The sequence below is a fragment of the Hirsutella rhossiliensis genome (genome assembly GCF_020360975.1).
Source record: "Hirsutella rhossiliensis strain HR02 chromosome Unknown scaffold00001, whole genome shotgun sequence".
NCBI classification, from domain to species: domain Eukaryota; kingdom Fungi; phylum Ascomycota; class Sordariomycetes; order Hypocreales; family Ophiocordycipitaceae; genus Hirsutella; species Hirsutella rhossiliensis.
In genome coordinates this window covers 9,098,406-9,170,494 of record NW_025408667.1, presented here as the reverse complement: position 1 = coordinate 9,170,494, position 72,089 = coordinate 9,098,406, and the positions used below count along the sequence as shown (strand labels likewise).

Below are 72,089 nucleotides of genomic sequence, written 5' to 3'. Positions count from 1 at the left end.
TTTTTCCCTCTTATTTAACGTCGAAGTTTTAGATACTTCTAGATAGGTTACTAGTATAATCTTAATAATAATAATAGGACCTACTAAGTTATATTAAAGGTTATATCGTTAAAGGAGTTAAGCTAGTCTTCCTTAATTATAAAGTAAGCTATACTAAAGTTTATATATATATTTAATAGCTAGTTTAGGTTTTTAGTTTTAAAGATAGAAATCTAAGCGTATATAAACTAAGATAGCTTTATTAGATCTAATATTTTAGTTTATAAGGCCGCTCTTATAGTTAGCTAGCTCCTTAGTATTCTACGAAAACTACTTAGTCTTATAGGTTCCGCTTTTATTATATTAAGAATAAATAAGATCTTATCTTTTATTTCTTTAGTTTCTTCTCTTATATTAGTAGTAGTATCTTTATCTTCTAGCCCTTTATCCTAGGTAAATAAGATCTAGTTTTATATTTCCTAGGAAAGATATATCCTACCTTAGTTATCGGTTAGTACTACTTAAAGCTAATAAGTTAGGTTAATAATAATTAGGTTTTCCTAAGAGCCTTTCTTTAATTTTAAATCTTAAGGCTATAGTTTAGTTTAAGGACTAGTTAACTAGTTTAGTACTAGGCCTATATCTAGCTAGCGTAAATTATTCTATTTTAATATAGTTATTATATTTCCTTTCTATTAAAATTACCCTTATTCCTAGGGTTTCTAACTAGTTAGTTTAGCTATAAATAAGGTAGAGTTTACTATAGTCTTATTTTTAGTTTTATATAACCTGCCTTATACGCGTTCTTTTACTACGTTCTTTATCTTCCCTTATAACCTAACCGTTAGCTTAGTTTCTAACTATAGGATAAGTTACTTATAGTTATTAATCTAAGTATTAAATAATTTTAAACTAGTAAGTTAGCGGAATAATTCTTATAGTAATACGTTTAGTCGTTAATAGACTAATATAATAAGGTACTCTTTTAAGTATAGCGCTACTTTTACTTTTTAGTAGAGCTTTAATATTTATTTATAAAAGTCGGCTTTATTTATAATATCTAAGGTAGTAAATCGTTTTATTTATAAAGATCTTAAAGCTACTTTTAGCTAGATAGCGAAGCGTTTTTATAGTTTAGTATACTAAGTAGTATATCCTTAGTTTAAAGTATAAAGTATAGCTTAGTTAGATTTACTAAGATCGCTAGAATACTATTTAATAGCGGTTTTATAAAGTAAGCTAAGGATTAATATCGCTAGTTTATTAGCGTATTTTAGTCTATAAATAGCTACCTACTTTAAGGAATTAATAAATCGATTAACGCTTTTATATATAATAGTTTTCTTAGTTTCTTTAAGGATATCGAACGTTATATTAAAGGGGCTAATAAGGTTAAACTTCCCTATATCCTTTAGTTTAATATATACTAAGGGTGCTTAAGGAGGGTTTATAGTAGTATTATCCTTAGTTTCTCTTACTATAGCTTTTACTAGTAGTTTTATAAGAGCTTCTTTTATAATTAAGCTTACTAGCTAGTTTACTAAGGTTATTATCGCGAACGTACTATTAAGGGTAGTATTATATAAAGGTTCTTTTTTATTTTATTTATTATAGTTTAGCGAACTTTTAAGGCTTTATTCTTTTAATAGAGGTAGTTAAGGTAGGGCGGGGGAAGCTATATTATACTAATTTCTATATAGCTCTATTACTTATAGCTAATATTACCTTATTACTAGAACGTATTCTAGGTTATTAATTCGTTCATATAGGCCTTAATAATTAGCTAAGTAGGCTAGTAAGTTATATTATAAAAGTTCCGCTCTTAATTCCTTTAAGCGTTATTCCTACCGCTAAGGTAAGCGATCTAGCTATCTTTTATTTATAGGAACTTAATAGGAAATATCCTAGAAATAGGTATCTTTTTAACCGCTAATAGAAGCTTTATATTACTTAAGCTTTAATATATTAAAGTTCTACCTTTATTTAAAGTTCCCTAAGTATTTCTTTTATAAAAAGAGATTAAGAAGCTAGTATTTATTAGTACGCGAGTAAGAGCTTTCTTCCTAAGAAGATATTAAGGTTTATAAGTTAAGGTTAACTCCTTCCTTTCCTTATTCTTTATCTTCCGTTTTACTAAATATAGACCTTAGGAGAATAAATAGTTAAGGGAATAAGAATTACTATTATTTATTATATACTAATCCCTTAGTATAAGGCTAGTACTTTAACTTAGCTATTTACTTAGATCTAATATAAGTCTAATAGATAACTAAATAGACTAGCTATTATATATAGTTAAACGTATTATATAGACTAGCTACTATATAGTATTACGCGCGTTAAATATAAACTAGCTACTAGTCTTATAAGTTAAAGTAAGAGTAGTAATAACTATCTATATTCTTTTCTACTTACTTAAGATCTAATAGGTTCTCTATCTTTTATATATACTATAGCGAGCGTAAGACCTTACTTAAGGCTTAAACTAAGTAATATCTTAACCTTATAATTATATAATAATAGTATAGTATATTAATAGTATTTCCTAGTATTTTCCCTAGGTAGGTATAGGTGTTTCTTTATAATTCCCCTACTATATTCTTATAGTAATTTCTTAGGTAAATATTAGTATAATCCTTAAGAAGCTATTATTACTTAGGAAATTATAGTATATTCCCTATATAATATATTCCTAGGAGAAATCTCTATAAAATATCTATATAATCCGCTTAGTTATTATTTCTTAGGTTTCTTAGTAATTTCCTAGAGTTTACCTAATAGCTTTTAAGTTCCTTCTTTTATAAGGAGCCTTAAAGAGTTAAAGGTAACTTCCTTAAAGAAAGTAAATATCGTTATAGGTACTTAGATTATTAACTATAAACTATCCTATAATAGTTACTAAGAAGTTCTTAAAGGGGTAATACTTCCCCTTAAGCTTATAACTATTATAAAAAAGTAGTAGCTACTTATTAAATATAAGCGATAGCGTTAATTAACGTATATAAAGTATATAATAAAGATATTAAAGTACGTTTAAGCTTAGTATATAAATATAATAGCGCGGGTAAGATTAGTATATTAAAATAATAGTTAGAGATAAATAGTAAGATAAGGTTAAAAGGGAAATAAAGTATATATATAAAGGTCGCTTTAATAGGTATTAAATATCCTTTAAAATATATAGTCTTAAAAGGCATTAGTAGTAAAGATTATATCCTTAGTATACTATTATTATATTAACGTCCTATTAAATAAAGTTAAGGGAAAGTAATAAATAAAAAGGTAGCGTAATTTAATATATATATAAGTAAAGTAGTTATAAGTATATAGTAACGCTTAGTTTTAATAAGTACTATACTTTATCTTAACGTTCGGCGATATTATTTAGCCTATATAAGCGAGATAAGGTAGCCGCTATATAGTAGTACTATAGGTTACGTTATACTTACTAAGAAAATATACTTTTAGTAAGTATAACGTAACTTATAAGCGGACGTATTAACTAGCGTAAGGGTAGTAAAGTATAGTTACTTAGCGTACTAAGAAGTAATGTACCGCTATATAAAGTTAAGAAGCTAGCGGGTTTATAAGGACCTATAGTAGTTATAATATAGCGCGGCGCGGCGATAGAAGTTAGGTAGAGTAAGGGCGTATATATAAAATAAATAAAGCTTAAAAAAGGAAAAAGAAAGAAAGAAAGAAAAGGGAAAGAAAAAAGGTATTTATATATAGTAAGGTATATATATAGTTAGTACGGTATAGGGGTATATATATAAAAGAGGGAGGAATAAGGTAGAATAAGTATATAAAAAGGTAGTATATAAAAAGATAAAGTAAGTATAAGGTAAAAAGAAGTAACTATATACGCCTAAGAAAAAAGGGAGGGTAATAATAAAAAAGTAGTAAGAGAGGACTAAAAGTACTACTAATAAAAGAGGGAAAGTAAGGGTAGTATTATAAGCTATACTTATAAAGGGCTAAGGTTATACTATAGCGACTATACTAAAGTTAAGTTAAAGTAGACCTATATATAAGTAGACCTTAACTTAAACTTAGGCTTAATAGTACTTAAATATAGGTCGAGCTAAGGACTAAGGAAGATAGATAACTATCGCGACTAAGGCAGAGTTTTCCTCCTTCCTCCTTAGCTTTAAATAAATAATTATATAGCCCTATACTATTATACTAAGTATATACTAGCCCTTAATACCTTTCTTATCTTTTAAGTAAGCCTTTTTACCCCTCTTACTTTTAGCGCTAATAGCTTTTTTACCCTTACTATTTAAACTAGCTTAATATTATATTTATATATTATAAAGAATAAGCTTATACTTATTATTAACGCTATATAGTTATTTAGTATAGCTTATATATATAGTAGTTATGCTTCTTAGCTATCCTAGCTATAGTAAATATATATTAAAAGCTACTTTAATAGGAATAAGGGTATATACTTAAAGTATATATAGTATATAGCTAAGGATTAATAAAGTAATTAACCGCGTAATTATTTAATTATCGGTCTTATATATAGCTTTAAGGGTCTTAAGTTATTAATATAAGTCTTAGATATTTCTTTACTTTATACCTCTTTATCTTTACTAAAGTTATATAACTAGCGGCCTTTACTTTAAAAGGGAAAAATAAATATTCGAATTAACTATAATTAAGGAAGATACTTAATTAAATAATCTAGGCTTTTATAACGCCTTTAAGTATACTTAAGGGGGAAGGTAAATAAGAAGCGCTAAGGGTCTTATCCTTTTAATAAGCTAATATCTATAAAAGTATAATCTTACTTATTAAACTCCTCCTTAGTAACTTTCTAACTTAAGATATTAATAAAAAGGGCGTAATAATAATAAGTAAAGGCTCTTATTCTAAGTATATAAGTAAGTAAATAAACTATTAATAAAACTTTTCTCCTTTACTATAATCCCTTCCTTTTATATTATTTACTCCTCCTTTTACTTATAAGCTACTTATTTAGCTCTTTCTTATCTTTACTTATATACTTCCTTCTTTAAATAATTATCTACTACCCCTTATATATACTCCTAAGTATTTACTCTTATTATTCTTAAGGGCGTTAAGGAAATAAAGTAGTTAGCGTCTTTATTAGTTTATAGCTTTAAGTATAGCTAGATTAAATAAGCTATAAAGTCTTATAAACTAGTTATTATTATATTACTAGTAGTCTTATATAAATATATAGAATTATAGTTATTAATATCTTAGTAGTAGTTTTAATATATTCCTAGGTTTTTAACTCCTTTAACTTAAGTAAGTTTAAAGCTTAGTATAAACCTTATAAGAACTATAGTTAAAGAGGCTTTTACTATACTTTATTTCTAAGGAGTAATAGGGCGCGCTATAAGTATTACTAAAGTCTTTAGCCTTAAGGTAATTAACTAAGCGCTTAGTAATTTTAAAGTCTTAAAGTAAGTTAGTAGCCGCGCTATCTACCTTCCTTACTTACTAGCTTTTTATTAAGTTATTAGTAAGGGTATAGTTATAAGTCTTTTACTCCTTTATATATTTAAAGGAGTTATTAATAGCGGGCGAGGAGTAAGCTTAATTAGCTATATATTTAAGGGGGAGAATAAAACTATTATTTCTATATTAATAAGGAGACTAATAAGGGCGCTTAGTTCTTTTTTTTTATAGACTTTAAGGTAAGGATCCTATCTTAAGGTTACTTAAGGAAAGGCTACTTAGTTTAAATAAGGAGCTTAATTTAGTTAATACTTAAGGTAATAAAGGTCTAGGCTTATTCTCGATTCTTATTAGTATAATTAAATAGTTAGGGGTCTTTTTAAGAAGGAGTTTTATAAAGAAACCGCGTATAGCCTAAGCGATTAAGTTAGGTTACTCTATAAAGGTAGCTAGTATAGATAGCTCTTTTTTTACTCTCCTTACTATATAAGCTAGTTTTATATTTCTTTAAAGTAGTAGTTTCTATTTACTAAGCTTATCTAAAAGGGTAATTACTTTTAAGACTTCTTAAAGGTCTTATTCTTTTTAATCTCTTAGGATAATATAGTTATATTAATAAATCCGTTTATACCTAAGAATCTATATAAAGAAGACTCTACTAAAAGTTATTAAACCTTAATTAAATAGTATCTTTTATAGTTATTTAAATCCGCTAATAAACTACTAAGAAACTCTACTACTATATAATATCGCTTATATATAATTAAGTTTATTTACCGCGATAGCTTAGATTCTATATATTAGCTTATTAATATAGCCTTTTATACTTATCTTTTTATTTAGCTTAAAGAAATACTAGTCTTAGTATAAGATTTTATTTATTTATAGGGCTTCTTATATTACTTTTTACCTTTACTTTAAAATTACTTTAACCTTTAAGTATTACTCTCGCGTAGAGAGATACGAGAAGTGCATGAAAATGCACGAAGGTGAAATTAGGAGTAAGGGGTCGGACAGGCAGGGCAGAGAGATATGATTCTTATAGAAGCAGCAATAAAGGTAGGGGGGTGATTGTTATATTGCCTTAATTGTCCTTCTTTCCTCTATCCAACGCCCCTCTTTATACCCTTCTAGCATCTTAATTAATAAAGAAGATCCTGCTTAAAGAAGCTACTAATGTCCTTTCGACTACCGAGCTTTTTACTGGTTTTTCCCCTCCTTTCTAGCCGTTGCCGGCACATCCGTCTTATCTCTCGCTACCTCTATAGGAAGCCATCGCCACTTCTGCTTCCCCTTATGCCCCTACCCTCCTTTCTGCACCTCTTTTTAGCTCCTTCTTCCTTCTTCTATACCGGGTGTTTTTTTAGCTTCCTTAGTCCCTCTTACTAAGGGATATCTCCGAGAACTATAAAATTAGGCCACGCTTCGCGACACACCCCCTTAGCTATAGCCTGCCCTTATAGTAAGGGCATAGCTAATACGGCTTCGGGCTAGTAAGCGTATAGAGGAGGTTCTTAGCTCTATACTTCTCCCTTTACTCGAGGAAAGCAGGGGCCCTTTCGGGTCCCTAGGCTCTTTTAGACCTACTTAAGGAAAAGGGGCCTAAAGAGGGGAAAGTCCTATAAGAAAGGGGGCCTTCTTAGAAGGGAAAAACCCAATTAAAATAAGGGGCCCTCTAAAGGGAAAAACCTCTTCCTTTTCTTCGGCTATAGACGTTACCTTCTCGTACGTGCTATTAGCTCCTCTTATAGACTCTTAAGGCGGGCTTCTAAGGATAGCTTCTCTCGAACGTCTTCTAGCCTAATTTACTATAAAAAGACAGCTAGCTTCTACTTTAGTAGGGGCTTTATAAGACCGTCGGCTTTTATTAATACCGTTAGAACCTAATAGACGGAAATAAGTCCCTATTAGACCTCTTAGCGTAACTAATGCTAGTAGATATCGATATGCCGTAGCCGGGTCGATAGCTTACTATTTTCCTCCGTAAGAATTCGTATAGTCTATGTGTTATTGCATTCTATAGCTAACGGGGACGGAATTTATAGTTGTAACGATATTAGTAGCCGGCTAAGGAAAATCGCTTCTTTTAACGCTTCTAAAAGAGCTAGTAGCTCTGCCTCCGTACTAGAAGTTATAACGGTAGCCTGCTTCGAAGCTCTCTAAGCAATAGTTCCTCTAAAAAGGGATATAATATACCCCTATAAGCTCTTTCTATCTAAGGAATTATCCGTAAAGGACGAATCGCTTAAATAGAGGAAGATTTCGGTAGCTAATTTCTTCCTTTCCTGCCCTCCTAGGCGCAGACTATATAATCTCGTTAAATAGAGATAAAGAATTGCTTTGTCTGCCGCTTCTTAATGCCTAGGGCTAGGATTCTAGTTATGCCTAGCTAGCCGGGAGACTATAAAAGAGATATCCGGTCTAGTAGAAATAGCTAAAAAAGCAGGGAGCCTACCTTCTATTAATATTAGTGTTTCTCTTGCTCCCTAGCTTAAAAGGACGGATTAGGTAAAAGCTCTTCGTCTAATATAGGCGTAGAGGGAAGCTTCTTATCGAGGGAATTAAGGAGGAATTTATAAGCGACCTTATCGATATAGGCGTCCTAGGTAAGCTAGATAGTCCGTTAGGACCTATTCCGAAGGATTCGTATCTCTAGGAACTACTTTAGCTCCCTTAGCCTAGTTATCTTATACCTTTATTATAGGCCTTGTATAGCCTCCCTAGTAGCAGCTTCTTCCTCTTTTAGGTACGCCTAGATAATATCGTCGACGTAAAAGAAGACCGTGATTTTACCCTTCTATATTATACACGGTTCCTAAGGGACTTTCTTAAAGCCTAGGGCTTCGAGGGAACCTATTAAATGCTATTGCTAAAGAAGGGGTAATCTTCGTAATCCGTATAGAGCTTTCCTAAGCCGTAGAACCTTTCCTAGCTATTAGAAGCCTAGTAGAAGGCGTATATAGATAACTTCTTCTTCCTTAAGTAGGCAGTTAATAAATGCGTTAACTATATCTATCTAATCGAGCTCGAGGTCGAATTCTGCTACTATAGCTATAAGGGTCCGAAAAGACATCCCTGCTAGGGTAGTTGCCCTAGTAGGAAGATCCCCTTTTTCTTACTAGTTCCTATAGATAACTAGCTAGGCTTTGCACTTTTAAAGGAAGCCGTGTTTATTAGTCTTATAGAGAAAGACCTACTTATAGCTAAGGACCTATTTTCCTCTTGCCTTTTCTTTAAGGACCTCTTCGAAAGACCCTATCTCTTCGTGTAAGGCTAGGTAGTCTTTCTAGGCCTAGAAAAACTAGTCTCTAAAGGGGTGTCTTTCTAGCTGCTTCTAGTTTGCTAGTAGGTCCGGGAGGTCTCTTTTATATACCTTCCTTACTAATACTAGCTTAAAAAGCCGGCCTGCTATAAACGCTCCGTAGGAACTATCTTCTATTAGCGTTAGGTAGAAGTCGGAAAAACGATCGAAATAGGGGAGAGGTTAGTCTTCTTTTATATCGGGCCCTATACCTTCCTTTGCTTCTCGAAGCAGGGACAAAAAGGCAGCCGGATAATCCTTCGAGAGAGGTGCCTTTCCTACCCCCTTAAGGGCCGAGACGGGAAGACTAACTAAAAAAGCTACTTCTAGATCTTCTTCTTATTCCGTAAGAGGAGGCGTAGGGAGGTAGGCGTATTCTAGCTCTACCGCTTTCCTATAGTCTCCTTCTTCGTCTAGATTATCTAATCTAGCAGCTTCCTCTTCTTCTTCTTCGAAGTCGGCGTTATCCTCGACTACTTCGACGTCGGTTTCTTCTTCTATTTCCTCGTCTAGGGCCTCTTCTTAAGACTATTAGGAAGGGGGAATTTAGATCTTCTAAATTAGCTAACGTTAAGAGAGTAAGAGGGGCTATTAATCCCTCTTTCCGTCGAAGAAGCTAGATTCGTCGAAAATTATATCCCTAGTCGAAATAACCTTCTATAAAAGAGGAATCTAGATCCGGAAGATATTCGTAGAATTATACCTAACGAGGTAACTAATAAAGGCTCTAGGATTAAGCTTTCTTTTCTTCTTCCTTTTTAGCTATATATCGGTAGTTATTACGTATGCCTTATAGCCGTAGGCATAAAGGTAGGCTAGCGAGGCCCTCTTCTTCGTAAAGAGCTTAAGTAGGGATTTCTAGTCTATTCCTTAGGTCTTAAAAAGGGTCTCTAGGTCCCTATAGTCTCTTAGTCCCCTAGGGTCCCTTAGGGTCCGGTTCTAAAGGTAATAGGCGGTCTTAACGACTTCCCTCTAAAGGTCGTATAGAAGCCTTATAGCAAGTCTTATTATACGGGCCCTTTTTATTATAGCACCCCCTGATCTTTCTACCCCTCCGTTCTAGGCCTAGGTATTCGGTGCTAACGGGAGGGGTAAAATGCCCCTTTTTCGTAGCTAATTTAAGATATCCTTCGTAAATAGCTCTCCGTTTCACCGTATCTTCTTTACCTCGTAGCTAAAGTAGGATTTTATCTAGTTAACGAAGTCCTAGAGGGCAGACTAGTTATACTTGCTTAGGTAGGTCCGTAAGAAATAGGGGAAAACCATCCCTAAAAAAGCGTCTATAAAAAACATTACCCTAACGAAGCTTTCCTAATCCCTCGAGACGTCGGTCTAATCGACCTAAATTTCCTTACACGGCTAGTCCGGCCGTAAAGGCGTTCGTCTAGAAATTCGTCTCCTAGTCTTTCCTTAGCCGTAGTATTCGCATTCGACGGTCTTTAGGCCCCTTATTCGTACGCCTTATTATTGACCTAGCTTATATAAAGCTAGGGGGCCCGGGTAACTAAGTCGTGCGTGCTAAAGAAGACCGTCTCCTTAGGCTGCTAGAAGAGGGTCCTTAGATCCTACCCTCCTAGCAGGGAAAGCTAACTTCTTAAGTAGTTCCTTCCTAAGGATAGGTCGGAATTCGAGAATAAATTAACTGAATTTTTCCTCGATAAGCCTAATAGTCTAATTCTTCTAGACTAGCCTCGTAGGCTTAGACGTCGTATCTTAGAAGATTCCTTCCTTTCGAAGAAGGCGGAAGGAAATCAAGCTCGTTAAAAATCGAGGGCAAAAAGCTACCCTTTTTCGTCGAAGAATTTATATAGATCTATTAGGTAATTTTATCGTAAAATTCACCCTTCTATATCCTTCTATCTATATAGTTAATTCCCCGGCAATAAGATATTCCTTTCGTGCCTTCTTAAAGGACCGGAATCGTAAGAGTATATTATATATATCGAGGGAAGTACTAGAGTTAAGGATAGCTGATTTTCGTAGGGGATAATCGGAGGGCTCTAACGGTTAGTCTTAGCCTTATTAATCCGTAGGGAAGACGAAGGCTGGATTTGCTATACTAACGATTTTTCCTTGAATTTACGGTAGCGGCGTTAGTTGCTATTTCTTAGTAACCCGAATCTCGTCTATCTTCTTCTATAACGAGGGGTCCTCCTTAAGAGACTATTATACTATTTCTTATAGCCTCTTTAAAGGGTTAATTCGTTTAGGTCGGTTTTCCTCGAAGACCTGCTAGCAGTCTTTTAGCCGATAGGGCCTTTTATATACTTAGTAGGTAGGTCGATTCCTCCTTATACGTTTCTTCGAGGAATCCTTGTCCCGGTCTAGAAGATCTGCTTAAAAACCCCCCCTTTTTACCCCTTATTGCTAATTTTAACGAGGTTCGATTTCGACTAGTTCCCTGATTTTTCGACTAACGGACTAAAAGGTCTATTAGGGGACTAGTCTGGCCGGTCTAACTAACGGGACCGGGGCCGGTCCCGGAGCAAGATACGTAGCCGGGGCCGGGGCCGCAGCTGCAGTTAACGACGGCGTTGAGGCTCTCGAGGGAGGAGGAGCCGAAGGAGCAACAGCCGCAGCAGCAGCAGCGGGAGCCATAGCAATAGGGGCTATAGGTCGAACCGTCTAGGTCGAGTACTGGCCTCGAAGGAATAAGACTGCTTACTATTATACTCTAGTAGCTTCTTCGTCTAGTTCCTAGCTAGCCTCTCGAAAGATAGTCGAGTAACCGTTACTAATAGGCTTTATTAGCAGAGATATATCCCGTAGCTACTAGCCGGAAAGAGCTTCTATAAGGAAGTATTAGTTAGCTTCCTCGAGGATTTCTTCTTACTTAGCTAGCCACGAAGAAGCTAGTAGGTTCTTAGTAGAAAAGGCTCCTAGGTAGGCCGTATAGGTCTTCCTAATACGGTTAGTTATATAACCTCTCGAGGGAGCTATCGAGGTCTCGAGCTTTAAAAGCCACTGCCTAGGAGTCTCTTCCTCTTAAAGAGAGATTAGCTTTACGGCACTAACGGATTCTATTATCGCCGTACGAGCAGCCGTTAGTAGCTTTATCTCGTAAAGGTATTCCTTTCGGTGACTCTTATAGTCGCCTAAGGCAGCAGAAAAAGCTCTCTATTATATAGAGGTTAGCTCGGAGAAGAGGGTAGCTCCCTCTATAAAATCCGTTGCCCTAGGATAAAGAGGGGGCTTAAGAGGGTCCTGCTTATTAGAGAAGACTAAATTATAGATAGTTCTATCTATACGAGCCCGTAGCTCCTTTACCTACTTATCCTAATCTTAGGGCTCTATAAGAATCGTCCTATAGACCGTCGGGACGGTAGAGGAGTCGATTTTCGTTATCGTTATAAAAGAAGAGGGGGGGTAGAAAAGTCGGTTAAAAATCGGCTTTTCTAGTAAGAGGGGTAAAAGGATATAAGAAGGTGCCTTTTATAGTAGCCGGAAGGTATAGGAATTCTATTCCTCCTAGGCTTATAACTCTCGCGTAGAGAGATACGAGAAGTATATAAAAATGCACGAAGGTAAAATTAGGAGTAAGGGGTCGGATAGGCAGGGCAGAGAGATATAATTCTTATAGAAGCAGCAATAAAGGTAGGGGAGTAATTATTATATTGCCTTAATTATCCTTCTTTCCTCTATCTAACGCCCCTCTTTATACCCTTCTAGTATCTTAATTAATAAAGAAGATCCTACTTAAAGAAGCTACTAATGTCCTTTTAACTACCGAGCTTTTTGCCGGTTTTTCCCCTCCTTTCTAGCCGTTGCCGGTATATCCGTCTTATTTCTCGCTACCTCTATAGGAAGCTATCGCTACTTTTGCTTCCCCTTATGCCCCTACCCTCCTTTCTATACCTCTTTTTAGCTCCTTCTTCCTTCTTCTATACCGGGTGTTTTTTAGCTTCCTTAGTCCCTCTTACTAAGGGATATCTCCGAGAACTACGAAATCAAGCTACGCTTCGCGATAATTACTACTTAATTATCTTAAGGTATAGCTTAACTATACTTTTAACCTAGTATTAAATTATTATTAGGGCTAAGTAGCTATATTCTTACCTTTCTTACTAAGCGGTATAAGAAACTAATATATACGTAAAGTTATAAGGAACTTAAAAGATATAAAGAAACTATTATTATACTTATAAGAATATATAGAGTTTAGTATACCGTCCTTCTTTTTAAATATTAAAAACGACTAAGTTTCCTTCCCTATAGTCTTTAAAGAACGCTCCTTAGTAAAGTCCCTTTTTATTTAGTCCTATTAAAAAGTTAATAACTTTAGTTATATACCTTTATTTATATATAAAGCGACTAAGGGTAAAGGTAGGAGCAGTAAACTAAATTAAATACTCCTTATTATTTAGGTACTTATAGCACTTTATATATCTATCTTTTATATCTTTAATAGGTTCCTCTTAATAGTTAGTATAAACTAATAATAAGTAAGGTAAAAGGTATATTATATTCTTAATACCTTTTATTAAGATCTTAATTATCGCGCTAAGGCTAAAGCTTATAGCTTATTATTTATTAATAGCCCTATAAAGAAAGTTATATATATTAATAATATACTCTTCTTAGTAGGCTTTATTCCTAGTAAATCCCTTTATATTTTTAACGCCCTTATATATTATCTTAGAATCTTTAAAGGTAATATCCTACTATATAATAAGGCTTATTAGTATTAAGTACTAACGACCTTTATAAATATACTAAGGCGGTTACTTCTACCTATAAATATCTTATTAGTCTTAGTTTATAAACTATTCCTTATCTTTAATATAAAAGCGCCTTTTACTACCTTTTACTTTAACTTTACTATAGTAAGTAGGTAAAATAAAGCTCTTACTCTTAAATAGTAGTATACTAAATAAAATAGTAGTATTCTTAGGGAGGTCTATATCTAGGCCTAGAATACTAATTAGGTTCGCCGCTATATCTTAAGAAAAAGTAAAGTAAGTAAAAGAAAAGGAGAAGTAAAGATTAAATAGTTAAGGTAAGTAGTTTTAAGTTATAATACTAAGAAGCTAAGAGGGTTATATATATATATATAAGGAAAAGAAGATCTTATTTAAAGAAGCTATTAATATCCTCTTAACTAAAAGAAAAACTTCTTATAAAACTAATATATACTTATAGCGGGTATATATCGCAACTAAAATACTAACTAATACTAGGAATTAATTTAGTAGTATTAATTACCCTTAGTAATAATACTATACTAAGGCAAAGAGGTAGGTAAATATAATAGCGGCCCTTAATATACTAAGCTTAATTAAAGTATATAGTATAAAAAGACGCTACTTAAATTTATATACCTTAAAAAGGTAAGTTAATAAACTTAAAGTAGTAATATAATACTAGCTTAGGTACTAAGCGACCTTATAGAAAAAGTAGTATATAATAAACTCGCGGGCTTTATCTTAAGCGTATAGTTTAGTAAGGTATAGGTAGTAGTTAAATAGCTTTCTAAGGTAAAGAGCCGCGCTAGTAGTATATTATTAGCGGTGCTCTACGCGGATAAGAGCTTTAAGATAATAATCTAGGAAGTAATTAAGGAGGTAGTTAAGGAAGAACTCTATTTAAGTATCGCCTTAGGCCTAAGGGGCCCTAAGTAAACCTAGGCCGCGGTTATAGCTAAGATTAAGGGACCGACCTAATATAAAGCTATAGTAAAATATATCCTACCGCGCTATAAACGCGAGATTATTATAGTCCCTACTTAGGCACCGCCCGAAATCCTAAGCTACGAACTAAAAGATATAGTAAAGGCGGTAAATATAGCCTTAAAAGCTATAAGCGCTATGGTAGTAAGGCGCCTTTAAAGTAAAGATATCGCGGTTATATTTAATACCTTAGTAAGAGCTTATTAAAGGGACTAAGGCTAGGTTAAGGCTATATTTAAACTAGAGGCTATAATTACCTACCGTGCGTATATAATAGTCGCTAAGAATATCCTTTTAAGGGTAGCGATAGTAAATAAGGAGCGATTACGTTATAAGATTATAAAGGTAAATAAAGTTAAGATCCTTTAAGCTTAAGCGCTATACCCTTAATCTAAGATATTAATAGCGATAATTATACTTATTAAGGTTAGTAGCTTAAAAGAGGCTAATAAGCTTTATAACTTAAGCTTAGTCCTTAAAGTATAAATCTTTTAATATAAACCTTATAATAAGTTTAACTATAAAGGTACTATAATTACTATAAGTATAGCTATATTACTAAAAGGTATATATTAATATAACTTTATAACTAATATTAGAGTATAGTATATAATAAAGGTAAGGATAAATATAAGGCTAAGAAAGGTAAAATCCCTTATAACTATATTTTATATTAAAGGGACTACTTATTATAGACTTAGACTTACCTTATAGTAAATAAAGCCTAAGAAAAAGTAAGGGAAAACTACCTATAATAACCTTAATAGTTCGCGAATACCTAAACGTACGCTAAGTAATAGGTGCTACCTACTATTAAAACCTAGGGCGTTCTTTTATCGACCGTAGTCTAGAAGTAAGGACTAAGTAAACCGCGCTAAGATAAGAGGTTAAGCTTAAGATACCCGCCGGCTAGTAAGGCTAAGGAGGCTAAACTAAGTATAAACGGTATTTATAGGTATAGTAAATAAAGAAGTACTAGGAAATAAAGCGCCTCCCTCCTTATATAAACGACCCCTTTTACCTTAACCTTACTTATATATAACTAAAAGTACTATTTTAAAATATATAAAAGAAATATAAGCTAGCTTAATTAGCGCTTTACTACTAAGCTAGCTTTAACTTAATAGTATTATAAGAAGTAAAAGCTATACTAAGAGGCGGCTCCCTCTCTTTCTTAAAATAGCGCTTTATAGCTTAGTTTATAAGGAGGGAAGGTATACGCTATATATATATAAAAGGCTTAGGCTAGGGACTTAGTCGCTTTAGTTTAAACTAAATTAAAGTAAGGTAATTTTTAAGGATAGTATTAAACTATAAGCGATTTACTTACTACTAAGGGCTATAAGGGCTAGAGCGTTATATAACCTAAGCATAATTAAACTAAAGTACCTTATAATAATAGTAAGGGACTTTAATATCTATTACTTACTTTAAGATAGATATAATAGAACCTTAGATAGTATAATATAACTTATATAAGAGGTAATAAGACTATAACTTAAACTCGCTACCTTAAGATAGGAGTATATAAGATTTTTTTATAGCTAAAGGGATAATACTATCGACCTAGCTTAAGTAATACTAAAGACTAAGATATAATATACTAGGCCCGACCTAAACTTTACTAAGTTAAACTATATCCCTTAAACTATTATATTATAGGTTAATACTTAAGCTTAGGCGCCTAAACTAGCCTTAAGGTAAAAAGAAGTAAAAGTAAAGCTAGTTAAAGTAAAGACTATATCCTAGCTAGGACTATACTAGCTAACGCTTTAAACGCTTAAGGATATTAACTAAGACCTAAACTATATCTTTACTACTTTAATATAAATTATAATAGCTATAGTTCTATACTAAGGGTAAGTATTACTTAAGGGTAATATATAGTTTACCCTAAAGGTAAGAAGGGCAATAAGGGAGGCTAAGAAGGTAAGGAGGAAGTATAGGTAGGAAAGGAGTAAGGTAAACTAAGAAGACCTATATAAAGCGTTTATAACTTAAATATAAACCGTCCGTAAGGTAAGGAGGGCCTACTAGTATAAGTTCTTTTTAAGGTATATAAGTAAAAGCGGAATTTTAGGAAATTAAGGAATTATATAAGACTATATAATAAAGGGGAAGGAGTAGTATAAGGTAGGATTTATAATAGATTTTATTAGTAGTATATTAGTATATAAAAGAGGTGTTAAAGTTAATAATTCTATCTTTATCTACTAGCGGATATACTATCTTATATAGATAATTATAGCTAAATAAAAGAACCTTTTAAGACTAGATTTAGGCTGCTATATAGCCCTAAGACTAAGGAATTCCGTAATACCTTAAGTATATCTAAAGGTATCTTAGTTCTATTAATATTTATATTTAAAGAAAGTTAGTCGTGCTAGTATTCTTAAGAGGTCTTAGCTAGTATTCTAAGCTAGCTCTATTCCTTTATTTCGCGATTATACGATAACCGGTAACCTATTTAATATATAATAATATATAATATAATAAGCGATTCTTACTTTATATAATAGGATTTTATCTATAATTAATATACTACCTATTAGCTTATATAATCGGGAGAGTATATTATAGCTACTTTATTTATAATAGGAAAACACCGTTCCGTATATTTATATAAAGTAGTATAAAGGCCTAGTAATAGTTTATAAGGCTAAGAAAGTTTTAGACTCCTCTTATATTTTAAGGTACTTATTAAGTCTATATTACTTTAATCTTCTTTAAGTTATATTAAACCTTACGCCTTACTTATATAATAAAGCTTAGGTATATAAAGGTAAAAGTAATAGTAAGGGGTTAGATAGGTAGGGCAGAGATATTTAATTCTTACTAAGGTAGTAATTATAGTAAGGGAGTAATTATTCTATTACCTTAATTCTCTTTCTTTCCTTTATTTAATGCCTTTCTTTATACTTATTTAGTATCTTAATTAATAAAGAAGATCTTACTTAAAGAAGCTACTAATATCCTTTTAACTACCGAGCTTTTTATTAGTTTTTCCCCTTTTTTCTAGCCGTTGCTAGTATATCTATCTTATCTCTTACTACTTTTATAGGAAGCTATCGCTACTTTTACTTTCCTTTATACCCTTACCCTCCTTTCTATACCTCTTTTTAGCTCCTTTTTCCTTTTTTTATACTAGGTGTTTTTAGCTTCCTAGGTCCCTTATACTAAGGAATATCTCTAAGAACTATAAAATTAAGCTACGCTTCGCGATATACCCCTTTAGCTATAGCTTGCCTTTATAGAAAGGGTAAAGCTAAATTCTTAGGCTAGTAAGTATATAGAGGAGGTCTTAGTCTATACTTATCCCTTACTTAAGAAATCTAGGTTTTAGCCTTAGGATCTTTTAAACTTACTTTTAGGAAAAAGGGGCCTAAGGAGGAAATTAAGTTATATAAAAAAGGGGGGCTTCTCTAAGGATAAGTCCCTAAAAAGGGGGCCTTTAAAAAGAATAAGTCTTAATTAAGCTAGGGCCCTCCTTTAAAATAGGTCCTAACTCCTCTCTTTAGCTATAAATATCTCCTTCCTCTTATATATTATTAGCTCTTCTTATAAACTCTTAAGGTAGGCTTTTAAGGATAGCTTCTCTTAAACGTCTTCTAGCCTAATTTACTATAAAAAGACAGCTAGCTTCTACTTTAATAAGGGCTTTATAAGACCGTCGGCCTTTATTAATACTATTAAAACCTAATAAATATAAATAAGTCCTATTTAAACCTCTTAGTATAACTAATACTAATAGATATTAATATACTATAGCTAGGTTAATAGCTTTACGTTTTCTATTATAATTTATATAGTCTATATATTATTATATTTTATAGCTAATAGGGTTAGAATTTATAGTTATAAAGATATTAATAGCTAGCTAAGGAAAGTCGCTTTTATTAACGCTTTTAAAAGAGCTAGTAGCTCTACCTTTATACTTAAAGTAGTAACGGTAGCTTACTTTAAAGCTCTCTAAGTAATAGTTCCTTTAAAAAAGGATATAATATACCCTTATTAGATCTTTCTATTTAAGGAATTATTTATAAAGGACGAATCGCTAAAATAAAAGAAGATTTTAGTAGCTAATTTCCTTCCCTACCCTCTTAAGTATAGACTATATAATCTTATTAAATAAAGATAAAGGATTACTTAGTCTATTACTTCTTAGTGCTTAGGGCTAGGATTCTAGTTATACTTAGTAAGCTAGGAGACTATAAAAAAGATAGCTGGTCTAGTAGAAATTCTCGCGAAGAGAGATGCGAGAAGTGCATAAAAATGCACGAAGGTGAAATTGGAAGTAAGAGGTCGGACAGGCAGGGCAGAGAGATTTGATTCTTGCGGGAGCAGCAATTGCGGCAGGGGAGTGATTATTGTATTGCCTTAATTGTCCTTCTTTCCTCTATCCAACGCCCCTCTTTATACCCTTCTAGCATCTCAATTAACAAAGAAGATCCTGCTTAAAGAAGCCACTAATGTCTTTTCGACTACCGAGCTTTTTGCCGGTTTTTCCCCTCTTTTCCAGCCGTTGCCGGCACATCCGTCTTATCTCTCGCCACCTCCATAGGAAGCCATCGCCACTTCTGCTTCCCCTCATGCCCCTACCCTCCTTTCTGCACCTCTTTTCAGCTCCTTCTTCCTTCTTCTACACCGGGTGTTTTTTAGCTTCCTTGGTCCCTCTTGCTAAGGGATATCTCCGAGAACTGCGAAATCAGGCCACGCTTCGCGACACACCCCCTTAGCTATGGCCTGCCCTTATAGTAAGGGCATAGCTAATACGGCTTCGGGCTGGTGAGCGTATAGAGGAGGTTCTTAGCTCTGCACTTCTCCCTTTACTCGAGGAAAGTAGGGGCCCTTTCGGGTCCCTAGGCTCTTTTAGACCTACTTAAGGAAAAGGGGCCTAAAGAGGGGAAAGTCCTATAAGAAAGGGGGCCTTCTTAGAAGGGAAAAACCTAATTAAAATAGGGGGCCCTCTAAAGGGAAAAACCTCTTCCTTTTCTTCGGCTGCAGACGTCACCTTCTCGTACGTGCTATTAGCTCCTCTCGTAGACTCTCAAGGCGGGCCTCTAAGGACAGCTTCTCTCGAACGTCTTCTAGCCCTATTTGCTGTAAAAAGACAGCTAGCTTCTGCTTCGGCAGGGGCTTCGTAAGACCGTCGGCTTTTATTGATGCCGTTGGAACCTAACGGACGGAAATAAGTCCCCTTTGGACCTCTTAGCGTAACTAATGCTAGTGGATATCGATATGCCGTAGCCGGGTCGACAGCTTACTATTTTCCGTAAGAATTCGTATAGTCTGCGTGTTATCGCATTCTATAGCTAATAGGGTCGGAATTTGCAGTCGTAGAGATATTAATAGCCGGCTAAGGAAAATCGCTTCTTTTAACGCTTCTAAAAGAGCTAGTAGCTCTGCCTCCGTACTAGAAGTCGTAACGGTAGCCTGCTTCGAAGCTCTCTAAGCAATGGTTCCTCTAAAAAGGGACATAATATACCCCTATGAGCTCTTTCTATCTAAGGAATTGTCCGCAAAGGACGAATCGCTCGAATAGAGGAAGATTTCGGTAGCTAATTTCTTCCTTTCCTGCCCTCCTAGGCGCAGACCATATGATCTCGTTAAATAGAGATAAAGGATTGCTCTATCTGCCGCTTCTTAATGCCTAGGGCTAGGATTCTGGTTGTGCCTAGCTAGCCGGGAGACCGTAAAAGAGATATCCGGTCTAGTAGAAATAGCTGAAAAAAGCAGGGAGCCCACCTTCTGTTGATATTGGTGTTTCTCTTGCTCCCTGGCTTAAAAGGACGGATCAGGTAAAAGCTCTTCGTCTAATATAGGCGTAGAGGGAAGCTTCTTATCGAGGGAATTAGGGAGGAATTTATAAGCGACCTTATCGATATAGGCGTCCTAGGTAAGCTAGATAGTCCGTTAGGACCTATTCCGAAGGATTCGTATCCCTAGGAACCACTTTGGCTCCCCTAGCCTAGTCATCTTATACCTTTATTGTAGGCCTCGTATAGCCTCCCTAGTAGCAACTTCTTCCTCTTTCGGGTACGCCTAGATAATGTCGTCGACGTAGAAGAAGACCGTGATTTTGCCCTTCTGCATTATACACGGTTCCTAAGGGACTTTCGTGAAGCCTAGGGCTTCGAGGGAACCTATTAAATGCTGTTGCCAAAGAAGGGGTGATCTTCGTAGTCCGTATAGAGCTTTCCTAAGCCGTAGAACCTTTCCTAGCTATTAGAAGCCTAGTGGAAGGCGCATATAGATAACTTCTTCTTCTTCCTCGAGTGGGCAGTTGATAAAGGCGTTAACTGCATCCATCTGATCGAGTTCGAGGTCGAATTCTGCTGCTATGGCTATAAGGGTCCGAAAAGACATCCCTGCTAGGGTGGTTGCCCTAGTAGGTAGATCCCCTTTTTCCTATTAATTCCTATAGACAACTAGCCGGGCTTTGCACTTTTAAAGGAAGCCGTGTTTATTAGTCTTATAGATAAAGACCCACTTGCAGCCAAGGACCTGTTTTCCTCTTGCCTTTTCCTTAAGGACCTCTTCGAAAGACCCTATCTCTTCGTGTGAGGCTAGGTGGTCTTTCTAGGCCTGGAAAAACTAGTCTCTAAAGGGGTGTTTTTCTAGCTGCTTTTGGTTTGCTGGTGGGTCCGGGAGGTCTCTTTTATGTACCTTCCTTGCTGATAGCTGTGGCTTAAAGAGCCGGCCTGCTGTGAACGCTCCGTGGGAACCGTCTTCTATTGGCGTTAGGTAGAAGTCGGAAAAACGATCGAAATAGGGGAGAAACTGGTCTTCTTTCGTATCGGGCCCTATACCTTCCTTTGCTTCTCGAAGCAGGGATAAAAAGGCAGCCTGGTAATCCTTCGAGAGAGGTGCTTTCCCACCCCCTTAGGGTCGAGACGGGAAGACTAACTAAAAAAGCTGCTTCTAGATCTTCTTCTTATTCCGTAAGAGGAGGCGTAGGGAGGTAGGCGTATTCCAGCTCTACCGCTTTCCTATAGTCTCCTTCTTCGTCTAGATCATCTGATCTAGCAGCTTTCTCTTCTTCTTCTTCTTCGAAGTCGGCGTTATCCTTAACTGCTTCGACGTCGGTTTCTTCTTCCGTTTCCTCGTCTAGGACCTCTTCTTAAGACTATTGGGAAGGGGGGATTTAGATCTTCTAAATTAGCTGACGTTGTGAGTGTAAGAGGGGCTGTTGATCCCTCTTTCCGTCGAAGAAGCTAAATTCGTCGAAAATCATATCCCTAGTCGAAATAACCTTCTATAGAAGAGGAATCCAGATTTAGAAGATATTCGTAGAATTATACCCGACGAGGTAACCAACAAAGGCTCTAGGATCAAGCTTTCTTTTCTTCTTCCTTTTTAGCTATACATCGGCAGTCATTGCGTATGCCTTGCAGCCGTAGGCACGAAGGTAGGCTAGCGAGGCCCTCTTCTTCGTAAAGAGCTCGAGTGGGGATTTCTAGTCTGTTCCTTGGGTCTTGAAAAGGGTCTCTGGGTCCCTATAGTCTCTTGGTCCCCTAGGGTCCCTTGGGGTCCGGTTCCGAAGGTAATAGGCGGTCTTAACGACTTCCCTCTAAAGGTCGTGTGGAAGCCTTGCAGCAAGTCTCATTGTACGGGCCCTTTCTATCACAGCACCCCCTGATCTTTCTGCCCCTCCGTTCTGGGCCTAGGTATTCGGTGCTAACGGGAGGGGTAAAATGCCCCTTTTTCGAAGCTAATTTAAGATATCCTTCGTAAATAGCTCTCTATTAGACCGTATCTTCTTTACCTCGTAGCCGAAGTGGGATTTTATCTAGTTAACGAAGTCCCGGAGGGCAAACCAGTTGTGCTTACTTAGGTAGGTCCGTAAGAAATAGGGGAAAACCATCCCTAAAAAGGCGTCTGTGAAAAACATCACCCTAACGAAGCTTTCCTAATCCCTAGAGACGTCGGTCTAGTCGACCCAAATTTCCTCACACGGCTGGTCCGGCCGTATAGGCGTTCGTCTAGAAATTCGTCTCCTGGTTTTCCCTTGGCCGCAATATTCGCATTCGACGGTCTTTAGGCCCCTTATTCGTACGCCTTATTGTTGACCTAGCTTATGTAAAGCTAGGGGGCCCGGGTGACCAAGTCGTGCGTGCCAAAGAATGCCGTCTCCTTGGGCTGCTAGAAGAGGGTCCTTTGAACCTACCCTCCTTCGAGCAGGGAAAGCTGACTTCTCGAGAGATTCCTTCCTACGGATAGGTCGGAATTCGAGAATAAATTGACCGAATTTTTCCTCGATAAGCCTAATAGTCTGATTCTTCTGGACTAGCCTCGTAGGCTCAGACGTCGTATCCTAGAAGATTCCTTCCTTTCGAAGAAGGCGGAAGGAAATCAGGCTCGTTGAAAATCGAGGGCAAAAAGCTACCCTTTTTCTTCGAAGAATTCGTATAGATCCGTTAGGTAATTTTATCGTGAAATTCACCCTTCCGTATCCCTCTATCCGTACGGTTGATTCCCCGGCAATAAGATATTCCCTTCCTGCCTTCTTAAAGGACCGGAATCGTGAGAGTATATTGCATATATCGAGGGAAGCACTAGAGTTAAGGATAGCTGATTTTCGTAGGGGATAATCGGAGGGTCCTAACGGTTGGTCTTGGCCTTGTTGATCCGTAGGGAAGACGAAGGCCGGATTTATTATACTAACGATTTTTCCTCGAATTTGCGGTAGCGGCGTTGTTAGTTGCTATTTCTTAGCAACCCGAATCTCGTCTATCTTCTTCTGCAACGAGAGGTCCTCCTTAAGAGACTGTTGTACTGTTTCTTGTAGCCTCTTTAAAGGGTTGACTCCTTTGGGTCGGTTTTCCTCGAAGACCTGCTAGCAGTCTTCTAGCCGATGGGGCTTTTTGCATGCTTAGCAGGTAGGTCGATTCCTCCTCGTACGTTGTCTCTTCGAGGAATCCTCGTCCCTTTCCGGAAGGTCTGCTTGAAAACCCCCCCTTTTTACCCCTTATTGCTGATGTTAACGAGGTTCGATTTCGACTAGTTCCCTAATTTTTCGACTAACGGACTAAAAGGTCCATTAGGGGACTAGTCGGGCCGGTCTGACTGACGGGACCGGGGCCGGACCCGGAGCAAGATGCGAAGCCGGGGCCGGGACCGGGGCAGCCGTTGAAGACGGTGTTAAGGCTCTCGAGGGTGGTGGAGCCGGAGGGGCAACAGCCGCAGCAGCAGCAGCGGGAGCCGCAGCAGCAGGGGCTACAGCAGCTGCAGGGGCAGCAGGTCGAGCCGTCTTAGTCGAGTGCTGGCCACGAAGGAATAAGACTGCTTATTGTTGCACTTTAGCAGCCTCTTCGTCTAGTTCCCGGCTAGCTTCTCGAAAGATAGTCGAGTAACCGTCACTAATAGGCTTTATTAGCAGAGATATATCCCGTAGCCACTGGCCGGAAAGAGCTTCTATAAGGAAGTATTAATTAGCTTCCTCTAGGATTTCTTCCCACTTAGCTAGCCACGAAGAAGCTAGTAGGTTCCTAGCAGAAAAGGCTCCTAGGTAGGCCGTATAGGTCTTCCTAATACGGTTAGTTATATAGCCTCTTAAGGGAGCTATTAAGGTCTCGAGCTTTAAAAGCCACTGCCTAGGAGTCTCTTCCTCTCGAAGAGAGATTAGCTTTGCGGCACTAACGGATTCCGTTATCGCCGTACGAGCAGCCGTTAGCAACTTCGTCTCGTAAAGGTATTCCTTTTAGTGACTCTCGTAGTCGCCTAAGGCAGCAGAAAAAGCTCTCTGTTGTGCAGAGGTTAGCTTAGAGAAGAGGGTAGCTCCCTCTGCAAAGTCCGTTGCCCTAGGACGAAGAGGGGGCTCGAGAGGGTCCTGCTTGTCAGAGAAGACTAAATTGTAGATGGTTCTGTCCACACGAGCCCGTAGCTCCTTTACCCACTTATCCCAATCTTAGGGCTCTGCAAGAATCGTCCTACGGACCGTAGGGGTAGCAGAGTCGTTTTTCGACATCGTTGCGGAAAAGGGGGGCAGAAAAGTCGGTTAAAAATCGGCTTTTCTAGTAAGAGGGGTAAAAGGATACAAGAAGGTGCCTTTTGCAGCAGCCGGAAGGTATAGGAATTCTATTCCTCCCGGGCTCATAACTCTCGCGAAGAGAGATACCAGAAGTGCATAAAAATGCACGAAGGTGAAATTGGAAGTAAGAGGTCGGACAGGCAGGGCAGAGAGATTTGATTCTTGCGGGAGCAGCAATTGCGGTAGGGGAGTGATTGTTGTATTGCCTTAATTGTCCTTCTTTCCTCTATCCAACGCCCCTCTTTATACCCTTCTAGCATCTCAATTAACAAAGAAGATCCTGCTTAAAGAAGCCACTAATGTCTTTTCGACTACCGAGCTTTTTTTCCCCTCTTTTCCAGCCGTTGCCGGCACATCCGTCTTATCTCTCGCCACCTCTATAGGAAGCCATCGCCACTTCTGCTTCCCCTCATGCCCCTACCCTCCTTTCTGCACCTCTTTTTAGCTCCTTCTTCCTTCCTCCACACCGGGTGTTTTTCAGCTTCCTTGGTCCCTCTTGCCAAGGGATATCTCCGAGAACTGCGAAATCAGGCCACGCTTCGCGACAGAAATAGCTAAAAAAGGCAAGGAGCCTACCTTTTATTAATATTAGTATTTCTCTTACTCCCTAGCTTAAAAGGATAGATTAAGTAAAGTCTATTCTTTTAATATTAGTATAAAAGGGAGCTTCTTATTATAGGAATTAAGGAGGATTTTATAAGCGACCTTATTAATATAAGCGTCTTAAGTAAGCTAAATAGTCTATTAAGACCTATTTTAAAGGATTTAAATCCCTAGGAACTACTTAAGCTCCCTTAGCTTAGTTATCTTATACTTTTATTATAGGCCTTATATAGCCTCCCTAGCTAATACCTTTTCCTCTTTTAAGTAAGCCTAGATAATATTATCGGTATAAAAGAGGATTATAATTTTACCCTTTTATATTATATACTATTCTTAAAAGACTTTCTTAAAGCCTAAGGCTTTAAGGGAACTAGTTAAATACTATTACTAAAGAAAGGGTAATCTTTATAGTTTATATAGAGCTTTCCTAAGTTATAGAACCTTTCCTTACTATTAAAAGCCTAGTAGAAGGTATATATAAATAACTTCTTCTTCCTTAAGTAAGTAGTTAATAAAGGCGTTAACTATATTTATTTAATTAAGTTTAAGGTCGAATTCTACTACTATAGCTATAAGGGTCTGAAAAAGCATCCCTACTAAAGTAGTTGCCTTAGTAAGTAGATCCCTTTTTTCCTATTAATTCCTATAAATAACTAGCTAGGCTTTATACTTTTAAAGGAAGCTATATTTCTTAGTTTTATAGATAAAGACCTACTTATAGCTAAGGACCTATTTTCTTCTTACCTTTTCCTTAAGGACCTCTTTAAAAGACCCTATCTTTTTATATAAGGCTAGGTAGTCTTTCTAGGCCTAGAAAAACTAGTCTTTAAAAGGGTATCTTTCTAGCTACTTTTAGTTTACTAATAGGTCTAGGAGGTCTCTTTTATATACCTTCCTTACTAATAGCTATAGCTTAAAGAGCCGGCCTACTATAAACGCTTTATAGGAACCGTTTTTTCTAGGTATTAGATAGAAGTTAGAAAAACAATCGAAATAAAGGAGAAATTAGTCTTTTTTTATATTAGGCCCTATACCTTCCTTTACTTTTTAAAGTAAGAATAAAAAGGTAGCTAAGTAATCCTTTAAGAGAGGTGCCTTTCCTACCCTCTTAAGGGTTAAGATAGGACGACTAATAAAGAAAGCTACTTTTAGATCTTCTTCTTATTTTATTTAAGGAGGCAAAGGTAAGCGTATTCTAGCTTTACTACTTTCTTATAGTTTCCTTCTTTATCTAGATTATCTAATCTAGTAGCTTCCTCTTTTTCTTCTTTAAAGTTAGCGTTATCCTTAATTACTTTAACGTTCGTTTTTTTTTTCCTTATCTAGGACCTCTTCTTAAGACTATTAAGAAAGGGGGATTTAAATCTTTTAAATTAGCTAAGGTTATAAGAGTAAGAGGGGCTATAAATCCCTCTTTCTATTAAAAAAGCTAGATTTATTAAAAGTTATATCCTTAGTTAAGGTAACCTTCTATAAAAGAGGAATCTAGATCTAGAAGATATTTATAGAATTATAGTTAATAAGGTAACTAATAAAGGCTCTAAGATTAAGCTTTCTTTTTTACTTCCTTTTTAGCTATATATTAGTAGTTATAGCGTATACCTTATAGCTATAGGTATAAAGGTAGGCTAGTAAGGCCCTCCTTTTTATAAAGAGCTTAAAGGGTAATTTCTAGTCTATTCCTTAGTTTAGTTCCTTAGGTTCCTTAAGGTCCCTAAGGGTCGGGTTTTAAAGGTAATAAGCGGTCTTAATAACTTCCCTTTAAAGGTTATAGGGAAGCCTTATAATAAGTCTTATTATATCGGCCCTTTTTATTATAGTACCCCTTAATCTTTCTACCCTTCTATTCTAGGCCTAGGTATTTAGTACTAATAAGAAAGGTAAAATACCTCTTTTTCGAAGCTAATTTTAGATATCCTTTATAAATAGGTCTCTATTAAACTATATCTTCTTTACCTTATAGCTAAAGTAGGATTTTATCTAGTTAAAAAAGTCTTAAAAGGTAAACTAGTTATACTTACTTAGGTAGTTTAATAGGGACGAGGGTATATACCTAAAGCACGCGTAGTACGTAGCTAAGGATTAGTAGAGTAATTAACTACGTAATTATCTAATTATCGGTCCTATATATAGCTCTAAGGGCCTTAGGTTATAGATATAAGTCTTAGAGATTTCTTTACTCTATACCTCTTTGTCTTTACTAGAGTCGCGTAACTAGCGGCCTCTGCTTTAAAGGGGAAAAACAAAAATTTAAATTAACTATAATTAAGGAAGATGCTTAATTAGATAATCGAAGTCTTTATAACGCCTTTAAGTATACTTAGAAGTAAGTTAGAAGGGGAGTGCTAGGGGTCTTATCCCCCCCCCCTCCCCTTAACGGGCTAATATCTATAAGGGTACGATCTTACCCGTTAAAGTAGGTCTATAAGAAATAAGGGAAAACTATCCCTAAAAAAGCGTCTATAAAAATATTACCTTAATAAAGCTTTCTTAATCCCTAAAAACATCGGTTTAGTTAACTTAAATTTCCTTATATAGCTAGTCTAGCTATAAAGGGGTTCGTTTAGAAATTTATCTCTTAGTCTTTTCTTAGCTATAGTATTTATATTTAACGGTCTTTAGGCCCTTTATTTATACGCCTTATTATTAGCCTAGCTTATATATAGCTAGTAGACCTAGGTAACTATGTCTTATATATTAAAGAAGACCGTCTCCTTAGGCTATTAAAAGAAAGTCCTTAGAACCTACCCTCTTAGTAAGGAAAGCTAACTTTTTAAGGGATTCCTTTTTAAGGATAGGTTAAAATTTAATAATAAATTAACTAAATTTCTCCTTAATAAGTCTAATAGTCTAATTCTTTCTAAACTGGCTTTATAGGCTTAGACGTTATATCCTAAAAGATTCCTTCCTCTTAAAGACGGTAGAAGGAAATTAATTTTATTAAAAATAAAGGGTAAAAAGCTCCCCTTTTTTATTAAAGAATTTATATAAAACCGTTAAGTAATTATATTATAAAATTCACCCTTCTATATCCCTTTATCTATATAGTTAATTCCCTAGTAATAAAGTATTCCCTTTATACCTTCTTAAAGGACCGGAATTATAAGAGTATATTATAGATATTAAGGGAAGTAATAAAGTTAAGGATAGCTAATTTTTATAGGGCATAGTTAAAGGGTCTTAATAAGTAGTCTTACTAATTTATAGGGAAGATAAATACTAGATTTACTATACTAATAATTTTTCCTTAAATTTATAGCTTAAATAAAAGCAGCTATATTAGTTACTATTTCTTAGTAACCTAAATCTTATTTATCTTCTTTTATAATAAGGGGTCCTCTTAAAGAGACTATTATATTATTTCTTATAGCCTCTTTAAAGGGTTAAATCCTTTAGGTTAGTTTTCCTTAAAGACCTACTAGTATTATAATAATCGATAGCCTAGGGATTTATAAGCTAGGTAGCTATTTCGTTATCTAGTCTTTTATTTCTATAAGGAATCCTTATCCCGATTTAAAAGGTTTACTTAAAAACCTCCCCTTTTTACCCTTTATTACTAATTTTAATAAAGAGGTTCGATTTCGATTAGTTCCTTAACTTTTCGACTAACGAACTAAAAGGTCTATTAAGGGACTAGTTAGGCTAGTCTAACTAACGAGACCGGGGCCGGGCCTAGAGTAAGAGGCAGAGCTAGGGCTAGGACTAAGGCAGCTATTAAAGATAAGGTTAAGGCTTTTAAGGGAGGAGGAGCTAGAGGTATAATAGCTATAGTAATAGTAGTAAGGGCCGTAGTAATAAGGGCTATAGTAGCTATAAAGGTAGTAGGTTAAACCGTTTAGGTTAAGTACTAGCTATAAAGAAATAAGACTACTTACTATTATACTTTAGTAGCCTCTTTATTTAGTTCCTAGTAAGCTTCTTAAAAGATAGTTAAGTAACTATTACTAATAAGCTTTATTAGTAGAGATATATCCTATAGCTACTAGCTAGAAAGAGCTTTTATTAAGAAGTATTAGTTAGCTTCCTTAAGGATTTCTTCTTACTTAGCTAGCTATAAAGAAACTAATAGGTTCCTAGTAAAAAAGGCTCTTAGGTATACTATATAGGTCTTCTTAATACGGTTAGTTATATAGCTCCTTAAGGGAGCTATTAAGGTCTCGAGCTTTAAAAGCTATTACTTAAGAGTCTTTTTATTTTAAAAAAAGATTAGGTTTATAGTATAAATAGATTCCGTTATTACTATATAAGTAATAGTTAGTAGCTTTATCTCGTAAAAGTATTTCTTATAATAACTCTTATAGTTACCTAAGGTAGTAGAAAAAGCTCTCTACTATATAGAGGTTAGCTTAAAAAAGAGGGAAGCTCCCTTTATAGATTCTATTACCTTAGGATAAAGAGGGGGCTTAAGAAGGTCCTACTTATTAAAGAAGACTAAATTATAAATAGTTTTATTTATATAAGCTTATAGCTCCTTTACCTACTTATCTTAATCTTAGGGCTTTATAAGAATTATCCTATAAATTATAGGTATAGTAAAGGAGTCGTTTTTTAATATTATTATAAAAGAGGGGGTAGAAATATTAGTTAAAAATCGGTATTTTTAGTAAGAGGGGTAAAAGGGAGCTATAAGAGATATAAGAAAGGTGCTTTTTATAGTAGCTAAAAGGTATAGGAATACTATTCCTCCTAGGCTTATAACTCTTATAAAGAGAGATATAAGAAGTATATATAAGATATATAAAGGTAAAAGTAAAAGTAAGGGGTTAGATAGGTAGGGTAGAAATATTTAATTCTTACTAAGGTAGTAATTATAGTAAGGGAGTAATTATTTTATTACTTTAATTTTCTTTCTTTCTTTTATTTAACGCTTTTCTTTATACTTATTTAGTATCTTAATTAATAAAGAAGATCCTACTTAAAAAGTTATTAATATCCTTTTAACTACTAAGCTTTTTACTAGTTTTCCCCCTCTTTTCTAGCCGTTACTAGTATATTTATCTTATCTCTCGCTACCTTTATTAAAAGCTATTACTACTTTTACTTCCCCTTATACCCTTACCTTCCTTTTTATACCTCTTTTTAGCTCCTTCTTTTTTTTTATACTAAGTGTTTTTAGCTTCTTAGGTCCCTTATACTAAGGGATGTCTTATAAAACTATAAAATTAAGCTATGCTTTATAATAATATTACCTATACTTAAAAGCTTTATATATATACTTATTAGGAAGCGATTATTAGATATATATATTAATTATAGCGTACTTATTAAAGCGCGCGTTTTACTTTTACCTACGTAGCGTAATAGTCTTTGCGATAATACTATATAATAGTATAAGCCGTTATAGTTAAAAGAGAAATAATAGTATATAGTATATACTATTACTATTTATTCCTTTAATAGTCTAAGCATAGGTTAGCTAGCTAATAAGTATTAATAGGTCGCTTATAGTAAATAGTAATTTAATTTTATATTTTAGTACTTATATTTATTTTTATTTTAAGGAACTAATTTCTTTATCTTTTTACGCTCCCTTTTAAATATTAATCCGCGCCCCTTTTATACTTATATTTAAGGTTCCCGCTATCTAAAACTATAAGTATTATAGTAAGGACCTAGTATTTTACTAGTATTTCTCTAACTAAATCTACCGCTAACTACTACGCTTAAGCCTTAAGGAATACCGTTAAATAATTTAATTATATAAGAGTAAAGTAAAGCTCCTTTATAACCTTAAGTTTAATATAGCTATATTTACTAAGTAGAAATAAAATAATTATAGTATATATACTAACTACCGCGACCTCCTTATTAAAGAAAGATATAATTTTAACGTAAGCTTAGTAGAAAATAATATATATTATACTATGTCACACATAGGATATCAGCCTCCAACAGTCTGACCCCCTATTCGCACAGTCCGTTTCCACATTTCCCCACAGAAACTTCTAGGAGGCATCATCAACGCATCAGTGGCTTCCAGATGATCTGATCAGATGCTTCCATTCACTACCATTCCCTTCCATTCTCATATTCAGGCAGTCTATAAAGATCTCGCCTCTTTCCCACCTTAGATAGCAGAATCAAGAGTCTTCCAGTCCCTGATCTTTATGCCCACTTGCTCATCCTCCGTGCGATAGTTATGAGCCCGGTCTGCCACTGACTGGGTATCTTATTCTTGTTCACTCCGCTGCGCAGAATAGCTTCCACAATGAGCTCAGCTCTAGATCTTGATGGCTCTTCCAAGGGCACCGTGCTCAACGGCCCTTGCGACTGGAAACAATGGATTTCTATCATCAAGAAATTCGCCACGTCCCACAGTCTTTGGGACTTTCTGGACCCTGCCGTCAAGGAGGGTAAGCCGGTTCTTCAGCAGCCAGTTGAACCAACATTCCGACAAATCAACCACGAAGCATCTGATCTCGTGGATCTGACCTCGGAGGAATTTCGCCGTCTCGAATTCCTCCACACCCAATACCGCTCGAAGCTTCAAGGGTATAGGGATCAAGTGAAGGCACTCGCCAGCCTTCAACAACACATCGTCAAGACCATCGGCAACTACTACAGCACCATTGCCGAGGAACACGACGTTGCAAAGCAACTTGCCTTGCTTCAGGCTCGTGTGGCCCCAACCGACTGGGCACTCGAGAGGGAAGTTGTTCAGCGTTATCGTTCCACCCTTCAGTCGCCAAACAGGACCAAGATCGAAGCTTGGGTCACCCAATGGCAGAAAGTCCTCACTGAGGCAAAGCAATTAGGGCTTCCTGATGTCCAGGACCTTCGCCCTACCCAAGATTTCCTACAGGCTGTTTCGTCCATCAACGCCCCATTCACAGACTATTGGGTCAACAAAATGGAAGACGAGGCCGTATTCGGCAAGCCTGAGTGGAAGACCGACTTCCCGGACGGCATTAAGATCAGTGAGATCTTTGAACGAGCTCACCGAATCAAGGCCGCCAACAACAGCAAAGGATCATTCGGAGCTGCCTTCCAAGGCAAGGGAGAGAAATCGGAGAGGAAAGAGGACAAGCCTAAGTGGTCTTCAAGCAAGAACGCTGATGGTGTTCCTATGTGTGTCTGCGGAGAATATCACCGCTTCGTAGATTGCTTCTATCTCATCAAATCAGCTCGGCCTGATGGCTGGACTCCTGATCAGAAGGTTGAGAAGAAGATCAAGGAAATCCTCGACTCAATCCATGGGCAAAGAAGATGACGGAGAAAGCACAAGACTTCAAGAAGAAGGAAATGGAGAAATCGTCCGACTCCTCCGTTAAAGGCACAGCGTTTGCCGGTCTTCTACCAGCTCCTGACAACACACCGCCTCCTCAACACCTCCATCAACCAGTTTCTCGACGGGAAAGGCAGTCTACCCGCTGTATGACTCCTTTATCCTTGATTCCGGATCAGACACACACATTTGCAACAACCGATCCCGTTTTCTTGACTACACCGCCCTGCAGAGCCAGAAGAGCTCTTTGCAGGCGATAGTCAACTTCAGATCCTTGGCTACGGCACAGTCCGTATGAAGCTTGAAGAAGGAGGACTTTTTCAGCTCAACGAAGTTGCCTTCGTGCCAAAATTCCACACCAACATCGCATCCCTCGACCGCTTTCTTGCGAAGGGATACAACTGGAATCCACTATCTGGACGCGTCTCTAAAGACGATCAGATTATATTTCATACGAAACGCCGCTTTCGTCAACCGGTCATCGAGTTCAACCCGATTAAGGAGGACTCTCACGCCTCCAATTTCACATCTTCATCTGCACCTCGCACAGTGAAAACAGCAGATGCTACGCTTTGGCATAAGCGCCTAGGTCACTTGAACGCTCAAGCCCTAGAGCATCTTGTTGAGAACACGACGGGTTCGAAGATCAAAGGCCCAGTTACCATCGATTGCACCGCGTGTTCCTTGGGAAGGAAAGAAGGTCGTCTCTCGCCGAACCCCTCAAAACCGAGCCCCAGACCATTCTGGAGAATCTACGTTGATATCTTCAGTATGAACACCTCATTCAACGGCAAGGAAGCTGTTCTTCTTATCAAAGATGAATTTACAAGCATGATCTTCATCTACCTTCTGAATGACGCGACACAAGGGTCCGTTATGACTGCTTTGAGAAACCACGAGGCAATGGTTCAACGCCAATGGAATCTCAACATTTGCATTATCCACCGTGATAACGATCGTTCTCTTCAGAGTGCGTATGAGAGCTGGATCGAGGAAAGGGGATTCAAGATGAACCTTCTGCCCTTACACTCCCGCTCAAAACGGTTCTGCAGAGCGATCTGGGGGGGTAATATCTGCCCAGGCCAGAACAATGGGAATTGATGCCAATTTACCATCTGATCTTTGGCCAGAGACTTGGAAAGCAGCAGTGTTTTTGCACAACAGATCGCCCATGCAGAACCACAGCTTCCGAACGCCTTTCCAGCTGCTTCATCAGTGGCTGCGAGACAACAACAGAGACATAGGCTACCAGCAAGACCAGCCTGACATCACGTTTCTCAAGGCATACGGCTGCAGAGCCTATCCTTGACACCCCAGGCCCTTCAGAACAGACAGAAGAAGGACCTAAAGACCGACCCTCACACAGAAATCGGTTATCTCGTTGGATATGATTCCACGAACATTTTCAGGATCTGGATTCCGTCCACATCAGAAGTCCGAAGGGTCCGAGATGTGACCTTCAATGAAAGCATCTTCTATGACGGAAATGATCAGCCACCAGAACCTATCCCACAGCGCGTGGAAGTACAGCTTCCAGCCCACATCGAGGACGAGTCGGATTACGAGGAAATCCCCACTCAAATCGATGAACCTGAACCTGACCCCGTTGAGCAATCTCCTCAACCTCAGACCAAGGAGACGCCACCACGATTGTGGTACAACCCGAACCATCTGATCATGAGGACTCGGATGATCAGGATGAGTTTCATGACATTCAGCACCCATATCCGACACCGGACCCCGGTCCGAGTGACTCAGCCACGGCGCTCAGCCCGCTCACCAAAGCTCTGCCAGGCCAGAAATTTGCTACTTTCGTCAAACAACTCGGTCTCGTCGATATCTCTACGTTGCTAGGGATCTAGTTTCTTTCTTCAGTTTGCACTGCCCACTAGCCAGCACAACCTGGGGGGGTATGTCACACATAGGATATCAGCCTCCAACAGTCTGACCCCTATTCGCACAGTCCGTTTCCACATTTCCCACAGAAACTTCTAGGAGGCATCATCAACGCATCAGTGGCTTCCAGATGATCTGATCAGATGCTTCCATTCACTACCATTCCCTTCCATTCTCATATTCAGGCAGTCTATAAAGATCTCGCCTCTTTCCCACCTTAGATAGCAGAATCAAGAGTCTTCCAGTCCCTGATCTTTATGCCCACTTGCTCATCCTCCGTGCGATATACTACTTTATCTCTTTTTTTATTTAAAGCCTATAACTTATATAAATATAACTAGCTATACTTCTTTATCCTTTATAAAGCTACTACCTATTATATTATTATTATAACTCTTATAACCGCTTAAACTAATAAGAATATACCGTTAACTATCTAACTATAATAGGTTAGCGCTTCTTATTACCTTAATCTTAGTACCTACTTATAAGAGCGCTATAAGGAGGTATAGGCTAATAAAGTACTTAGGTACGTAGTACTAATATATTAGTAGGGTATCGGCAGGGAATTATACGTACCCCGCTTATATATTATAGACCTCTCGCTACTCTAACTAAAGAGAAAAAATCCCTCTTCCCGTAAGCTTTAGTCTTATAACGAGGAGAATATAATATATATAGCGTAGTACCTCTAGCTATCTCTACTACCTAACTAATCGTACCGTGATATGTGTTCCCTTATACTACTTATACGTTTACTTTAATAACTATACCCTATCGCTATTAAGCTTTAGTAATTTATTTAGCGACTTACTACCCTTAGATTTAGATATTATAGGGAAACCCCTTAGTACCCCCTATAATACTTATAGGTAGTTTACCTTATTATTTAATAAGAACGAGCTTCTCCTTTTATTACTACGCGACCTAAATAAGGCTATCTTTCTTAATAAAACTAAGATAATAACTAGCGCCCTTAAACTATATAGATCGCTACTATCTTAGCTAATATTATTAATAAGCTCCTATTTAAATAAGTCGCTTTTATAAACGCTAAGATACTTAAGATTATCGCTATAGTTACTAGTATAAAGTACCTCCTTACTTATTTAAATATATTTAAGGCCGCTCCTATAAAAGAGTATAAAGCTATTAATATACTAAGAACCTATATATTTAAAGAGAGCCTTAAGTATACCTTAGCTAGGACTAGAGGATCTAGTATAATAGACCTTACCTTTAATAATCTATCTAAGAACTTATTTACTAAACGCTAACTCGCCGCCGCCGCGGCCTTACCCTTTACTCCCTTTAAGTAAGCTAACCTATTCGTATAAAAGCTTAACCCCTTTTAAGTTCTAAGCTATAAAAAACCTAGACTATTCCCTATTATACCTTTTATAATATACTATAATAACCTAGGTAATATAGATAGCTATATAGGTATTATTTACTTTAAGTTAAAAGCGTTAGTTTATAGAGCCTTAGATATAGCTATAATTTAGGTAAATCTATTTACTACTTATAAGAATATACCCTTATATTCCTATTTTACTATTATAAAGAGATAATAGGCATAGGGAGGCTCTATAGAATAAGCTAGTAAAAAGAGGCTCTATAATATAGTCTAAGGGAATAACCCTTAAAGATAAAGACCTCTACTAAATATCTATACCTTCCTTTAGGAAAGGCGGGTTAAGATAAGCTTATCCTAATAATATAAAATATATATAAAAAGCATAAGTTAATTACGAGTAGAACGGATACCTTATTGCCTATTTTAGTATAGCGGTTCTAAAGATATCCGCGATACGAGAATAGGTAAGGCATAGAATATTCTAGTTAAATCTACTACTTATACTAGAACCTATAGTCTTACGTTAACTATTACGTTATGATTAGACCACCTACTAAGTTAGGAAGACATACTATAAATAGAGAATTTTAAGCACTATAGAATGCGCTAAAAAGCTAACTAATTAGTCTACTAGTAGGCGAGCAATAGTCTATAAAAGATAAAGGATTTCCCTAGGAGTAGTAGATAGAATAAGTAAGTTTATAAGTATCCTTCGTAACGCTATTCTTTTAATATATTATTTAGCCCCTTATATACTCGTTATAAATTCCGGACGAAATCCTACCCTATACTCCTTTATCCGATCTTTCCGCTTACGTTATCGATTACCCGATTCTACGCTTATTACTTATACCTTCTTATACTACTATTTATAAGGAGGCTAACACCGACCTCTTACTTAGCTAGTACGTTGCCCTTACTAAAGTATCTACTAGCTTTATCTATTAGTTTACTTTCGCCGCTTACCTCTTAGACGACTTACTTAAGCTTACCGCGGTATACTAAAAAGCCGCTTATATTAGCCCCTTATATATACTAGTAGTAGCCCGCCCTTATATAGCTAACGTAATAACTTATTTTAACTTATTAGACTAAAAGTTTACCGATATATACCTAGGTAGATTCTAAAACCTAGGCCTAACTATATAAGTATTAGTAGTAGTAATTTATACCTAAGTTCTAGCTTCTTATAATAAACTAGCTAAAATACTCTTAGTAGAACCGACCCTAAGTAGCGCTTATAGCGTACTTACTTATAAAGCTTTTAATATATAGGATATAAGGAATAGTATTCCTAGTATAAATAAAGTAGCTATAATATACTCTCTTAATAATATAAGCTAATAAGTAGTATATTAATTATAGATAAAGTCCTATCTTATAAAGTAAGAATCGCTCGTTATTTTATATATTAATATATATTAAACGGGGTGCCGGTAATTATATAATTAGGAATCGAAGGAATAGAGCTAGCATAGAATACTAGCTAAGACCTTTAAAGAATACTAGTATAACTAACCTCCTTTAAATATAAATATTAGTAGAACTAAGATACTTCCCGCTATACTTAAGGTATTAGTAAATTTCTTAGTCTTAGGGATATATAGTAGCTTAAATTTAGTCCTAAAAAGTTCTTACGTTTAGCTATAATTATCTATATAAAGCAGTATATCTACTAATAAATAAAGATAGAATTATTAACTTTAATACTTCTTTTATATACTAATATACTACTAATAAATTCCGTTAAATATCCTACCCTATACTCCTTCTTCTCTTCTACTATATAGTCTTATAAAACTCCTTAATTTCCTAAAACTCTATATTTACGTATATACTTTAAGAGGTTATAAGCCTAGCTTACTCCTTTTAAGCTAGGAAATTAACTTATACCTTTAAAATTACTTATTAAAATACCCGACTAAAATTCCTTTCGAAAATCCCCTTAACGACTTCTTTTACCTTCCTATACTCTTAAACTCCTATTTAGACTTCTCGATCTTTATAAACGAAATAATACTGAATTTATATAAAATAGGTAGATAAAAAGAATATAAATTCTTTAGACTTAAGGGAAATTTAAATTATACTCCTTAGACTATAAAGATAATAGCTATCCTTACTAAGGAAAAGCTTATTACTACCTTAGAGTAAGTAAATTATATAAAGACTATAAAAGCTTTATCCTAGATTTTTCTTTAAGTTAAAGATAGCCCTTTAATATAAATTAAGTATTTAATAAAGGCTAAAGCTACTTAGGATAAGCTTATATAGGTATATAATCCGTTAAATTTCTCGTTAAATTATTTACTTTTAAAGCAGCTCTTTAATCTTAGTCCCTTAAGCTTTAATTTAAAGAAATACCTTTATAAGGTAAAGGAAATCTATAAGGATTTAAAATCCTATAAGATAGAAATTCTAGAAGTTATCCTTATAGTATAGATTCTTAATTGCCTTAATAAGGAATTTAGAAGCTATACTATAAATATTATATAGAGCCTTAAGTATAATTTTACGGCGTTTACCCTTAAATCGCTTATAGCTAGTCTTTTAAATAAATATAAAAGAATAAAGGATATAGATAAATCTTCGGAGAAAGCCTTCTTAATATAAAGGAAGCCTTAGAGATCCTATAGAAAGTCTATAGATACTCCTTATTATAAGGAATATAAATAACTAAGGCATTTTATAGTAAATTAATATAAACTATACTTAAATAAGGCTCCTATATATTAGGTTTTTAATAAAAGAAAAAAGGATAATAGGACTTAAATTTCTAAGAAGAGAAAATCTTTTTCTTTTTCTTCTTTTAAGAAGAAATCCCCTTTAAGTAGTATTTCTACTATTAATAAAAGAAGGAAAGCTTATATTATAAAGGTAGAGTCCGATTTAGATAATAATAATAAGGTCTTAAATATAGCTTTATAAGAAAATAATATAGACCTAGATATCGACCTTATAGACCTTTCTAGGGCTCCGACCCTTATATAAACGTTTAAGGATTTAAAGGTAATTTTAACCTCTATAATTACCCTTATAGTAAAAGCTAATAAAGACTCTCTTTTAAGACCTTTAAAAGCCTTAATTCCTAGAATAAAGGAATTAGTCTTAAAGTTAAGAAAAGGAGGATTTCTTAGTTATAAGAATAAAAGGATCTTTAATTCTATATATAATACTAGAGCTACTAAGTATATAGTATCTAATAAGAATTTCCTTATTAACTATAAAGAAATTAAGTTTAAAGTTTACTAGGGAAAAGCTTTATTTATATTAGTAAAAGGAAAGGGGGACTTAGTATTTAAGTTCCTATATAGTAGAAAAGGGTATATCCTTTAAAACTACTTTTATATACCTAAATTAAAGGTAAATATTCTATCCTAATTTTATTTTAGTAATATCTATGCTTTAATAGGAGGAATTAAGTCCTTTTATTAAAGAATAAAGCTAAGGTCCTTACTAAAGGATTTATTAGAAATAAATTATATTATATTCTTATAAAACCTTTATTAAAACGCTAATCGATCCTTATTATATCTTTAAAAGTAAAGGATATAGATTTTTATACTTAGTACTTTTGCTTAGGGTATATAAATAGTAGGGCTATTTTAAAAATATTAAAAAGATATAATAAATATATAAAAATACCTCTAAAAAGGAAAATAAAATAAGGTAGTACGAAATATATATTAAAGCTAAAGTAACGAATAAGGTTAATAAATAACCCTTATATAAGTCTTATTTCTATTTAGAAAAAACTATATTAGATATTTAAGGGCTAATTAAAGCACCTACTTATAATAAATATTATTATTATATTTCTTTCTTAGATATAAGAACCTAATATCTGGAAATATACCTTCTTCGAAGAAAAGGGGAAGCTCTAAATAGGTTCCTAGAATTTAAAATAAGGTAGAAAATAACCTTAAAAATACTAGGATTAAAGAAGTATTTTCTAATAATACTAAAGAATTTATAGATAAAATAAAGCTTTACTATAAAAAAGAAGGAATTACTTTTAATTCTAGTCCTCTTAGGACGCTTAAATCTAATAGTAAAATAAAAAGAATAAATCGTATAATATTAGAAAAAGTATAAGCTCTTTTATTTACTACTAAGCTTCTTAAATATAAGAGTCTTTAACTATTATTATCGCGAAGCGTAGCCTAATTTCGTAGTTCTTAGAGATATCCCTTAGTATAAGGGACCTAGGAAGCTAAAAACACTTAGTATAAAAAACAGGTTTTAAAGAAGGAGCTAAAAAGAGGTATAGAAAGAAAGGTAGGGGTATAAGGGGAAGTAGAAGTAGCGATAGCTTCCTATAGAGGTAGTAAGAGATAAGACGGATATACCGGCAACGGCTAGAAAGGAGGGGAAAAACTAGTAAAAGGCTTAGTAGTTAAAAGGATATTAATAGCTTCTTTAAGTAGGATCTTCTTTATTAATTAAGATACTAGATAGGTATAAAGAGGGGCGATAGATAGAAAAAAGAAGGATAATTAAGGCAATATAATAATTACTCCCCTACTATAATTACTACTCCTATAAGAATTAAATATCTCTGCCCTACCTATCCGACCCCTTACTTTTACTTTTACTTTTATATATTTTATATATACTTTTCGTATCTCTCTTCGCGAGAGTTATAAGCCCGGGAGGAATAAAATTCCTATACCTTCCGGCTACTATAAAAGGCACCTTTCTTATATCCCTCGTAGCTTCCTTTTACCCCTCTTACTTAAAAAGCCGATTTTTACCTAACTTTTCTACCCTTCCCTATAATAATAACGAAATCCGACTCCTCTACCGTCCCTATAGTCCGTAGGACGATTCTTATAGAGCTATAAGATTAAGATAAGTAGGTAAAGGAGCTACGGGCTCGTATAGATAGAACTATTTATAATTTAGTCTTCTTTAATAAGAAGGACCCTCTCGAGCCCCCTCTTCGTCCTAGGGCAACGGAATTTATAGAAGGAGCTTCCCTCTTCTCCGAGCTAACCTCCGTATAATAGAGAGCTTTTTCTACTACCTTAGGTAACTACGAGAGTCACCGTAAGGAATACCTTTATAAGACAAAGCTACTAACTACTATATATATAGCAATAATAGAATCCGTTAGTGCCGTAAAGCTAATTACTCTTTAAGAGGAAGAGACTCCTAGGTAGTAGCTTTTAAAGCTTAAGACCTTAATAGCTCCCTTAAGGGGCTATATAACTAACCGTATTAAGAAGACCTATATAGTATATCTAGGAGCCTTCTCTACTAGAAACCTACTAGCTTCGTCGTAGCTAGCTATATAAGAAGAAATCCTTAAGGAAGCTAACTAATACTTCCTTATAGAAGCTCTTTCCGGCTAGTAGCTATAGGATATATCTCTACTAATAAAGCCTATTAGTAACGGTTACTTAACTATCTTTTAAGAAGCTAGCCGGGAACTAGATAAAGAGGCTACTAGAGTATAATAGTAAGTAATCTTATTCCTTCGTAGCTAGCACTCGACCTACTGCCCCTATAGCTACTATAGCCCCTATTACTACGGCTCCCGCTGCTGCTACGGCTGTTACTCCTTTAGCTCCTCCTTCCTCGAGAGCCTTAACCCTATCTTTAACGGCTGCCCCGGTCCCGGCTCCGCCTCTTACTCCGGGCCCGGCCCCGGTCCCGTTAGTTAGACCGGCCCGACTAGTCCCCTAATAGACCTTTTAGTCCGTTAGTCGAAAAATCAGGGAACTAGTCGAAATCGAACCTCTTTATTAAAATTAGTAATAAGGGGTAAAAAGGGGAGGTTTTTAAGTAGACCTTCTAGATCGGGACGAGGATTCCTCGAAGAAATAAAAGACTAAGCGAAACATCTGCCTAGCCTATAAATCCTAAGGCCATCGATTATTATAATGCTAGTAGGTCTTCGAGGAAAACCGACCTAAAGGATTTAACCCTTTAAAGAGGCTATAAGAAACGATATAATAGTCTCTTAAGGAGGACCCCTCGCTATAGAAGAAGATAGACGAGATTTAGGTTACTAGGAAATAGTAATTAACGCTACTACTATAAATTCGAGGAAAGATTATTAGTATAGTAAATCTAGCCTTCGTCTTCCCTACGGATTAATAAGGCTAAAACCAACCGTTAGGACCCTCTAACTATCCCCTACGAAAATCAGCTATCCTTAACTCTAGTACTTCCCTTAATATCTATAATATACTCTTATAATTCCGGTCCTTTAAGAAGGCATAGAGGGAATATCTTATTACTAGGGAATTAACCGTATAAATAGAGGGATATAGAAGGGTAAATTTTACGATAGAATTACCTAATAGGTCTATACGAATTCTTCGACGAAAAAGGGTAGCTTTTTGCCCTTAATTTTTAACGAGCTTAATTTCCTTCCGCTTTCTTCGAAAGGAAGGGATCTTCTAGGATATAACGTCTAAGCCTACGAGGCTAGTCTAGAAGAATTAGACTATTAGGCTTATCGAGGAAAAATTCGGTTAATTTGTTCTCGAATTCCGACCTATCCTTAGGAAGGAATCTCTCGAAAAGTTAGCTTTCCTTGCTTAAAGGAGGGTAGGTTTAAAGGACCCTCTTCCGGCAGCCTAAGGAGACGGTCTTCTTTAGCACGCATAACTTAGTTACCCGGGCCCCGTAGCTTTATATAAGCTAGGCTAATAATAGGGCATATAAATAAGGGGCCTAAAGACCGTCGAATACGAATACTACGGCTAAGGGAAGACTAGGAGACGAATTTCTAGACGGACCTTAATATAGCTAGACTAGCTATATAAGGAAATTTAGGTTAACTAGACCGACGTCTCTAGGGACTAGGAAAGCTTCGTTAGGGTAATGTTTTTTATAGACGCTTTTTTAGGGATAGTTTTCCCCTATTTCTTATAGACCTACCTAAGTAAGTATAACTAGTCTGCCCTCTAGGACTTCGTTAACTAGATAAATTCCTACTTTAGCTATAAGGTAAAGAAGATACGGTTTAACGGAGAGCTATTTACGAAGGATATCTTAAATTAGCTTTAAAAAAGGGGCATTTTACCCCTCCTATTAGCACCGAATACCTAGGCCTAGAACGGAGGGGCAGAAAGATTAAGGGGTGCTATAATAGAAAGGGCCTATATAATAAGACTTACTATAAAGCTTCTATACGACCTTTAGAGGGAAGTTATTAAGACCGCCTATTACCTATAGAACTAGACCCCTAGGGACCCTAAGGACTATAGGGAACTAAACTAAGGAATAGACTAAAAATCCCCCCTCGAGCTTTTTACGGAAAAGAGGGCCTCGCTAGCCTACCTTCGTGCCTACGGCTATAAGGTATACGCTATAACTACCGATATATAGCTAAAAAGGAAGAAGAAAAGAAAGCTTAATCCTAGAGCCTTTATTAGTTACCTTATTAGTTATAATTCTATAAATATCTTCCGGATCTAGATTCCTCTTCTATAAAAGGTTATTTCGATAAGGGATATAATTTTCGACGAATCTAGCTTCTTCGATAGAAAGAGGGATTAATAGCCCCTCTTACTCTTATAACGTTAGCTAATATAGAAGATTTAAATCCCCCCTTCCTAATAGTCTTAAAAAGAGGTCCTAGATAAGGAAACGGAGGAAGAAACTAACGTCGAAGTAGTCGAGGATAACGCCGACTTCGAAGAAGAAGAGGAAGCTACTAGATTAGATAATCTAGACGAAGAAGGAGACTATAGGAAAGCGGTAGAGCTAGAATACGCTTACCTTCCTACGCCTCCTCTTATAGAATAAGAAGAAGATCTAAAAGTAGCTTTTTTAGTTAGTCTTCCTATCTCGACCCTTAAGGGGGTAGGAAAGGCACCTCTCTTAAAGGATTACTAAGCTGCCTTTATATCCTTGCTTCGAGAAGCAAAGGAAGGTATAGGGCCCGATACGGTTATAAAAGAAGACTAATCTCTCCCTTATTTCGATCGTTTTTCCGACTTCTATCTAACGCCTATAGAAGACGGTTCCTACGGAGCATTTATAGTAGGCCGGCTTTTTAAGCCTCTATTAGTAAGGAAGGTATATAAAAGAGACCTCCTAGACCTACTAGTAAACTAGAAGTAGCTAGAAAAACACACCTTTAAAGACTAGTTTTTCTAGGCCTAGAAAGACCACCTAGCCTTATATAAGGAGATAGGGTCTTTCGAAGAGGTCCTTAAGGAAAAGGTAATAGGAAAATAGGTCCTTAGCTATAAGTAGGTCTTTATTTATAAGACTAATAAATATAGCTTCCTTTAAAAGTATAAAGCCTAGCTAGTTATCTATAGGAATTAATAGGAAAAAGGGGATCTACCTACTAAGGCAACTACCTTAGTAGGGATATCTTTTTAGACCCTTATAGCTATAGTAGCAAAATTCGACCTCGAGCTCGATTAGATAGATATAGTTAACGCGTTTATTAACTGCCTACTTAAGGAAGAAGAAGTTATCTATATACGACTTCCTCTTAGTTTCTAATAACTAGGAAAGGTTCTATAGCTTAGGAAAGCTCTATACGGACTATAAAGATTACCCCTTCTTTAGTAATAGTATTTAATAGGTTCCCTCGAAGCCCTAGGCTTTACGAAAGTCCCTTAAGAACCGTATATAATATAGAAGGGTAAAATCATAGTCTTCTTCTATATCGACGATATTATCTAGGCCTACCTAAAAGAGGAAGAAGCTACTACTAGGGAGGCTATACGAGGCCTATAATAAAGGTATAAGATAACTAGGCTAGGAGAGCTAAATTAGTTCCTAGGAATATAAATCCTTTAAAATAGGTCCTAATAGACTATCTAGCTTACCTAAGACGCTTATATCGATAAGGTCGCTTATACATTCCTCCTTAATTCCCTCGATAAGAAGCTTCTATCTACGCTTATATTAAATAAAGAGCTTTTACTTAATCCGTCCTTTTAAGCTAGGGAGTAAGAGAAATACTAATATTAATAGAAGGTAGGCTCCCTACTTTTTTTAGCTATTTCTACTAAACCGGATATTTCTTTTACGGTCTCCTAGCTAGCTAGGTATAACTAGAATCCTAGCCCTAGGCACTAAGAAGTAGTAGACTAAGCAATCCTTTATCTCTATTTAACGAGGTTATATAGTCTACGCTTAGGAGGGTAGGGAAGGAAATTAGCTGCTAAAATCTTCTTTTATTTAAGTGATTTATCCTTTATAGATAATTCCTTAGATAGAAAGAGCTTATAAGGGTATATTATAACCTTTTTTAGAGGAACTATTGCTTAGAGAGCTTCGAAGTAAGCTACTATTACTATATTAAGCACGGAGGCAGAGCTACTAGCTCTTTTAAAAGTATTAAAGGAAGCGATTTTCCTTAGCCGGCTACTAATATCTTTATAACTATAAATCCCGACCCCGTTAGCTATAGAATATAATAATATATAGACTATATAGATTCTTATAAAGGAAAATAGTAAGCTATCGACCTAGCTATAGTATATCGATATCTACTAGTATTAGTTACGCTAAGAGGTCTAAAGGGGACTTATTTCCGTCCGTTAGGTTCTAATAGTATCGATAAAAGCTAACGGTCTTACGAAGCCCTTACTAAAGTAGAAGCTAGCTATCTTTTTATAGTAAATTAGGCTAGAAGACGTTCGAGAGAAGCTATCCTTAGAAGCCCGCCTTAAGAGTCTATAAGAGGAGCTAATAGCACGTAGGAGGAAGGAGACGTCTATAGCTAAAGAGAGGAATTAGGACTTATCCTAAAAGAGGGCCCCTAGCTTAATTAGGACTTATTCTTCTTAAAGGCCCCCCTTTTAAGGACTTATCCTTAGAGAAGCCCCCCTTTCTTATAAGACTTAATTTCCTCCTTAGGCCCCTTTTTCCTAAAGTAGGTCTAAAAGAGCCTAGGGCTAAAACCCGGATTTCTCGAGTAGGGGATAAGTATAGACTAAGACCTCCTCTATACGCTTACCGGCCTAGGTATTTAGCTTTACCCTTTCTATAAGGGCAGGCTATAGCTAAGGGTATATATCGCGAAGCGTAGCTTAATTTCGTAGTTCTTAGAGATATCCCTTAGCACGAGGGACCTAGGAAGCTAAAAACACCTAGTATAAAAAATAGGTTTTAAAGAAGGAGCTAAAAAGAGGTATAGAAAGAAGGGTAGGGGTATAAGGGGAAGCAGAAGTAGCGATAGCTTCCTATAGAAGTAGCGAGAGATAAGACGGATATGCCGGTAACGGCTAGAAAGGAGGGGAAAAACCGGTAAAAGGCTCGGTAGTTAAAAGGATATTAGTAGCTTCTTTAAGTAGGATCTTCTTTATTAATTAAGATACTAGACGGGTATAAAGAGGGGCGTTAGATAAAGGAAAGAAGGATAATTAAGGCAATATAATAATTACTCCCTTACTATAATTACTGCTCCTATAAGAATTAAATATCTTTGCCCTACCTATCTAACCCCTTACTTCTACTTTTACCTTTATATATTTTATATATACTTCTTATATCTCTCTTCGTAAGAATTATAGGTTATAGGCTTAGGCTATATCCTAAGCTATATAAGTTATATATAAAGAGCCGGATCTTATATATATATATATAGGCTAGCCGTATATAAAAGAGCTCTATATAGCTTATTAATATTATCTTATAGATAGCACCTATATATATACCTCTACTTACTCTATAATAGTATAAGTTATTAACTAATAGATCTAATAGATATCTCCTTAAAAAGGGTGCCGCTTCCTTAAGGGAGTATCCTACTACCCCTTAAGCGGATAGAAAGTATTATAGCTATCCTAGAAGTAATTAAAAGCGCGACGGCTAGTAAGAAGAATAAGGTTCTTACTATACTAAGGGAGCCGTCTATAAGACTAGCGTTAACCCCTATAACCTCTATAATACTAGTTATAGCGGCGGTACTACCGATATAAAAGCTACTTCCTTAGCCGACTTAGGACGATAAGCCTAAGTCCTTTTACTTCTTCCTTTACTAGCTATAAACGAAGTTTATAATAGATAAGAAATAGGGCCTAAACGGCTATTATAATATAGCGTAGTATTTACTTTTTTATATACTACTAGAGCCCTAGATATAGCGGATCTCTAGATTCTAAGATAAGGGCGGCCCTAGGGGTAAACGCAACCTATAGGACTTCTTTTAATACCTTATATATACGTTTAGCAATATATAGGAGCGGGAGAAGGCGTAGGATAGGCTATAGACCCTTAGGTAAAGGGATAGGTAAACCTTTAGTAAATTCCTCCTTAACTTTAAAGAAATACTCTTATAGGCGGCAGGAACTATAGTATAAAAAGATAGCGCGAAGCTTATATAGTTATAAAACTTAATTACGCTAGCTCTATAAGAGCTACTTATCCCTATAATTATACCTACTAACTATAGTAAGTATATAAGCCGTTTAATAATGGTAGTATAAAGCTATAAGTAAACGCTATGTTTTTAAAAGCTTTATAAGTATACGCTATATAGTAGTAATAAGATTACTACCCCTTTATAAGAGGAATAGCTAACTATTAATATTAATAGGGATACCTTAATATTAGCTACTTATATAGACCGAGCTAAACGCGGTAGGAAGTTATTATTAAATATCCTTTATACTATCCTATACTTTAAGTAGCGGGTAAAGTAAGTAATAAGCAAGGAAATTAGGAAAAGGAAGGCTAACGGCCGCTGCCTATATTATAGCGCGTTTATATACTTTTTATTAAAATGCCCCTTCCTTTTAGCTAAACGGCCTATAGTAGTTTAAGCGGTAAAGATAGAACCGCTCCTTACTTTAGATAATAAAGAGGACTCCGCGCCCTTAGGCCTAGAGGAAAAAAAGTAGCTTTAGAGTAAAGATAGGCTTTAAAGCCTTAATTACTAATACTAGTAAAAGAGAAAAAGGAATTATCCGCTTATATAAAGGAGGAGCTTACTTTAATATAGGTTATAATTAATAACTCTTTACTTATCGCCGCCCTTATAAATAAGGGCTACTAGTACTACGCTATAGTTAATTAAGCGCTTATATAAGAGATATAAGTATTAATAAAGAAGATCGCCCTAAGGTAAGTAAAAGGCGCCTTAAGCGTAATAGAAAGTATAGTAATTAAGGGTATTATATAGCTAGCTATAAAGGTCGATAGTTACTATAAGCTTATTATAGCTTATATAATCCCTTAACTAGAGTTTCCCTTAATCCTTAGGAAACCTTAGTTATTATATATAGAGTTATACTTAGTTTTATACTAAAAGAAGCGATAGTTTAGGCCTATATAATAATAGGTCTACTATAATAATAGTTTTATAAGCGTTAGACTAAGTATATAAGCTTTATACTTAGCTTAAAAAGTCCTTACCTTTAGTTTTATAAGAACTATATAATAAGTAGAGCGGGAGGAAGGCTAAGTAGCGGCTAATATAGTAGTTTATATAGTTAGCTTAGTAGATATTAATAAGTCCCTTTAAATAAAGAAGCTAAAGTCGCCCTCTAAGCTATAGTAGTAGATACTAAAGCGCTTTTATAACCTCTTATTACTATTTAAGTCCTAAGAAGTAGATAAGCTTAACTTATATAAGCTAAGGGTAAACTATAAGATTATACTTTATACTAATAAGAAGGAGTAAGAACTACCTATACTATTTAGACCGCTATATAGTATATTATATATAGAGCTACTAGTACTAAAAAAGACGCTAAGGGACTTCTTAGATAAGGGTTTTATTTAAGTAAGTAGCTCTAAGGTAAAAGCGTCGGTCTTATTTATATATAAACTAAGGGGCGGGATATAGTTCTATTATAACTATATAGCTCTAAATATAATTATAAGGCTAGACCGCTACTATTTACCTTTAATCTTAGATACGCTCTATAACCTTTTAAAGGTAAAGTAGTTTATAAAGCTAGATATAAAATAGGCGTTCTATAAGGTATAGATCTTAGAGGGTAATAAGTAAAAGATAGCGTTTTATATACGCTATAGCTTTTTTAAGTAGCTTATAACGCCCTTTAGCCTTTTAAGAGCGCCCGCTACCTTTTAATATTATATTAATAATATACTTTAGGACTTTCTTAATAAGTTCGCTTTTATATATATAGATAATATCCTTATCTATATAAGCGGCTCTTATAAGGACTATATATAAAAAGTATAGAGGGTCTTAGAGCGCCTTTAACTTTATAGGCTTTACCTTAACTTAAATAAGTACGAATTTAAAGTTAAGAGGGTTAAGTACCTAGGCTTTAATATCTATATAGGTATAGGTATATAGGCGGATCCTATAAAGATCTAGGCGATTTAGGACTAAGTAGCCCTAACTATATAGATAGGTATATAAAGCTTCCTTAGGTTTATAAACTATTATAGGATATTTATTAAGGGCTTCTCTTATATTATAATGCCCTTAAACGAGATTACTAGGAAGTAGACCGCTTTTTATTAAGGGCCTATATAAGATAAAGTATTTTATATACTTAAGGACCTATTCTTATAAGCCTTAGTACTACTTTAGTAGGACTTTAACTAGTCTATATTAGTTAAAGCAAACTATAGCGGCTAGGTACTTAACGGAACGCTCTATTAAAAGGTAGATAGGCGGAAGTAACTAATAGCGTTCTACTCCTATAAGCTAACCTTAGTAAAGCGGAATTACGCTATTTATAATAAAGAGATACTAGTAATTATTAGCTACCTTAAGTAATAGTAAGTAGAGCTTTAGAGCTATAAGAGCTTTAAGGTTCTTATAGACTATAAGAACCTTAAGTACTTTATAACCCGCTAGTACCTCTTAAAGCGGTAAGCCCGCTAAGTAGAGTATCTCTTATACTTTAACTTCTCGATTAAGTACCGGCTAAGGTAGGACTTTATAGTCTTAAACGCGCTTTCCTAGAAGGATTAAGACTAGCTAATAGGAGCGGATATCGAGGCCTAGGATCTATAGCTTATCCTATAAGAGGCGCTACGGACTTATATAAGAGCTTCCTTAGTAAAGGGAGGCGCGGTACTAATAGATAAGCTTTCCCTTATACCTTTACCTTAGCCTAGTAAGAAGGGATAGACTAGCCTAAGGGCGTATATAGCGCGGGTATTCTAAGATAAGGTCCTTTAACGCTTATAGGATAGGATATTATCTCTAGACTATACTTATAAGAGTATACGCTATACTATTAAGTTTAGCGCTTAATACCTCGATTTAAAGCTAAAGCTAAAGGTATAAGTAGCTAATGTCACGGAGTAGGTAGAGGCGTGCGCGTAGGTGCCGTCCGTAGGATAATATTAATAAGCTATGCAGAGCTCTTCTATGCGCGGCTAGCCCGCCCCTATACTTACGGGATCCGGCCCTCCGCACGTAACTATACGGCTTAGGCCGCGGCCTAAGCCTATCACCCATAATAGTCAAAACTCTTATATAATGCCCTCCTCGAGCGCGGCGTAGTGCTATCCTATTAACGGCTCCCGCATAATTAGGCCCGTGCCGCGGGCTCTTCCCTGCCCTTTCCCGTTAATAGGGCCGGCCCTACTAGCCCTATTATCCCCGCGCCCGTTAGCCCGGGCAGCTGGGACCCGGCTCTATACTCGTCGGCCGGCTGGCCGTTTAAATAGGGGCGTAACCTATTATATGCGCCCCTAGGTAGCCGGCGGCTAGTCCGGACCTACGTGAGCCTTAGGTTGCCCGTCCCCTCTACCTTAGGCAGCATCCTCTACTAAGGGGTATATAAGGCGGCATCCCCTCCTTCCCCCTTCCCTTCCTTCTCTCCTTTCTTTAACCGCAGTAGTAGCATTAATAGGTAAGTTCCGCTCTACCCGGGGCGTTGGTCCGTTCTTAGCTATGCGGGCCGCTCTATTAACGTATGCTCGTAGTAGCAGCGGCAGCAGCAATAATAGCCCTAACAACAATAATAACTCTAACTAGTAAGTTCCGCGCCTTATAGAGCGGGAGGCCGTATTCCGTCGTGCTAACTTCCGCGATAGATATATCCGCCTCTCCCTCTCCTACCTCCTCCTTCTCGGAGCGTGCGGAGTCGTTCGTCGACGCCGTGCTGGCCGCGGCCGACGACGACTCCGCCGCTGCCGCCGCTCCTGCCCGCGCCGCTGCCACCGCTCCCACCGCCGCCGCCGCCGCCTCTGCTGCGCTATTCGCTCTCACGTCGCCCCTTAGGGTGACGACGCCGTCCCCGCCGCTACCCGTGACGCCCGGCCCCTCGGCCCCCGCCTCCGTCTCCGCCACCCCCATAAGTCCGCAGTCAGGCAAGCGTAATAGACGTTGTCCGCTAACCTCCTATAGCATAAGCGCTAAGTATAGGCCGGCGCCGCCCGCTCGGCCCCCTATATGCGTTGTGCGTCGTAGGAGCTCGACTGCTCCGACTAGGCCGGGCGCCGCCGCGGCGGCAGCTGCTACTAGTGCGAGCGAGCCGGCCGCGCCTATAAGGCGGCGCCTCCCGTCTTGCTCGCTGCGGCGTTGGCTTAGAAGGCCGGCTCGCACGGGCAGGCGCGGGGGGCTGCTAAGAAGCGCCTTACCGCCGCCGCCGCCGCCTACCGCAACCTCCGCGCCCTCGAGCGATGGGGCCTTATGCCTAAGTAAGTCCTACTCCTCCGCTCCCCTATTTCCGCCTCTAACGCACCCGGCGCCAGGGACACTACCTCCGTCGCCCGGCTTAGAGGGCCGCCTTAGCGCCCTAGAGACCGCCGCCGCCGCTAATAAGAAGGAGGCCGACGAGGACGACGATAACGAAGATAATAATAATAATAACGATAAGGAATAGGCGTAAGCGTGCGGAACGCTCCTTCCTATACGGGCCTAGCGAAAGCGGTCTGCTTCCGGTAATCTCGTTTAGGGCATTATAATACGGGAGAAGCCCCTAATAAACATCCTATAATAGTTCGCGAACCTAAGGAAGCTCCGTACGCCTATCTACGTAGTTAGGGCAGCCTAGTCCCGAATCGCCTAGATCTTTGCGGGGTCCGCCTATATGCCTACGCCTGCGTAGATAATAAAGCCTAGGTACTTAACCCTCTTAACCCCGAACTCGCACTTATCCGGGTCGAGGTAGAGCCTATAAAGTTAGAGGCGCTCTAGGACCCTCCGTACTTTCTATATATAGTCCTCGTAGGGGCCGCTCGTATAGATAAGGATATTATCTACGTATACGGAGGCGAACTCGTCGAGGAAGTCCCGAAGCACGTTATTAATATAACGCTAGAAGGTAGCGGGCGCTCCTAAGAGGCCGAAGGGCGTTATAAGCTACTCGAATAAGCCGTAGCGTATACGGAACGCCGTCTTCTACTCGTTACCCTCCGAGATCCGTACCTTATAGAACGCCTATTTTATATCTAGCTTCGTAAACCACTTCGCCTTCGAAAGGTTACGGAGCGTATCCGAGATTAGGGGCAAGGGGTAGCGGTCCGGCCTTATAATTACGTTTAGGGCCCTATAGTCGTAATAGAACCGTATCCCGCCCCCTAGTTTACGCATAAATAGGACCGGCGCTCCTACTTCGGAGCTGCTTACTTAAATAAAACCCTTATCTAGGAGGTCCCTTAGCGTCTTCTTTAGCACTAGCAGCTCCGCGTATAATATGCTATATAGCGGTCCGAACGGTGCGGGCAGTTCCTGCCCCTTCTTATCGGTGCGGAGTACGATCCTATAGTCTACCCCCGGCTTATGCGGGTTAAGCTTATCCGCTTCCTAGGACTCGAATAGCGGCAGGAGGTCGTGAAAGCGCTCCGGTATCTATTGCCGTAGCTTAGAGGGCGACTTTGGCTTTTTTGTCCGGAGGGCCTTGTCGATGTCCGCTAGGCTGACTACGTAGACCGCTGCGTTAGCCGCTGCCCGGCCTTGCCCCCGCTCTACCCGTCGCACGGTTCCTACGAAGATAGAGGCAAGGACTTCTTATGCCGAGTATAAAGCTCGTACGCCTGGTCCTACGCCTACGGAACCGTCGTCGTAGCGGACCCACCGTTACGTAGGCCTAAACTATAGCTTCCTCTAGTACGGAACCGAGTATAACTCTATATATAATAACCAGGGTTTCCCGAGGATTAGGGGAAACTCTAGTTAGGGGATTACATAGGCCACGATAAGCTTATAGCAACCGTCGACCTCTATAGCTAGCTACGTAATGCCCCTAATTACCGCACCCTCTATCGCGCCTAAGGCGCCCTTTACTCGCCTTAGGGCGATCTTTTCTACCGGCACTTATATCTCTCGTAAGCGCCTCGTTAACTACGGCGTAGCACTAGCAGCCCTCGTCTATAAGGGCGGCAACGGGTAAGGAGTTATTAATTATAACCTATATTAAAGTAGGCTCCTCTTCTATACGGGCGGATAATTCTTCCTTCTCCTTTACTAGTACTAGCAATTAGGGCTCTAGAGCCCGTCTTTGCTCTGGAGCTACTCTTTTTCCTCTAGGCCTAGGGGGGCGGAGTCCTCCTTATCGTCTAAGGCGAGGAGCGGTTCTATCTTCGCTACTCGAACCGCTATAGGCCGCTTAGCTAAAAGGAAGGGGCATTTTAATATAAAGTGCGTAGATGCTCCGCAACGTAGGCAGCGGCCGTTAGCCTTCCTCTTCCCGATTTCCTCGCTCGTTACCTACTTCGCCCGCTGCTTAGAGTGCGGGGCGGTATAGGGGGTGGTCGACGGCGTCTTCTTGCCGCGTCTGGCCCGGTCCGTGCGGGTAGCCGATATTAGGGTGTCCCCGTCCGTGTCGATAGCCGGTTATTTATCTTACGGAGGGGCGGTGATCCCGTCGCCGCTATGCGGCGTGCGCTTACGGAGCTTCTAGAAACGCGGCGTCTGCTCGTAGCCCTAAGCTACCTTTATTAACCGGCTCACGTACTCGCCGTAGTTAGTAGGCATAATTATAGGGATAAGCAGCTCCTATAGGGCCGGCGTAATCGAATTCCGTAGCTATATAAGCTTCGCGCTGTCTTCCTATACCGTAGTCCCCGCTGCCTATAAGAGCGTCTCTTCGAAATCGGGAAGGAATTCGCTAAAGGTTTATCCGTCTCTCTGCTTAAGGGTCCGTAGCCTATCTTACGCCTTCTCCCGCTCCTACACGTTGCCGAACGCATGTATAAGGTGTTAGAAGAAGTCTTATAGGTCGCGTCTGCCCCTAGGGCCGCCCTTATCCTCGAATCCGGAGATCCGCCGTATCTAAGGCTCCGGCAGCGTGTAGAGGAGCGAATACCACGCTATATCGCGATAGCTATTTAGGCCCTATTTCTCGTCGGTTATAAACTTCGTCTATAGCCGGCTAAGGAAGAAGTAAAAGGACTCCGGCTTGCCGTCCTAAGTCGGCTAAGGGAGCGGCTTCCTCGTCGGTGGTGTCGCCGCCGCAACCGGCGTTGCGGAGGCCGTAGGGGTTAAAGCCGGTCTCGTAGACGGCTCCCCTAGTGCAGCGAGAACCTCGTCCTTCTCGCTAGCCGTCGCGCTTCTAATCGCTTCTAGGATAGCTACGATACTTCCTATCCGTCCGGGGAGGGGCGGAGTGCTTCCTCGAGGGGGAGGCGCCCTCTCCGGAGAGACATCTATTAGATCTATTAATTGATAGCTTATACTATCACGGAGTAGGCAGAGGCGTGCGCGTAGGTGCCGTCCGTAGGATAATGTTAATAAGCTATGCAGAGCTCTTCTATGCGCGGCTGGCCCGCCCTTATACTTACGGGATCCGGCCCTCCGCACGTGACTACACGGCTTAGGCCGCGGCCTAAGCCCATCACCTATAATAGTCAAAGACTCTTACAGCTAACTATTATATCGACCTATAGGGGCATTTACGTTAGCGGGGGGAACTATAAGTACCGGGCGCGCTATATACTATAAAAGCTAAGGAAAAGGATAGACTATTAAAGCTAAATAAATAGAATAAGCTTTAAGGGAAGCTAGTCTAGCTCGTCTATAACTTTAATATTATAGGCTACCTAGGTTAGTAGGGTATAGTAGTAGGCCTTATAAGGGATTTTTACTAGCCCCTTTTATAGTACTATATTTACCGCTTTCTTTATAACTATAATATCTATAGCTATACTAAGATTTAAAGGGCGTAGCTTAAGGGGCTACTTAAGTAGCTTTTAGTACCTAACTAGTTCTATATATATATATATATATAGACTTTATAACGGACCTTTTACTTATAGAAAGTAGTAACCGCTATATATAAGTAATTAAGGACTAGCTTAGTAAATTAGTAGTACTAAAGCTAATACCGTTTATAGATATAAAAGCTTATATAAAGCGCTTCCTATAGTACTAGGCCCGCTTATATAGCTAGCTAACCTTTATTATAAGTAATAAAAGATCGAACTAAACTAGCCGCTTTTAATAGTACCTATACTAGCTACTTTAAATTATATAGCTACTTAGTATAGCTTATTACTTATAGACTAATAAGGGACTTAAGAGGGTTAACTAAGAAGCGTAGGCGTATTTATAGGTAGTAGTAGCCTATAACTAAGTAGACTAAGACCGCTAGCTCCCTATAGCCTAGCTCGCGTTAAATAGTAAACTATAGGCCTTTATTAAGATAGCTCCCTTCTATACTATATATAGCTTTAAGCCGCCCTCCCTGATCCTATTTACTATAGATATAGTAGTAAAGTAATATAGTAGTTCGTTCTTAAAAAGCCGCGCCTCTATATTTATATAGAAGCTATAGGAAACTAAAGAAAACTATTAATTTATAATAGCCGCCTTAGCATAAGATTAAGAGCGGTATATTAATAAGACTAAGGCCCTAGTAGATAAGTTTATAGTAAGAGATAAAGTATAGCTTAACCTCCGTAACTATAGGTTAGCGTAGCTAAAAAAGAAGCTAGATTAGCTATATATAAAGTTTATAGTACGGAGGGTTATTAGCCTATAAGTAGTAAAGCTCGATAATCTTTTAATAAGGGTCTATAATAAGATTAACGTTAACCTCCTTCGCTAAGCCTCCTTTAACCCGCTACCTATATAGGAAGTAGCGGACGCTTAACCGCCCGCTATTAAGGTAAAAGGGGATAATAAATTTAAGGTTAAGGAGATATAGGCTATACGCTAAAAGAAGGTCGGCTAGGGAAAACGCTAAGAGGTTCTTATAAAGTAACGCGGGTACCTTAACTTAATATAGGAACCTATACGTAAGTTTATAGGAGCTATAGCCCTCGATAAGTTTAAGGCCTTATATAAACTAATAAATAAGAACGACGGACTAGTAGACTACTAGTAATAGCCTAAGCTAGGACTATAAAGTAGGTAAAGTAAAGGGGGTAGTTATAGTAATATAATAATAATAATATAGGTAGAGATAAAAATAGCGTTTATTATAGGGCGGAGCCCTTAGACTACCTAGGCCTATTTCTTATTATCGTCGTTACCTTTATTATTATTATTATTATCCTTATCCTCGTTAGCCTCCTCCTTCTTATTAGCGGCGGCGGCGCTCTCTAGGGCGCTAAGGCGGCCCTCTAAGCCTATAAGCTAGTCGGCGGCGGCGGCGGCTCTAAGGGCGGAGGGGCGGCGGCTAGTATCGGCAGCGGCGGCAGGGGCGGTAGCGGTAGCGGAGGCGGGCACGGCTAAGGGGACCGCCGATAGGGCGACGGAGGCGGTGTCCCTAGCGCCGGGTGCGTTAGAGGCAGAAGCGGGGGAGCGGAGGAGTAAGGACTTACTTAGGCACGAGTACGAGGCCCCATCGCTCGAGGGCGCGGAGGTTGCGGTATATAGCAGCGGCGGCGGTAAGGCGCTTCTTAGTAGCCCCCCGCGCCTGCCCGTGCGAGCCGGCCTTCTAAGCCGACGCCGTAGCGAGTAAGACGGGAGGCGCCGCCTCGTAGGCGCGGCCGGCGCGCGCGTACTAGTAGCAGCTGCCGCCGCGGCGGCGCCCGACCTAGTCGGAGCAGTTAATTTCCTACGACGCATAACGTATATAGGGGGCTGAGCGGGCGGCGCCGGCCTATACTTAGCGCTTATACCGTTTTAGAGATGCTGATTTATTATCTCAACCAGACAGCTTAGTGGGTGCCACGGCAAGGGATAGTAATGTCTGCACCACGGAGAGCAACGTTCCTCTAGAATGCCAACCTTCTGTCGCAATTTACTCATAGAACGGGAAACCAACGGTACAAAACTGCGTTCTTCGTTCACGCAAATGTGGCTTCTGCGTGTACTTGGATCGCGGCTCAGACTCAGGGCCGTGCGAGGTGGATCCTCGGGGACAGGATGCAAAGGTGCGCGGCGTGTGCAAGCTTTGCTCATTGCTGGTTGAACCGGCCGTGCACCTTTACGGCCCGCAGTGTTACTCTTGAGTAATGGGACAGGGGACCTCCGTTTCTCGTCTCATCTAGGAAGGTTCAAACAGTGACTGAAGAAGCGACGACTATCTTGGGCAGTAGACTTGTAAATTGGTCTACGTCGCTTTAAGAAAAGCCATCGCCTTACCCTAAAGCCTCGTGGAAGTCCGAGCCGTCGGCATATGCGGGCCGATCACACCTAGGCATGCTCATCGACTCGTCTACCTCGGTCGGATCAAGCCCTTCAACACGCACGACGACTGGCCTATCACGATCTCAGGCAGTACATCTCCAACGCGGCGTGCTTGGGGACGTTGCTCTCTGGGCGGGATTTGGCAAGCGAGAAGTCGTCGGGCTGCTCGACCCGCCATGTTCGGGAACGAGGTCAAGGCCGAAGTCGAGGCGCAACGGATCGGGTCAGTGTACCGTCTCGGTATGATACCGAGTTGGCACTGCTGAGATCCAGTATTCTTGTTGCCATTTATATGGACCTTGCATTGAGAAGTGACTGTATGGATTGCGCTGACCTCCCTGCAAGAGGGGGTTGACTGATATGGCCTTATATGTGTACTCAATGAGCCCAGAACATCAGGGTTCCTTACAGATAGGTTGAACACGGATATACGGGACTGTACGTGACTTCCTGTGTCTCACATGTGGACCGCCCATTTCTATCACCGTTATCCTCCCACCTGTAGGCGCATCCCGTGGTGATGAGCTCATAAATATTCCTCACCTTGGTCCGCGACAATTCTACCGCGTAGTGTACCCCCCATTGCAGAAAAGCGTCTGTCCAGTTACGAACGCTCCCTCGGTACAGAGAAACTTGATAAGAGGCGCAACATCCTGAATGTCGGTGAGTCTGTTGCCAATAGCCTGGCTCTTATGGAAGGCGACAGCCTCGTCAGACTCTTGAGAGTAGAAGAAGGCTACAGAACCAAGCTCGGTTAGCATATTATCTCGCGTTTTATGCAGGGTTTTGCTGCTGCTTGGCGGGTGGTAACGTACGCGTGTCCATCGGCCCGGGGGCCACGGCGTTGACGCTAACTTTACGGCTCTGCAGCTCCTTGGCCACACCGCGAGTAAAGTGCTCAACGGGAGCCTTAGACCCGGCGTAAGAGGTATAGAAGCCTGTGAAGGCGGCTAGCAGGGCCGTAACAATGGTGATGAGCTTTCCACCGTCCGTGACATTCTTGGCGCCAGCCTTGAGGATAAGGAAGGCAGACTTGGAGTTAACCCTGTAGGAAGATGATTCACTCCGTTAGCATCCCCTTTCACTATACCTTCGGCGAATAAACCGAAAGAGGAATAAGTCAGGAAAAGATAAGACTTACGCAAACATTTCGTCGTATTCTTTCTCGGTGATATCAATAATGGGCTTCTTAAGCACCTTGCCAACCGTGTTTACCACAATGTCCACCTTGCTAAAGTCTTTGATGACGGAGGCAAAGAGCTTGTCGACGGCGGCCTCGGTCGTCAGGTCCCCTTGGTAGAATCGGACCTGGCACTTGGGGAACTTGTCTTTGAGCTCCTTCTCTAGCTTGACTGCGTCTTGCTTGGATTTGTCCGAATTGTAATGCAGTGCTAGATTGGCACCCAAGGGGGCTAGGTTCTTCGCAATCTCGGCCCCGAGGTTCTTGGCCCCGCCGGTGATGAGGGCGACTTTTCCTTGGAGAGACATGGTGAGAATATGGGCTTGTTGGCGATGTTTTGCTTTAGTGCTTTGAAGTGTACGTCGATTGTGTGATTGAGTCTTGTGAAGGGGATGAACAGCTGAGGAGAAGGCTGCGTCTATGGGTGTGTGCGCCTGACCTTTTATACTCCACAGGCCCGCCTGCTCCCCTCTACATTGTTTCTCTCCAGCCGGCATCCTGAAGCCTGACGTCCCAGTTTTTGCTTTTCGTAGGAGAATCACGCATAGTAGTGGGGATGTTCGCCGGCCGTCCCGAGAACAGTCGCGGTACAAGGCTCGAGAGTCGATTTTAAGCTCTCTTCCCGTCAGAATGTAACTGAGCATTTTCCTCTTCCGGAAACGTCGACACGCCGCTGTTGGAGCCGCGCCGATCAGGTCTGGCGTAGTCGAGCTCTCTCCCCCGCGAATTGCCAGCCGCTTTGTTGTTCCTTTTGCTGATGCAAAGAAGGAGACGTGCTCTCGGCTTACATTGTCCCGCTGGCGCTGTGCATCGGAAATAGAGATGTGTGGAGCAAAGGCAAAGGCTCTTAAAGTTTTTAAACACGCAATAACTGCGGCCAGTCGCCCACTCCCGTGCCCTCCGAAGAGGGCTGAACGAACTGAAACCCCACCGGGCCACTAGGGGTAGAAGTCATTCCTTGGGCATCTTTCCAGTTTTGCATTTACATGTAGCTTTCGTCGGGCCACTAGCTCTTGTGTGTAACGAGTAATGGCGCGTACCCGGGTGTGCTTGATGGTAAGTCTGACATCTTCTTCTATGTTCACCGGCGACCGCATGCGTCGGCGTCGATCAGGGTAACGCCCATTCAACAGATGGTGCTAGCAAGCCTCGTGGACCTCTGACGGCACGTGAAGTCTAAAGCTCAGGTCATGGGAGTCTCAAAGCATGGCGATGCTGGTTCGAGTAAATGCCATGGGCGGAATCAGTTTGCCCTCCCCAAGCATCTATGCGGAGCTTTGATTCTCCCCGCTCAAGCTCCAGGTGGTGACGTCCCCAAACTTCAACAGAAACCGCCCTAGTCGGCTACTGTAAAACATGCACCAGATGCACGCACCCGATCAGGACAAGGGCCGTCTAACCGTGTGAGGTCTCGGATATGTCTGGAAACAAGAAATGTGACATCAGGAAGCGAAAAGCACGAATCCCGAGCCGAGCCGGGGTTTGCGCTTGGCCCCGTCAATCAAGCCCGAACACGTCCCGAGCGGCGGGCACACACGCACACCCAAACCATGCATCATTCTCGGCCTTCCTCCTTCTGTGCTTGACCGCCCTGCTAGTTTTGGAGCTGCATCACGCTCCTCTGTCGGGGAAACTACCATGCCCGACGGCACGTTGCCACCCTTTGAGTTTGTCGTCGGCAACCGCCCGGAACAGCTCAAGGGCTACGGCCACAGTCACCTGCGCTCCCACGTCTCCAGGCGGGCTTGGAAGGGCCTCCGCGTGTCCGCCTCGTCGTCCTCCTTGTCTCTACCTCCCCCCTCCCCACCAGACACCCATGGGAAGCACCCGCCCCGCCCCAAGAGACGGCCACGCAAGAATAAGGCCTTGTCCATTGCCTTTGAATATGCCCCCGCTGACGCCACTGCCGCTCCGTTCCATCCGGCCGAGCGTGCTGGCGTAACGGGCGAGCTCGAGCAGAGGTCGATGACGCCGCAGCTGCGTCTCGAGTGTTTTCTCGCTCAGTCCGGGGCGCTGCCCATCGATTATCAGCTTGGAGGCGGGCGGGTCGATCCCTTTCATGCCCACCCGGGGCCATGGAGGCCTTTTATTCCGGCATTGACGGATCATTGTACGTGGACTCAATCCCCCCCTTTCCCTCATTCCACTCAGAACGGCGTCATTGGCGCTTTAATTCGAACCCGCATGGCTTCCAAGAGGCGCCCTGACCTTCGTGTGGCTAACGACACGTCGACCGGCCGTGCACACGACGCGCAGATATTGTCCACATGGCCGTGGACATAGCCGAGCTCGATGAACCAGGCCACGCAGGCCTCCTCCGCACCCGGTGGTTTCCTATGGTTCTCTCGGACCCGTCCACCTTTGCCGTCGTCCTCCTCCTCTCCGCTGCCAACTATGTAACTACCGTCAGCACTGCTAGAGGCGGCGAGCCTCCACCGATGGCCACTATTGCCTCGATTGATGATGACTTCCGCGGCCCTATGCAGCCCTGCCCCAGTCGGCGGCATTTACTTCACCTCAAGCAAGCCGCCATCGGCGCCATCAACATTGCGCTGAGCGATCCAGGCCGACATCTGTCCGATGAGATCATCGGCGCCGTTGCAAAGATGGCGAGCTTTGAGGCTATGCATGGCGATCTGACCTCGTACCACACTCACATGGAGGGCCTGCGCATGATGATTCGTATGCGCGGCGGCCTGTCCTGTCTCGGACTCGGCGGTCTCCTGCGCAGGATGATCGTCTGGATCGATCTGAACGCGTCCTTTCTCCTAGGCACCAACAGATACTTTCCGAGCCAGACCTTTGCCGGTGTCAGCGCGCCAGAACCCCCTGATGAGCCAAATCCTGCCCGATTCATCGCCATCCCGTAGATGGCACTCGATCCCAGCCGGTGGTCGTGGTAACGTGTGCCGTCTACGAGATATATGCGTGAAGGGGAAAAGGCAAAAGAGAGGCGCAATAATATTTCTAAAAGCATACACACGAGCCGTTGGAAAAAGCCATGGAGTACAAGAGTCCCTTGAACTTGGTAAAACTGCAGATTCGGCATTGACCTGTCATTTGACTAAAGCCTGACTGATGAAGAAAAATGTTGCTATTACTTCACTTCCGCCCTGGCTCCCCTTGACCACCTAGTTCGTGCAACCCGCCAAAGTTAAGACCGAGAAAACTTTCACAGTTCAACCAAATCTTCTCATAACCTGGCAGAGCCCAGTTTCTCATCCACGCCGCCTTTAAGACTTACTCGGCAGTGAACGATCGCTAGATCTGAACGCGAGCATCCCATGGATCATCGCAAAGGAAGCGCCCTTCCCCGTTATATCAGAAGTCGCCATTCCTTTGTCATGTTGAGGCTCTTGTATGCTGTCCTCGAAACGCCGATCTCACATCCGGACTGTTTTGCCCTCTACCAGCGAGGCCAACACTGCTTGCGGGATTCTGTCCAGGACTTCAGCTACCTGGACCTTTGTCGCCGTCTCCATTCCATCCAGCATCAGTACGCATCTTTCTCCAACCTTCTCTTCAGCTGTTATCAACAACTGGATGACCGCCTCTTTCCCTAGGCCGGATCTAAGCCCCTGAATTGTACCGTAAGCAGATCCATGAGCAAGGAGCCCTTAACGTTGGACTCACTCGCCTCGAACGCCTCCCAAGCACCAGGCTTGGGCATCTGCCAGGACACAAAATAGTCTGGCTGCAAAAGGTGATAGCGGAAATTCTTCCGCCAACTCGGAATAAAGGGAAACGATGCGCTCCACGACATCTGGAAATAAGTGAGAGTGTGGCGGGTCAGTCGCAACTATCGAGACACTTATAGCTTTGGCGATAGCCTGGTTACGGCTGGCTTGATACAAGGGGTCAATGGCAAAGCGGGCGTGGCCCAGCAAGAGCCCACCGGTGAGCGTCCAGGGAAGTCAATCTTTAATTTAGCTTTTGGTCCTCAGATAAAAGAAGAGAAGTAGATTAATTGAGATTACACTAGTGACCTATCTAGAGGTATCTAGAACTTCGGCGTTAAATAGGAGGGAAAAACTAGAGTGCCTAGAGGAAAACCCTCCCCTCTTTCGTAGCTAGTCCGCCCTTATACCGGGTCGCGGTTATAATACGTAGGAATCTTACGCCGGCTATTTTAGGTATCGTTATAGTTAGTCGGAATCGTATTAGCCCCGCTATAAAGTAACCTTAGAAAGTAACTCCTTTATATACGCGGGGTATATAGTATTAATCGGTAGTACGAGCGTTTTTAGTTAATAGTTAATTATATAATTATCTTTAACCTTATCCTATAACGATATCTTCCTAGGCTTTACCTTATTTTCTACTATAAGGCTTAGTAGGCTATTTTTTTTATTAATACCGGCCTTTAGCCGGGCCGGTAGTTAGGTTATTATACCGGCTTCGCGCCGTCCTTATTAAATTGCTAGTATCGGCCCTAGGTTTTTATTTTTCCGGTCGGGGGGCCCGGACCGGGGTTAGAGGGAGGTCCTAACGAATTCGTCGCTAGGTCTAGGTAGGCGAGGTATAGGCCGGCCTACTTATAGCGGGGCTAGACTACTAGTATATTTATAAGCGCTTTTAGAAGCGCTTATTAGCTAATTAGTAAGTAGGTTAGCTTTATCTAATTACTAGTCCGACTAAAAATTAATCGTGCCCCTAGCTAGATTTAAACTAACTTTAGCGTTATAGCTAGTAGGCCTCCTAGGTATATAACTACTATACTATAAGGGTAAAGAGAAGTAGAAATAAAATAATATAGAATAATAGAATATTTTCCTAGATAGTAGGGGTTAAGTCTTCGCTTATAATATAGGGTATAGCGTGCTTATCCTTACTATATATACCTACCTAACTCTATAAGGAAGTAGCTTTACTTATATTAAATTATAATAGGCTATTATAACTAATATATTATATAGCTAGAGCTTCTATTTAACTACGACCTTTTAAGCTGCCTTCCTTATCGCGATAAAGCTTTATACGTAGCTATAAGAGGGAGAAAGTCTAAGACACGTCTAATTATAGCTAGATTATAGCTAAGATAGTTAAATATTAGTTCTAAAAATAAGTAAACTATTAAAGTATAGTAATAATAAGCTAAAGTAGTTATAAGTATTAAGAAAGATATATCTAAGTTAGAAGGGCTAATAATAAATAACTTCCTAGCTTTATAAGTCCCGTTCTATATACCCCTTTAGTACTAAGTAGTTAAAGCATTTATATTAAAGATAAACTAAGTACTTACTAAAAGCTTTTAAGATAAGTAGATAATAGAAACCCCTAAAATATTATAAATAAAAGAAGTAATATATAGTACCTTAATTTAATAGGAATCTAGCTTCTATAGCCTTAGTAAGGAGGCCCTTAATATTATAGTAGATAAAGCTTTCTTAGTTATAAGGGCGATTTATTCTCTATTAAGGAGCTCGTTATTAGGTTTTTTTTATTACTCGTATATAGCCTCTAGGGCTATAGCGAGGCTAATAGGAGCCTAGGCCCCTATTAGTAGTCCTAGCTAGCTATAGAGCCTAGGGGCTTATAATTAATTAAAGAAAGGGTAGCTATAAAGGTAATAATAAAGGAAAAGTTAATCTAGTTCCTCCTACGCGGTGTTTTTATAATAACTAGTATTATTCTTAAGGGATAAACCTATCGAAGGGTTTATATTAGTAGATATAATAGGGCGTAGTCTAAGTAATAATAAGTATATTATATTAGTAATAAGTTAAAGGTTATAGACTATAGACTATAACTAAGTAATTAAAATTAAAGATAGATTTATAATAAAGATCTATATTAAAAGCTAGAGAGCTATCTATTTAAAGGAGTAAAAGTAAGTAACTATATATACTTATAGAGACTATCCTTAGATTATAGTTCTAGCTATAATCCCCTTTATAAATTACTATAGCTTACTTATAAGCTATACTCCTAAGTAGTAATCTATCTATATAAGGTATACTTAGCTTATATATACTCTAGGTAAGCTAAGCCTAAGTAACTTCTTATCTTAACTATTATTCTAAGCCGCCTTATTATATAAATATAGCTAGCTCTCTTATAGCCCGCTAACTATAATCGTAATATAATATCTCCCCTCCTTTTAGTCTTATCTATAAGACCTACTACTACCTTAGCTACTATATATAAATATACTATTATCGCGTATATATATATTCCCCGTTTATCCTTTCTATCCCTTAAAATATATAACTAATAGTATATTTAGTCGCGTATCGAAGGATCGTTCTTATAAGACCTTTAAGCGTATTTATTTAGCTAAGTCTATTAATCGTCTAAGTTTTAACGTTATACTATATTCTTTCTATTCGTTACGCGGCTTCTACTATAAAATACTAGAGAAATCTTCTAAGTATACTAAATATATATAGCGGGGTCGTTCTTATAATACGTCGGGCGTAGTAATTAGCTCTTATAAGTAACTTTATTATCCTACTTATTATTTATAGCTAATATCTTTCCTAGTATCTTAAATAAATCTAGAGTCCGATCTATTAAATAAAGAAGAAGAAATTACTAAGGAGTAAATATTAAAAGCTTAAGCTAACCTAAATAAAGCCTTAGCTTATTTAGCGCGGCTTTACTATTAAAAACGCTAGCTAAAGATAAAGGGTACTAAGATAGTTTATTAGGGCCTTTATTCCTTAGGTAACCTTAATAAGGCTAAGCGCTAAGAATCTAAAGCGGTGGTCGATATTTAGTCTATAGGTAGATTTAATATAATTAATTAGAATGCTATTAGTTTATTAAGCGATTTTATAATACCTAGGGTAGATTCTATTAGTAGAACTATCGAAGTAAAGAACTATAGTAAGTTAAGTACTTAATTAGTTCCTAGGTATTTTCCCTTAGTCTATATCCCTTTTACTTAATAAGGTATTCTTATTACTAACCTTATTTTCTTATATCTAGTATTTATTTAGCTTTATATTCTTAATTATTATTAACTTTAATTTTTTCTTATAGTTTAGCGTTTTATAGCGCTAGTTCTAATAATAAGATATAAAATATTAGGTATATCTATATTATTATTAGTAGCGAAAGTTTATAGTTAACTTTTAAAATAGTTTTCTTAACCTTAAACGGTCTAAGTTTCTTAAAATCTAATTTATTACTTAGTTATTTTATTTTAATATTTCGTCGTATAAGGTAGACTATATCTCTCTCTTAAAAGATTAGTCCTTATAATCTTTTCTAATTATAGTAAGTAGATATTCGTTCTTTAATAAATTAAAGTTCTTATTATATTTCTTTATATAAGTTTTATAGCTAATCTATTTATAGTATCGCTCGTTCCGCTTATAGTCCTTATTAAGTAACCTTAAATACTTCTATGTTATATCTATAATTAGTATATACTAGTAAGAGCTTAGTAATTTTTATAACTAAGCTATTATAAGCTAGTTATACTATTAGTAGCTATTTAACTTAATCGTTTTATTTATAGCTAATATAGTATTATAAATATTATTTAAGCGTTTAGTTAAGTCGTTCTATTTATCTATTTATTTATAGGTAATAAGCTATACTAAGCTTATATTTCGTCCTTAATTATACTATAAGAGCTTACTAAAATTTAGCTATAAATATACTTCCTTTATTAAAGATAATCTTATTTAATAGTTTATAATTACTAATAATTATTCGTAGGATTATATATACTAGCTCTTTTATATTACTTACTTCTTTATATAGTAAAAAGTATTTATACTTTATTAATCTATTAGTAATAATAAATATACTATTATACTTAACGTTAGTTATAAGTTCTTTTAATAGTAGTAGCTTTATAATATAGTTAAAAGCTATTATATCCTATAGTTTCTCTAGTACTAGTAGCGGTTATAATTCTCTATATAGTTTATATCGTTTAGCTTTACTTTATATATAAAGTTTATATTCTTTAATAACTTATTATACTACTTCTTTAAGCTATAAAAAGTTATATTATCGTTTAATCTATCTTATTATTCTTTAGAATCCCTAGTATCTATATATTAGATATTTATATATATCTTATATAACTTTATCTTATAATTCTAGTAGTATCTAGATTTTATTTTTATATATTAGAACTTCTAAATATCCTATATTATATCTATTTAGTACTTTATATTCTTTTATCTATTTTAAGATCTTTTAGTAAGTTATGTCGTTAGGTTATATTTTAAATTTTATATTTAGCTATCGTCACTAGTATTTCTTATTTTCGTTAATTTCTAAGAGCTATCCTTTTACTATAGGTACTCTTATATTATAGTTACTTTATCGACTAAAGGTATTAGCTTAACCGTTTTTTATTCCTTTTCTATAGATTATTTTATAGTTAAATTCTAATAAGTATTTAGCCTATTAGATCTATTATCTATTTAACTATTATATTATTATAAAGTATAAGATATCTTTATAGTCTATATAAATATTAACGTTATATTTACTTTTAAGAAGGTAGTATCGAAATTCCTTAAAAGCTTAAATAATTATAAGGAATTCTTAATAGTAGATAAGGTAATTAAGTTTTATATTATATAGCTTCTTTAAGTAGAATATAATTAGTTATAGTCTTCCTTTATTATCTTTTTATCCGATTTATACTCTTAGAGTAAAGTCTAATATATTAGTTTTAAGTTTAATTTATTATTTTAGATTAAAGGTAGTTAAGACTAGTTTTAATATAATCGTAGTTTTAATATATTCGAAAGCTCTATTAGCTTTATCGTCCTATATAAATTCTTTTTCTTTCTTTATTAAGTTATATAGTATAGTAGTACTATAATCTTTTTAAAACCTTTAATAAATTATTAGTAGTAATTTATAAATCCTAGGAAACTTTATATATCCTTAACTTTCTTTAGCGTTAGCTATTCTTTAACTAAGTTAATCTTATCTTATTATATTTATATCTCTCTTAGTAAGATCGTATATCTAAGGAAGTCTACTTCCTATATATAGAACTTACTTTTCTTTAGTTTAACTAATAACTTTATATTTTAAAGTATATAAAGTACCTTATAGATATATTCCTTATATTCTTTTAAGGTATCTAAGAAGATTAAGATATTATCTAGGTATACTACTATAAAGATATCTAAATATTTATATAGGATATTATTAATTATCTATTAAAGGGTAGCTAGTATATTTATAAGTCTAAATAGTATTACTAGATATTTAAATAGTTTAAATTTCGTTTTAAAGGCTATTATCTATTTATATCCCTTTTTTATATATATTAAGTTATAGGCGCCTTTAAGGTCGAGGGCTATAAACTATTTTTTACTATATAGTCGATCTTATAGTTCCGATATAAGCGGTAATAGTATTCGGTCTTTTATTATAATATCGTTTAAGCGTCTATAGTTAATAACTAGTTATAGCTTACTATTTTTCTTTAAAATAAATATAACTAGGTAGCTTACTTTAGATATTAACGTTTATATATATCCCTTTTATAGATTCTCGTTAAGGTAATTATATAGCGTTTATAGTTACTTTTCGTTTAAGTTATAGATCTTATAGAACGTTAGCGTTATTTTATTCTTAAGATAAATTTTAAAGTCCTATTAGCTATATTTAGGTAACCTTATCTTAAGTTTTTCTTTAAAGAGTTTATTATATTTCCGGTATTCTTATAAGATATTCTTTATTCTATCTTATAGGTTTTATTCTTTCTTTTAAGAGCTAGTTTCCCTTAACTTAAGCTCTTTATTAATTTATTTAAGGTCTTTCCTTAAAATAGTAATAACTTTTTAGATCTTTATATTATATTCTTTATTTTATTTATATCGGATAATAAGTTATATAGCTATATTAGTTAGTATATAGGTCTTATTAGTCGATTTTATTATACTTACTAGTTCGGCTACTATTTTCGTTTATATCGCTATAGCCTATAATAATTTACTTAAATAGTTATCCCTTTTATCTTATTTAGTAGCTAAATTATCGTAAAATTTTAATTTATTTTAAATCTACTAGTCTTAGAAACTTATATCTTTATCCTAATATAGCTAGCTAGTTTTCTAGTTAATTAGTAGGTTGCTCTCCTATAGCTATAGAAGCCTTAATATAAGGTTATATTCTTTAATATTTATAATATTAAAGTTAACTTATTTATTATAGCCCTAGATATTAATATTAAGGTAATTAATCTCTATATTAATAATTTTATTATTATAGTTAAAGGCCTTTCCTTTAATATTTATAAGTTTATATAGATCTTTCTTATATCTTTATATAAGTCGGTAATAATTAACGACTTTAAGTAAAACGTAATTACTTATTATACTATAGTCTAAAAGTATACGTATATAATATTCCGCGATTTAAATATCTAATACTATTTAGTTACTATAGCTTACTATTACTATATATAGGGTCCTTAGATCTTATTATATCGTGCTACTCTATAGCCCTTTTATAGATAGTATACCTTATTTTTTACTTAGTCCTTATTTATTTTATTTAGGTATTCTTCTTTAATTTATTATTAATATCGTTTCTTTATATTTTTATTATATAGTATTATATTAGGTCTTAAGAGACTAATTTCTTATAGCTAATTAAATTTTATTTTTCTTAACTTTATATTATTTATATTATACTACTTTATAGTTAATTATATACTATACTTTATAATTCTATTTATTTTTATACTAAAGGTTAAGTTTTTCTTTAGCGTCTTTTTATTTTTTATATAGCGTTTTTATATAGATTTTTCCTTAGTCGAATATAGCTTATAGCCTTTATATATATTACTAATAATCTTTTTATATACTATTATATTATTTATACTATACTTATACTTTTTTATATTTATAAACTCTATAGTTAAAGTATATATATTTATTATAATCTTCTTTATTATATTTAACTTATTATATAAGTCTTTAAAAGATTAAGGGTTTAAATACCTTAAAGTAAGTAGCGTTATACTATTCCTTTATTTTAGCGTATTTATAGATTTTATATATCTCTAAAAGATATCTTATTAATAAACTATAATTATCGCGGTATTTAAGTAGTATACTATAATTAGGTTTTAATAATATAACTTAGTCGTTTAGGTAGCGTTAATCGATTTTCTAGTAGTTTAGTTCTATACTTAGGTAGGGTTTTAAAAGTACTTATCCTTTAAACCTAACTAAGAAAGCGTTATATTATACCTTTATCTAGAAGTATATTATATAATTTAGGTAGACGTATAATATCTATAAAATATACTTATAGTACTTATAAGTAAGTAGTATTTATAGATCGTTTTTAAATTCTCCTTATTTTTACTATTCTTATTATAGAGCTATAAAGGTATTAATTATAGCGATAGCTATAGCGTAGTCTCCTTTATATAGTACCGGTTAATATTAAATTAATATAGCTTATTAGTTTTCTATAAGAATTTAAGGTATTTATTAGGTTTTAATTTTAAGTATTTCTTTAAATTCTTCGAAGTATAGAGTATATTCTTTAATTATAGTATTTTCCCTTAATAGCGAGAGTAATAATATAAGTTCGTTCTCGTCTTCTATTTCTCTAAGTCTTTCTTATTCTTTAAAGCTTATATCGTTAATACTTTATTATTCCTCTTTAAGTTATTATCTAAGTTTTATAAGTATAAAGGCTATATTTATATCTTTTTTATTATATTATTTATAGACTACCTATTATTATTATCGATTTTTATTTTATATATCTTCCTAGAATCGTTTACCGTTCTTCTTAATCTAGTCTTAAGAGACTCCTTTAAGATAGAGGTATTTTAGTTCTACGAATTTAACTTATTTCTATATTTTAGGATTCCTTTATTATATTATTATAAGGATTTTCCTTAGTAGCTTTAGGAATTATCTAGTATTATTATTATCGCTTAAGTATACTATATATTTATCGTTATAGTATATAGTCTTGTCGCGAAGCGTGGCCTGATTTCGCAGTTCTCGGAGATATCCCTTAGCAAGAGGGACCAAGGAAGCTGAAAAACACCCGGTGTGGAAGAAGGAAGAAGGAGCTGAAAAGAGGTGCAGAAAGGAGGGTGGGGGCATAAGGGGAAGCAGAAGTGGCGATGGCTTCCTATAGAGGTGGCGAGAGATAAGACGGATATGCCGGCAACGGCTGGAAAAGAGGGGAAAAACCGGCAAAAAGCTCGGTAGTCGAAAAGACATTAGTGGCTTCTTTAAGCAGGATCTTCTTTGTTAATTGAGATGCTAGAAGGGTATAAAGAGGGGCGTTGGATAGAGGAAAGAAGGACAATTAAGGCAATACAATAATCACTCCCCTGCCGCAATTGCTGCTCCCGCAAGAATCAAATCTCTCTGCCCTGCCTGTCCGACCTCTTACTTCTAATTTCACCTTCGTGCATTTTCATGCACTTCTCGCATCTCTCTTCGCGAGAGTTATAAGCCCGGGAGGAATAGAATTCCTGTACCTTCCGGCTGCTGCAAAAGGCACCTTCTTGCATCCTTTTACCCCTCTTACTAGAAAAGCCGATTTTTAACCGACTTTTCTGCCCCCCTCTTCCGCAACGATGTCGAAAAACGACTCTGCTACCCCTACGGTCCGTAGGACGATTCTTGCAGAGCCCTAAGATTGGGATAAGTGGGTAAAGGAGCTACGGGCTCGTGTGGACAGAACCATCCATAATTTAGTCTTCTCTAATAAGCAGGACCCTCTCGAGCCCCCTCTTCGTCCTAGGGCAACGGACTTTGCAGAGGGAGCTACCCTCTTCTCTAAGCTAACCTCTGCATAACAGAGAGCTTTTTCTGCTGCCTTAGGCGACTACGAGAGTCACCGAAAGGAATACCTTTACGAGACGAAGTTACTAACGGCTGCTCGTACGGCGATAACGGAATCCGTTAGTACCGCAAAGCTAATCTCTCTTCGAGAGGAAGAGACTCCTAGGCAGTGGCTTTTAAAGCTCGAGACCTTAACAGCTCCCTTAAGAGGCTATATAACTGACCGTATTAGGAAGACCTATACGGCCTACCTAGGAGCCTTTTCTGCTAGGAACCTGCTAGCTTCTTCGTGGCTAGCTAAGTAGGAAGAAATCCTAGAGGAAGCTAATCAATACTTCCTTATAGAAGCTCTTTCCGGCCAGTGGCTACGGGATATATCTCTGCTAATAAAGCCTATTAGTGACGGTTACTCGACTATCTTTCGAGAAGCTAGCCGGGAACTAGACGAAGAGGCTGCTAGAGTGCAACAATAAGCAGTCTTATTCCTTCGTGGCTAGCACTCGACCTAGACGGCTCGACCTGCTGCCCCTGCAGCTGCTGTAGCCCCTGCTGCTGCGGCTCCCGCTGCTGCTGCTGCGGCTGTTGCCCCTCCGGCTCCACTACCCTCGAGAGCCTTAACACCGTCTTCAACGGCTGCCCCGGTCCCGGCCCCGGCTTCGCATCTTGCTCCGGGTCCGGCCCCGGTCCCGTCAGTCAGACCGGCCCGACTAGTCCCCTAATAGACCTTTCAGTCCGTTAGTCGAAAAATTAGGGAACTAGTCGAAATCGAACCTCGTTAACATCAGCAATAAGGGGTAAAAAGGGGGGGTTTTTAAGCAGACCTTCCGGAAAGGGACGAGGATTCCTCGAAGAGATAACGTACGAGGAGGAATCGACCTACCTACTAAGCATGCAAAAAGCCCTATCGGCTAGAAGACTGCTGGTAGGTCTTCGAGGAAAACCGACCTAAAGGAGTTAACCCTTTAAAGAGGCTATAAGAAACAGTACAATAGTCTCTTAAGGAGGACCTCTCGTTGCAGAAGAAGATAGACGAGATTCGGGTTGCTAAGAAATAGCAACTAACAACGCCGCTACCGCAAATTCGAGGAAAAATCGTTGGTATAACAAATCCGGCCTTCGTCTTCCCTACGGATTAACAAGGCCAAGACCAACCGTTAGGACCCTCCGATTATCCCCTACGAAAATCAGCTATCCTTGACTCTAGTGCTTCCCTCGATATATGCAATACACTCTT

The 72,089-nt window shown here is 37.8% G+C and overlaps 3 protein-coding genes across 3 annotated transcripts; 2 read left to right on the top strand and 1 right to left on the bottom strand.

The window, feature by feature from the left end:
• Positions 1–31,223: 31,223 nt before the first annotated feature.
• On the top strand, positions 31,224–32,225 carry HRG_01192 (uncharacterized protein; the record flags this gene model as incomplete). Its single annotated transcript, XM_044859663.1, has 2 exons — positions 31,224–32,058; positions 32,116–32,225. 2 exons carry the CDS (start codon positions 31,224–31,226, stop codon positions 32,223–32,225), a joined length of 945 nt encoding a protein of 314 aa, XP_044726063.1.
• A 25,261-nt stretch (positions 32,226–57,486) lies between these two features.
• Positions 57,487–58,414, bottom strand: HRG_01191 (enoyl-(Acyl carrier protein) reductase domain-containing protein; the record flags this gene model as incomplete). The annotated part of the gene is made up of 3 exons (XM_044859662.1): positions 57,487–57,662; positions 57,742–57,971; positions 58,068–58,414. 3 exons carry the CDS (start codon positions 58,412–58,414, stop codon positions 57,487–57,489), a joined length of 753 nt encoding a protein of 250 aa, XP_044726062.1.
• A 1,330-nt stretch (positions 58,415–59,744) lies between these two features.
• On the top strand, positions 59,745–60,976 carry HRG_01190 (fungal specific transcription factor domain-containing protein; the record flags this gene model as incomplete). The annotated part of the gene is made up of 2 exons (XM_044859661.1): positions 59,745–60,216; positions 60,363–60,976. 2 exons carry the CDS (start codon positions 59,745–59,747, stop codon positions 60,974–60,976), a joined length of 1,086 nt encoding a protein of 361 aa, XP_044726061.1.
• Positions 60,977–72,089: the final 11,113 nt, after the last annotated feature.